This window comes from Aythya marila, assembly GCF_965140915.1.
Source record: "Aythya marila genome assembly, contig: HAP1_HAP1_SCAFFOLD_167, whole genome shotgun sequence".
In the NCBI taxonomy this organism is placed as follows: Eukaryota; Metazoa; Chordata; class Aves; order Anseriformes; family Anatidae; genus Aythya; species Aythya marila.
The window spans coordinates 744700-816415 of NW_028137335.1; the positions used below are offsets into that span (position 1 = coordinate 744700).

At 44.9% G+C, this 71716-nt stretch overlaps 3 protein-coding genes across 3 annotated transcripts in view; all 3 read right to left on the bottom strand.

Annotated features, from left to right (window-relative positions):
* Positions 1-857, bottom strand: part of LOC309890891 (ubiquitin carboxyl-terminal hydrolase 42-like) — a gene marked incomplete at both ends in the record, with an annotated part of 6599 nt that extends 5742 nt beyond the window's left edge. The window contains one exon of the mRNA XM_082785286.1: positions 629-857. Within this exon, the coding sequence (XP_082641412.1) occupies positions 629-857 (229 nt within the window). The remainder of the gene's footprint in view (positions 1-628) is intronic.
* Positions 858-39419: 38562 nt separating this feature from the next.
* Positions 39420-41489, bottom strand: LOC309890892 (uncharacterized protein; the record flags this gene model as incomplete). The annotated part of the gene is given in 3 exon segments (XM_082785287.1): positions 39420-39494; positions 39496-40075; positions 41476-41489. Coding segments are annotated over 3 exon segments (669 nt in total).
* A 30-nt stretch (positions 41490-41519) lies between these two features.
* On the bottom strand, positions 41520-48613 carry LOC309890893 (ubiquitin carboxyl-terminal hydrolase 42-like; the record flags this gene model as incomplete). Its single annotated transcript, XM_082785288.1, has 12 exons — positions 41520-42236; positions 42917-43058; positions 43522-43622; positions 43817-43957; positions 44335-44446; positions 45365-45447; positions 45979-46049; positions 46206-46273; positions 46478-46580; positions 46740-46850; positions 47439-47639; positions 48385-48613. 12 exons carry the CDS (start codon positions 48611-48613, stop codon positions 41520-41522), a joined length of 2079 nt encoding a protein of 692 aa, XP_082641414.1.
* Between the last annotated feature and the right edge of the window lie 23103 nt (positions 48614-71716).

Genomic DNA, 71716 nt, shown 5'->3' on the forward strand with positions numbered 1-71716 from the left:
AACTTATTGCAGACAGCTTTAATACCACCAAATTCAAATTGGCTGGTCAACACAATGTTTTGGGGAAAAAAAAAAAAAACAAAAACAACTTTAGTCAACCATTTTAATTTTTCTAAGGCAAGGCTAACTGCCATTCTGTTTGTAGCACCTAATGCCAAGTTCCTCTCCATCTATAATCTTTAACCTGATTAACTCAACTACTGTTTTTTTCCTTATTATAACTTAAACCACAAACTTAGACTTGAAATTATACGGTAAAAACGTAAAAACTAGGAACTAGGAATGACGGTACCCCTACAGATACCAGATCTTTTCCTGAGCAATGTTATCCTTCAAAAAACCTGTGAAAAATGGAAGCTGTGAATAGCAACAATCAAACACTTTTCTCTGCAAAACAGAAAAGACATGGAGGAATCTGTGCATTACAAAAAGCTCCCCGTATTTCTCTGTTGACTGTAAATATATCAAAATTAATTTCTGTAACATCAGTCACTTCAGTTGCCTTAGGGGATTCGCTTTTGAAGTCTTTCTTCACAGTAGTCCCCTTCTCTATCAGTGCAACAAGTAAGAACTGCATTTTCTACTTTTGCTTTGAAGAAAATGGAGGCAGGATAGAACGCACACTTACTTAGATCTCTTGGGGCAAAAGCCTTAGATTTTTCAGATGATCTACAGTAAATAGCACCTCCACGTCCTTGGGCCACAGAGACTTGGCTTGAATCTTCTGCAGGCACTATCCGGCCCCAGTTGGCGGTGCGTGACATCAGTATTTTAGGACTTGGTTTCTTGGATTTGCCAGACCGCCTTGAAGAGGGCTTTTTAGGCTTTGAAGATTTGGGCTTCTTAGCTACGGTCATTGTTCACATCTGCAACAGAGACAGAAGTTCTGGCTGACGTAAGACTATCAAGAAGCACTCCAAGAAGAAAAGAGTAACAGAAGTCCTGTCACTTAATCTCAAAGAAACAGCCTTAAGAACTAAATCGCTGGTATGAATGATTTAAAAAGAATCCCCAAACTAAACACACAAAGTGAAAATTTCCATCTAAACTCTATCAGTATTACTTTTCGCTTCTGCAGAACTAGTGGCTGATGCCATTTCTTTCCCTTCCGTAGGATTTTAATCCATTACAACTCTGGAGTCTTTTTAATATAAAAATGTAGAAGACGTTCTCTGAGGGGAATCAGTTATTTATTGATTTCCGGAGTTGCGCAATTATCTGTTAATTAGTACCTATGATCTAATAGATAATTGTTGCAATTATCTATTGCTGGCATTAGTAACGGAACACTATTACTTCACTGCCTGCGTTTTTCTGTTTCGTCTGCACAAAGGTACCCAGAACTCACTGCTACTTTTCTTCTGTCTTTCCAGGGCTCGCCCTCTACCTCACTGTCTACTGCACCAGTCATGAGGGGTTTGTTGTGATTCTATAATGAGCCTAGCTTTTAAATACACCTTTTCTGGGCGTCACTTGGTGACGGCAAGTTAATCTGTGAGGGCTCCTCAGTCTACATCATGCGGTCGCTTTTTCCAGGTGAAAAAGCGGAGCTGTAAGTGGCAGTACACCAAAGCCCTGGCATGCTGAGATCCAAGAGGAGAGATGTTTGGCCCTCCTTTTCACTCCTGGGAACCATATACCTCAAAACCCACAGAGGATGGGCTATATCTCAGAGAAATCTTGGGAAAGGAGAGCATGAAGAGCATGTTTGCAAATTCATTTCTCCCTGGGCTTCTTCTGCTTCTCCAAGAAAGACGAGTTTGAATATAACTTTGGCAGCAGTACTTCTGGTGTTTTACTCCTACCACATTTAAAACTCCTACGACAAACTGAAAAGTTAGACTAAAAAGCAGCTCTTTCCGTTCTCCTTTCTAAAGTTGCACGCTTTCCTCATGCAAAACAACAGGGGAATGTAAGCTAGAAACGGAAATGCTGAATGTAAAACAAAACAAAACAAACCTCAGCCCTCCAGGACAAAAGCCAATAACTGCTACAAAGTCCTTTTTAAAATGCTGATTAGGTTTCAAGGTGATACCGCTTTAAATAAGCGTAGTTGTGTGTCCATAGGCAGAAGCTGAATAATGACAGGATGAACTTCTATACTTCATGTTTTGTTACTGTCTTACTGTAGCACACAGGGACTTGTTACCTTTAGGGAAACCACTAACCTCATGGAGGGTTTAAAACATAAGCTAGTTTGTTATACCAAAATGACGGAGAGAACAAAGCATAAAGTGCTTTCAGATTTCTAGCACGCCTTGATTGCTGTCCATTAAACTTCAGACACGTTAAACAAAACACAGTAAATAAGAAAACTCCTAGTCCCACAGCTGGCAAATTGTGTGCAGAGGTTGTAATTAGAACTTTTTTGCCTTGACGTTTTACATTTAAAATTGATTTTAAATCCATTCTATACACACTTTCCATTCCTGAAAAAACAATACGCAAACCTGACAAATGCATTTACATGAGAAATGAAGTCGTCCTTGTCCGATTGGAAGACTAAGGTGACAGCTCCTGGGCTCAGGGATAAGCTCCGATCTTCACCAGTGACAGCTCCTTTTTTAGGATTGAAAGGGAAAATGTTTCAGCAACACATTGGAAACATACTTAAGGGACAAGAAACAAAATCAAGACTGCAGTGAGAAGGAGAACAGAAAAACAATACTGGGGGGAAAATGAAAGGGAAGGGAAGGGAAGGGAAGGGAAGGGAAGGGAAGGGAAGGGAAGGGAAGGGAAGGGAAGGGAAGGGAAGGGAAGGGAAGGGAAGGGAAGGGAAGGGAAGGGAAGGGAAGGGAAGGGAAGGGAAGGGAAGGGAAGGGAAGGGAAGGGAAGGGAAGGGAAGGGAAGGGAAGGGAAGGGAAGACCTTGATCTTTATACTGACCAATGAGATAAGCCTTACACATTTTTAAGTTTATTTTTGACAACTGATTGAGGTGTTACCAGCTATTAAGTACGATTCAAGAGCAAATATTAACACTAGAAAGAAGAAATCCGATCCACCACCACTGTTTCAAAATACATCCATTTCTCATTTGGAGATGACGTCTCTCTGACAAGATAGTAGAAAAACTGCAAATACCGATAGAGCTTCCTCTCCCGATGTTCCATATACATACCGATGCTGTTCCTACACCTACGCTCTGAGCATAAATTTATGTTGACATGAGTGACAAGAGAGGGTGTTACTCCTCTCTTTGTTTGCCTTGAGAGACACACCTCTTGTCCATTGAAAAGTAAATTCAAGATTCCAGATCACTTAAGACAGTTGCTATCCCCCCATTCAGAGTTCTGCAGCAGCACTCTTCAGATGTGTTTAGCAGTCTCTTTAGAAAATGTTATCACTTAGGACCTGCTTCTCAGTAGGTCCACGTTTGGCCTCCGCTTAGCAGAGAGTCAATCCCAGCTTAAGCTTTCGTACAAGAGCCCCTTCACGAAACGGAGTTGAACCCTGACATAACTGAGTTGAACCTTTAACCTTGAAGCTTCCTTAAAGAAGAAAGCAGCACCCAGGCCAGGAAATAGAAATTAATCGTCACTTTACCCTGAAACGCAGTGGGCTATTCTGTGCTGGCAGGATTGCTGCCGGGCTGGCCGACGAGGCGGCGGGCAGCTCCCCGGGGCCACAGGGCCTGGCACAGGGAGCCGCCGGGGGTCTCCAAGGTCCGGGAACAGCGGCAACAGCGGCAACAGCAGGGACAGAGGGGACAGCAGCGACAGCAGCAGCCACCTCAGCCGGGGCCGTCTCCACAACCGCCACAACGGCCTCGGAACGCCGCCGAACTCGGAGCTCCAGCGTGACGCCTTGTGAACCTGGCCGCGCTGCTCATGGCTAAAACCAGAGCGTTTCCTCCGGCGTGTGTTTACTGTCGGTGCCGGATCGGCCCTCACCCCGAGCTCTCCCTGCTGGGAGGGCTTTGGGGTTGGGGTTTCCCTCCCGCCGCCGCCGCGGGCAGGCCCCGCGCGCAAGGGGTCCGCGCTGGGGAGCAGCATCTCACCCACGGCGAGAGACCGAGGGCACGACATGAAAAAGCCCCGACACGAAAAAGCCACGACATGCGGCCGAGGCGGCGGGGAGACGGCTCTGAGGGAGCTGCCACTTCGCCCCGCCGTCCTCCCCTCCCGGGCCGCCCCGCCCAGCCCCGTGCGCCTCAGGTGCTGCGCTGAGGGGGTGGCTGGCTACTGAGACAGCTGCCCAGGGCACTGCTCATGGCACCGAGCCTGACGGAGGTCAACAAGTGTTGAACAATGCTCTCAGACATCGGGTCTCACTTTGGGGTGGTCCTGTGTGGAGCCACGAGTTGGACTTGGTGATTATTGGGAGTCCTTTCCACCTTGGGATGTTCTCTGATTCTAGGTCAGCAATCCAGTAGCTGATGAGAAGTGTGGAGTCATTCAAAGGGAAGAGAGAGCACAACACTTCTCGTTTGCAGAAGAGGCTATTTGGTAACCAAACCGACGATTCCTTTGCTTCTAGAGCAACTAACAGCAGGGATCCGCTTTACAATGGAGGGAAAAGAGTCGTTGGCATGTCATGTGAAGTAAGCTTCAAATCCCAGAGGATGATTTTGTTGGAACTTTATTCAGCTGAAAACACGGAAGCCTTGCTTCTGCTTGTGTTAGTTACAGCTCCAGTTTACTTTGGTTGGGAGGGAAGGCATTCCAGGCTAATGTGCTGTACCTGTTCCTTCAGCTCATTGTCCATAAACGGAGGAGCAAACGAAATCAGTTTAATCTCCATTAAATGCAGCAGACAAAGCGGAGTAGAGGGCGATCTAGCACTTAATTTTTCCTGTAAGCAGGAAACCCAGAACTCAACAACACTTTTCAAATCTTGTCCTGCAGTAAATGACCAGCTGAGTGAAGCTTGCATTTAGAGGATGTGCTCCTCCAGTAGACGGAAATAGCTTTTCCTCTTCACAAGTGCAACTGAGTGGTGGACTGGCAGCTACGTGGTTAACTAGTTGTGCCAAAGGGGTTGTGTTGAATGCACAGAAAAATATGCAGGTCCCAACAGTAAAGGGTTGTCTGTAGGCATGACACTGAGTACAGATGTTGTCTGCAGGTTCGTGCAGAGTGCACCGCGCCAATAAGCACCCAGAGTCGGAATGCACACGAAGGTCTTTTAATTATATAATTACTTATAGAACTCTGCAGAGTCAGGCACTTGGCCATCTTTCGCAAAGCAAGCACACCTCTGACTCGAATCACCGTCATTTATACACAGGAAACTTGTGAAAACTCTCTCTTTGGCTCCTTTGGATTGGTTATTACAGCTCACCTAACTTATCTCCACTGAGCTTGTGCATTACAGAGGAATACCGGGGGGGAGGGGGAACAGGAGAGGGGGGACACACACCGAATCCCACATTAGCATAGGTTAGCATTTTGACAGGTGTGATTTTTAATGTGCTAATGACCCTTAATGAGAAAAAGGTTACTATAGGTCAGTCTGGAGCTGGTGTTCTCCTTCCTGTTTTTTTCCCTTTTAGCCCTTCTCTTCCTTGCTTCTGCTAGCTCAAGGCTACCTGTCTCTCTCCTTCTTTATTTTCTCAGCTAAAAGACTGCACAAGCTACACGCCTCCCTATTTGCTTCAACATTTCCTTGGTTTTTTTTTTTTTTTTTTTTTTTTTTTTTTTCCCAGCTCTGGGACGACACAGGTGTGGTTTGATATTTGCCAGTATAGCTAAAACTCACGCCAGTCTGCTCACGCACAATAAGTAGTAAGATTTAAGGACTGGTTTCATCGGCTTCTTCCATACTAACATCCTTCTTATGTTTTAGATATGCTGTAGTTAAATCAACACTAAGTTACTACTTGTGGAGTAATTGCCTTAAGCGACTAGGCATCATAAGCACACCTCCATCCCAAAAGCTACCCGCTTCCAAGGTGCAACCACCCCTCACTGAGCACGCCCTCGGAATTTCTCAGAGCCTGTACCTTTAAACGCAAGTGAGATCATTTCTACCAAGCACAACCAAGATACGCATGACTAGAGTCACTCAAGCTCCACCTTAAAGATAGAAAATAATACCAATTGCTTTAAGAGAAAGGGGATGTTAGGGAAGATACTATCAGGAAGGATTCCTTCTGACATCACTCGACAGGCTGAGCCTCTCACTCCCCCACCCCCACTCCATTGGGACGCCGTGGGGTAAGATCTGAACGCTTGCTTATACCAGGCGTCTCTGTGGAATCTTAGAAATCTCTAGAGTTTTGATGCTTTTTAATGTCTTAATACCTAGGCTGTGTACCTGTGCATTTCATGCATGCTAGCTTGCTTTTGCAGACAGTGAATTTATCACTGACAATCCAAAGAACCCGTGTACCTGTCGCCGTAAGAAATTGCACTTAATTGCATTCTTCCTAGCTGTGAGAGTTCTCCTTGAATGCGACTAGAGCGAGGCCGTACTGCGTTGTTGGTGAATCCGTGACCGTGATAGTTCAGCACCCTGAATCCGACGGGACCCATGACGGTCAATCGGCTACACCCCTTAACGCGACACTACTAGACGAAGAAGATGACAGGGCTTGCATGCACTGCATTAGGCTTTGCATGTGAAAACACCCCCAAATAATTTCACGTACACTTAATGTTTTTAAAGGGAAAAAAACAGGAAGGTGTAGTCTCTCTGTAAGCTACAGCCCTACATAGTTAAGGCATCAGCATTCATTCCTTTGCTTGATAGCAAAGTATGAACATACAGAAGAGTTAAATATTTTCTTTGCATTCTTAAAGGCGATTTTTCAGACTTGGGCTTCAGTTGTTGGAGTTGAAGAAATCAGTAGACATCCTTACTTTTACGTTAAGACCAAAATCTTTATCTAAGATTGTGTTATCGAACGCAACTAAACTCCCACCCCCACATGGTTTTTTTGTAACTTCGCAATGATCTTGCTGCAGTCCCACTCTGATGGTCTTTCAGTAACATGCAAACTGCCGTGGCAGATTCTGTTACAGTGCTTTTCTATTGACAGTGTGCATAACACTCAAGGTAAAGCCCCTCATTTCGCAGTGGGGACATAAAGTGTTTCTTTGGACCCTGCTGCTTCTGTTAGTACTCATTTTTTCACAAACTTGTTGAACCTGAGCCGTGCCTACTGAGCCAACGAATGCTTTGATGACACAGTATTTTGTCAAAGCAGTTTTGCTTCTTGGAGCTACAGAAGCAGCTCTGGCTACGTGATAGGGAATTGTGCTGCATTGGCAAAACCAGACTTAGCTACAGACTTACAACACTTGCTAACTCGATCTATTTCAAATCTCATTTTAACTTTAAAGGACAATCAGTTTTGTGGCTCCTGTCTTACTAATTTGCTTTGTTTTGCATGGAAGGGCAGCCTGTGAATGTTTTGCTTTATTGCATGCTTCAAAAAAAAAAGGCTGAGGAAGAGACTGGAGGAACCTTTTCTATTCTATGGACTTTCCCCCGAGAGTGTGGAATTGCAGGCTACTTGGATGAATGTTCGAATATGAGTAAGGGAGCAGACCTCAGCCAAAGGAGGTGGAATCCTTGCTTAATAGTAAGTATCAGTGTGGGGACATCTTTGCTTAACGGGAGCCATTTAAACTCTTCATAGAAACAAAATAAGCTGGACATCTTATGCTTGGAAAGCAGTATGGTTACACAGCTGCTAACATAATGACTTAAGTCTTCTGCTCTGCAACTTCAGGTTTTGTTTTCAAGAAGTGCATACATCAGTTTAAGCTTTGGACAAGGAGATTTGCAATGCAAATAGTGATAAACCAGAATCAGCGGCGCTGACGAGTGTAATGGTGAAATGCAGCAAATCAAGTATTCCTGGAGAAATGTGAGATTACAAAACTAGTAAGCCATGAAGCACTTTTGTTGTTGTTGTTGTTTTTTAAATCAATTCTTATATGCTGAAATAGCACCTTCAAGAAAATCTGTTTATCTAGCCAGGTAACGGTGTCTCCCTGTAAACAGGAAGGAAATGCCAGGAGCAGCCATACCTCTTTGCTGTCAAAATAAAGAGCAAGTCGAGGCCAACATCATGCCATAGTGCAAAGGCTTGCGAAGAAAGATCATTCTAAGAGGTCTGCAAGAAAAGATGACTTACTTTGTCATAAGTTTGTCAAATAGAATGGACGAGTTAGTAGTCGAGTACCGACTGTGTCCGACTCTACAGCTGCGGCGCAGCTCCAAGTCCCTGTTTTCTCCGTGGACTCGTCTCACAGTTTTTGCACCAGCTCTACTCCTCAATGTTCTGGTGACTGAAACGCAGAAACAAAGGATTTTGAAACAGTGAAGATGGGATTCTCCTTATTTCACCGTTGCTCTTGTAAAATGGAAACAGACAGACAAAAAAGGCACCCTGAAGTGGATTGAGTTTTCTTTACATTTCAGGTCAGAAGTTGGTGTCACAACCACTGCATTCCACTTCTTTATCGCTCTGCACGTTTAAACTGTCTACTTAAAACTGGGACCTGTAGGGAAATTTTTAAAGAGACTGAAAGCTAGACAGACAAAAACAAACGTGCAACTTTTGTTCCATGCAGGAGGGAAATCTACTCCACTTATTTCTGTCTTGGAAAAGTGAGAACAATCAACACCTTTCTCTAAGGTGTTTTCACTCCATTCATGTCAAACTGTATCTAACAGTGCTCAAAACAAACACTAGGACATTGCAAGCCTCTTCCTAAGAGGTGTATGTTTGATTACTCTGTTTATGCATGCAGTACTTCCATTTCCTGCATTAGGATCTAACAGCTCAAGGAGGGAAGAACCGTTTCAAGAGAAACACCCAAACACCACATAACTCAAACTCGTGCTTTTTAGAAAAAAGCCTGCCCATTGTTTGCCATACAGCACCCTTTGGCACAGGTTGGTTGCTTGCACTGTCATTAAAAGAGCCAAGAGGACAAGGGGAAGGGAAGAGCTACACCACTGTGCTGCTAGGATCACAGCTAAGGTTTACTTTTGTGCTTGCCAGCTATAAAACTGAGTTTGAACTTATCAAGTATCGATTTACTTTGCACAATTAGAACAGTTTGCTTTTTGCCTACCAAGCTGCAATTCACACTGCTCCCTCCCCAAGGAATTCATAAAATCTCCTATTTGCACCTACCTCTCTTCACAGAAAAGTCACTGAGGAGTGAATTCAGCTGACTACAGAAGGCTTTGGGGCCAAATGAAAGCCATGGAGTGACCAAGTGCCATCCTCTTCAGTAACCAGCGCAAATAGGTATCCCGGGGACTTACAGCCACTTACCTGTGTTATATTCTTTTTTTCGTTCCAATTTTGGCTTTCTCAACTGCCTACATTAAGAAAGAGGACAGGGCAGAGAAGGGAGAAAAGACTTGTTGTATTAGACCCATCAAGGATGGGAAATTTCACCATGTTTACAAGCCAGTGCTCCATGGTATACAAAGAGAAGCCTGTAGGCCTCACGCAGGATCCACATCCCAAGTCTGTTGCGTGCCATATACACGCGGTTCTGTATGTACCCCCATTTCCTAGCTTGCTCATGTTGAATTCTCAAAATTATGAGCAATAGCACCCAAGTGGAAAAGATACATGTCCTGGTTTCAGTTAGGACAGCGTTAGTTCTCCTCCTAGTAGCGGGTAGGTTGCTATGTTTTGGCTTAGAATGTGTGAAAGGATGTTTAGAAGATTGCTGATACCACCCCGATGTTTCAATTGCTGCAGAGCAGTACTTACAACAAGCCAAGGACCTTTCGGTGTCTCACTGTCCTACTGGCGATCAGAATCGGCGCACAGCAACAGCTGCGAGGGGACAGACTCAGGATGGCCGACCCCAACTGGCCAAAGAATTCTATGCCTTATGGCAACACGCTGCACCATGGATAGGGCGGGGCAGCCGGGCTGCTAGGGGTTACGCTGGGCACTGGTCAGCGGGTAGTGAGCAACTGCATTGTACATCACTTGTTTTGTACACATTACTAGTAGCAGTACTATCATCATCATCATCATCATTATTATTTTCCTGTCATAATAAACTGTCTTTATCTCAACTCGCGGGCTTCACTGTCCCGTTTCTCTCCCCCATTCCAGAGAGGGAGGTGGGAGGGTTGCAGAAGGGCTGTGTGGTGTTTAGCTGCCGGCCGGGTTAAACCACAACAACACCTCAAAGGGGTTGGGGAAAAAAACAGGTTTTTTTTAGAAAAGCGGAAGACTTTCACTGAGAAGAGGGATGCTAGTTTTAAGGTACTGGTACGCCATCAGCATGCTCATAGGCCTCTGCTGATTTTAGCCGGAGGTTTATCAGGCCACAACTCACTGCACATGCTTTCTCTCTTGCTTTTCAATCTACAAATCGAACAGAGATTGAACATATAGAAATACAGTACCTTGAAAAGCATCTTCTCTTGACATTTCCCCTCAGTATCGCCATACTTTCTTCAAAGCTGGAGACTGAACACCGCAGGATGCTTTTGCTCATTGATCTTAAACGGTGTCCGTTGAAACATTCAATACTGGGAGAAGAATAATCCTAGGGAAAGAAGGAAACAAGAATATATTTATGTGAACCACGTAGATTCAGATAAAGAAATTCTGCCTCACGCAAGTTTAATTGACCCTCCTGACTTGGTAGTGGGGCAACTAATGGCAGGCAGACACTGAAACGCTGCTGTGCTCAAGAAAAACCGGGAGAGAAAAAAAAAAAAGAAAAAAAAAAAAAAAGCTTTCAAAACTAAAGCTTCCCTTTCCCCACCGTTTTCTTGTGGATAACTTAAGCTTAATATCCTTGGAAAAAAGATATTGCAGCAAAACCTTTCACATAAACTTAGTGTTTCGTGAAAAACAACAACAACAACAAAAAACTTTATATTCAAATGAATTTAAATTAAAAAAAATAAACTAATTAATTTAAATTAAAAAAAAAAATAATTCAATTGACTGTTCAGAGGAACAGTCAAGCTTGACATTATACATCCTAGAATTAAAATCTAGTTTGAGTTTTTCTCCCATCTCCAGACCTTGCTAAAGATGCTTATTAGGAGCTCTGTCAAAAAAAGTGTAAGGCTTGTTATATCAAAGCTTCGAACCCTTCTTACTGCCCTTGACCTTCTTCACAATGCTGCTCCTACAAGGGTGAGCACTATCATTTTTAGTACGGGAGGGAAGCTGTCATATCCTTGAGTGGGGGGTCGTTCTGTTTACAAAATGAAGTTCCAGTAAGAGTACATCAAATGAACCAACTTTCTTTGAACTTTAATTCATCGCTATATTGAATGAATGACCTCTGGATTTCTCTCTCCCATTTGGAAGTCAATTTGAAAACAAACTACCTCTGCCATAAAGAGCCAGGCATCAGAGACACCTGTTGCGCCTCAAGAACAGAGAAGGTATGAACGACAAGAGCAGCTGAATAAAATGCAACTTGCCATTAGAAATGGGTGTACTGGCATCTACAGGTGCCCCTGGCATCTCCTCATCTGGTTTCTCGTCTTCAGTAGCAGGGTTCTGCTGTGGTGACTTGGAGTTGTCGCATGGAGCACACGCTGCAGAGATGCGACCTTGCAAGAAAGAATAGATACCAAAGATCTTCGTCGTGCATTTTCAGTTACAAATGCAGAGACAAGTCTTCAAATCCTTAGCGTTAAAGCACGTACCTCTTTTCTCACGAGATTCTTTAATTTGTTCACAAAGTCGTCTAAACTCTGTATCCATTTCGTTCCTCACCATTGAATATGCAGTGTCTTGCAAAACATAGGCGCTGTGACTATCTGAAATTTTACACACTTTAACTGAATGTTGTCTACCAACCAATGAAACTGTTTTGATCACAGAAAAAAATTGCTTTCTTCATAGGTTTGTTCCAAAAGGTTCTCTCAGTGAATATTTTCAGCATAACAACATCGAAGTTAATTAAAACAAAAGCACTAGTTCCTTGGGAACACTTATATCACAATTCCATGCCCAAGTAGCAAAATGATAAAATATTTACAGTCTGGACGTCCAAAATCATCTAATCCATCCGAAGTCTATTGTCCACACACAGCATTTATCCATCTATATGTTTGACAGATTTTTTAAACTAGGGCTAAAAAGCACATCCTCACCTGTAGATCTTTGATCCAGGTAGTACTCTAAGGCATTGTTACAGATTAGATCGATGTCCTTCAGCTAGTCTCCTGCAGCGAGGTACTGGCGCGAGTCAATTTGAGTCAGAACTGTTGAAAGATCCATCGGCTCTTTAATCCTTGTGGCATAGTCAGGTACCTGCAGATCAAATACAAGCATTCAGAGGTTTTCTTAACCTTGCACACTGTCTACCAAAATTATTCTGAAGACTTTAAATAAACGACTTCCTAAAAACTCTGAACATTTGCGATGCATCAGAAGATGCTGAAATTAACCAGTTTGCTTCTCAAAAATGGAAGGGCTCTTTCATTTTTCATTAGAGCGGCCACGAGAGGACAACAAGAAGTAGGGAGGTCAGAAGCACGTGCATGGTAGAGAAGAAACACTGAGGGTGGGTGATTCATTTCACTTTGCTTCAGAAAATCACAACAGTGAAAGCTGAGCAAGCCATCCGGCATTCTCTTTGTTGTCGACATTGAGGAAAAGGTGCATGAATTGCACCTGTGAAGTACCTATTGCAGGCATCTACTTTAGAATGAGATAACTGGGCCCTGAGGTGCTCATTTCTTCCCTCAGACCAGAAGAGGAGCCTAATGACCAGTTCAGATGAGGACATATGTATCTGTCTAGATTTTTCACAGCTCAAGAACCTAGGAGAAAAGGGGAAGAAAAGCCAGTGGAGGCCCACATGAAGACGACTTTGCTGATCCCCAGGTATATTCAAGTTACATCTGTCTTTGAAATATACGCCCCTAGTTTAGGCTTATCTCATAAATTAAGGAGAAAAAGGCATCTAAGCAGCCAATTGGAGGAAAAAGAAAACACACTGCACTTATGGTTGATTCCTATTGAGGAGTTCCAGATGAAACAGAGAACAGGATCTCAAAACTTATTTTTACAAACTGCTGCTCCTATTCCTGTTCCCACAGGAACTGACAGTCCAATAAAGGGCTTTAGACTTCATTCAAGTAGTCCTGTAAATACTGTTTGTCATTATAAGGAAAGATCTCTGTGCTTTTCAGTGCTGTGACATGCCTACATACCAAAGCCTTTTCACGAGCAAACTGTGTTGGCATTTGGACTGGCTTTTTAGAATGAAACCAGGGCTTTCAGCAAATAATCCCATAAGAGACATTTGAGAGTCAGCAGAAGTAAAAGCACTGCCTCTGCTTCTTGCAAAATCCTAACAGTGCAGCCCTAAAAACAAAGTTGAACCTTCCCCAAAACGCTGAGAAGTACAAACACTGAGAAGTTACAGACACACACGGATCAGCACTACTTTACCTTCTGTGGGTCAACGGGCTTTGCAAATTCCCTGAAACGTCTGTCAGTGGCAAGTCTGTGAGTAACGTCCCTCAAGAAAATTCTAAGGTCACGCAAGGTATCCTCCTCTTCCTCCTCCAGCATCCCTACTTTTGTGGGGATCACTCTTGTGGCTTCTGAGGCTCAGCTGGTGGTGCTACAGGCACGACTTCCAATGTCCAATCAACTTCAATTCATCAGGAAAAATTGGCCAATTTACAGTACTCAAATACAAGCATATGACAAATTACTGACAGAAAATGACCACCAAAGCAAAGCCCAAAGAGCTAGTAACTTCGATAGGAAAGTTTTAGATGTACTTCTCATATCCTCCTCACCTCTTTTCTTTACAGGAGGCTTAGCCACTTCATTTAGAATTAGGTCCTCAGAAAAAGGCTGCTCTCTCTGCCCTACCAGGCAACTCAATATTGCACACTTCTCCAAATTCCGTATTAAATCATTTTTGCATCTAAAGCAGAAGGAGGAGAGACATTTCAGATTTAAGGCCACAAAAAACTCATCTTCTATTCCAAAAAGACGAGTACCTTTTCAAATTAATAATAACCTGAAGAACACAAACTGAAAAAAGTTATCTTCCTGGCCTTAAAAGGCTACATTTTCACAGGTTGGCATGGCAAATTCAAATATCACCTTTAAGAATCACCTGTAGAATTAAAGCTCGCTGAAGGGATTGTACGCTACACTGGTAAAGTAATGGCTTTCTCCACATCCAACAGCGCTTCCTTTGTATTTACTTGCCTTGCTGCAGCCTTTACTTAGAACCTTTATGGCTATCGAGAGAAGAGACAGGCTTCAGCAGACAAGTGAGGGCTTTTTGCTGAGTTTTTATTTCTCTACCAAAAGGTGTCTGAAGTAGCTAGTACCTCTACGTCTTCCTCCATTTTCAAGTTCTAGTATTAAAAGGTAGGTGAGGAATTTCACTACTTATTTTAGAAGGAATTTACAGCCTGTACAAAAACTTCTGTGGGAACTCAAGCACTTTCAAAGCAGTTGATAATAAACACGTCTAGGTAAGACCCGTTCTCTTCCCCCAGGGACTGAGACCAAATCATCAGAATGACAACAGCGTGGTCCTGTTTTGGGCACCTTCCCTTAATGTAAACTCTCAGAAGTCAATGAAGTTCTGCACCTACTTTTACTACAGTTTATTTAGGAATACAACTAGAATTCGATTCCAAAGTTACTTTAGCAGAAATTGGAACTCAGCTTTCCAGCTTGGAAAGCTTTGGCCTCTATGAAGAAAGAAACTGATTTACTTATTTTTTTTTAATCAAAGTGTTTCAATTCTCTACTAAATTGCATTATTAGCAGTTTACCCAACATAGCATGGAATGGCAGACTGTCAGAAGAAATCTCTTCAGTAAAAACATCCTCTTGTCATTTCAAGCACTTCATATTCTTGACTGAACCACTTTGTAGCCATCAGAATTATTGTATTAATTTATTATTTGCATGTGTGAGAAGGGGGTGAAAGTCACTTGCTTGACTCAGAAAAAACCTTAAGCAGATGCTTTCACAGTATTCTTTTTCTCTAAGCAAATTTTAAGTGATTTGTTAGGGTGCCTGAGTAATAACAGCATGCATTTAAGAAAGCACAGCATTTTGATGCTGAAAGCATTCATAAATTACAAGACACTGAAGAAATAGTAAGGAAAGTATTGACAAATACCTCTTCTGGGAGATCTGAGTGACGTACATCAGACGGAGCAAGCAGCAAAACTGGCGAAAATGCTGGAATGTTACGTAGTAGAGTTAGAAAAGTAAGTTTCAAGGCAGGTCCAGCGTTGTCCCACCATAAATGGATATCTGGGACATAAATTGTGCTTGGTGCTGTCTTCTGAGCATTTCGGATCAGCTAGTGAAAAGGAAAGCTTGCGTAAGAAAACTAAAACACGTACAAGAACCTCTTAATACATAGCTACATAGCCATCTGACTGCCCCATGAAATGAAACTACGTGAACAGAGTGGCAAGCATCCTTTCACATAAGGAATTTCTCTGTGCACCCTTTCAGATTATCATTATTCGGACAACTCTAGTCAGAAGATGGGAAGGATATATTCAGGCAGTGGCTAGACACCGTAGCTATATGGCCACAGCCACAATCATCGCATAACAAAGAAAGGAAATGTCCCTCTTAAGGGACACATCAGTATTCAGTCGTGTAACATGTCTGTCCTTACTTGTATGGCTCTCAAACGTTTCCACTAAAGGTAAAAATATTTAAAGGTAGTGATGCCAAACAAGAAAATGGATTTCCTGCCTAAAAGTAAAAACACCAAATCTGTTCATTTTTTCTAGTTAAAACCACATAACTGTGCAAATGAAGTGTTTTCTGAATGTTAATGCTTTTAGTGCACATACTGCAACAGCACAAGTTGTGTATGTCCGTGCGAAAACAAAATAAACAGAAGCCCCAAACCTTGGTTGCCTTACTAATATAATTTAGAAGAAGCCTACAAAAAGTAGCCGACATGCAGTCTGATACAGAGCCATCTACTGGGAGCACACAGTCTCAGGAGGCAATGAGAACTACTTTCTGGATCCCAGTGACATGAACAGCATTTCTTTCCACAAAGAGATGTTTATTAGCAACACCGCCCAGCTTCCTGAGCTGCTAGCAACAGCCTCACTGTAAAATTGGGTATGGAAAATGTGGACATGTACAACATCCAGATTGTTTGTGGTGCTGTCTAAAAGAAAAGGGGATTTTCAGACAGAAGCAAACATCCCAGCGCATTAAAACAAGGCCACCTCCATTACCAATGAATTTTGCTCACCTTACTTGCAACTCGATTGATCCTTTACATACAGTCAGTGAATCCGATGAGAAGAAAAAGAAAAAAAGGTACCTGTCCGCAGATTTCTTCTGGCGATGCAACGTTTGTAAGCAGAACAGAAAGGTCCAGGGTGTGAACGGGAAACTTCTCCAAAGCGTGCAACACCACGGGTGCCACGTAAGAAACCTGGCCGTACCCTTCTTTTCCTACTATTAGCAGACGGGGCTGGCATGATGTTGGTTCGCAGAAAGCACTCCTAGAACAAGAGTTAAGAAAACAAGTTTATAAATGAGGTGCTGAATAGACACACAGATGTTCCAAGTAATTTTCCTATAGACTTTCTTTTCCCTCCCCAAATAATCCAAATGGCAGCGGTACATTAAATACATGTAAGATTTCCAGTTAAGTTATTCACTCATTCCAATTGTTTCACCTTCTTCCCTTGTGTTTCCTATTCTTTAGTAAACCAAGACTGCAAATTAATATCCCTGCAATCTTGCTTTACTTTATTATAAATTTATTATTTATTATATATTTATTATTTACTTTATTATAAATTTATTTTTATTTAAAAATTAATTGGTGAGGAGCATTTGTTTCCCCACTACAATCAGGCTGTACCTCTGCTGGCTTAAATCAAAGATGCTAGAGACTTAGCCTTGCTCTAAAGCACAGAAAATCTTCTGGACAGCACAGCAATAGAAACGGAGAAAAATAACTGATCCAGCTGTGACAACATGATCTAACTTTCCAACTGTGGGCTTGCATGACTTCCATACTAAAATATCACAAGATTAACACAACTTGGTGGCTTAACAAATAAAGACACCATTCAATTTTTTCTCAAGGTGTTTTAACAAGCCATTTCTCAGTTTTCTTTCTGCTACATAATTCACTACTGGTTTAACAATCCTGGAAAACAGAAGGGCAAAAGGTGGCAACACAAACCCATAAAGTTGGGGTATTTTTAGCTAAAAGGACAGACTGCACATTTATGTGGTCTTGAGTCTTTCAAAGAATGCCATGGATTAAGTCAACGTGTTCTGGTAGTCTACGGATCACTTTGGCTTACAAAGAGAAGCCTGGGCTTTTCAATTTGGTCATTCAGAGCAACTTCGTTACAACTTTAGTCCCTCCACCCTTTCTTCTTGTGAATACCAAGCACCCCTTCAACACACAAACTTGATGTTGCCCCTTCCTCTACCACCCCTCGCACTTTTAACAGCTGGAAATGTTCACAAAGACTCAGCAGACCTGAGAATTTAAACGTAACAGGGATCTATCTTTCTTTACCTGCTGAAACAGAGGCATTTTTTCTCTGGTCCGTCAGGCATTCCATCTTTTAATTCATCTCCAGAAACCAAGCATGCATCGTCATCACTGTCAAACATATCATCTTGTAAAATAGGATTGAAATGCTCTGAAAGGCAAAAGAGGTTTGTTAACTTTCCTGAATAGCCTTTGTCTCTTTCTCTTCCATTAATACAGCTTCTAAATCAGTGCCAAAACCCTTTCTTCATTTGAGAGCACACACTGAAAGCTATTTCCTAGAGTTCAGCCCACCACAGATCTAAGGAGATGGCACAAGGCCCTACAAAGCTCTACTAAGTCCCACTGATGTGTACGTGTAAGGTACGCTACTCTTGGTGATTTTTTTCTCCCCCTTAGAATAAAGGAGATTACAAACACTTTCTGCAGTTGCTTAATAGCTAAAAAAGAAACAAACAAGACCATTTCTTTCTGGAGGAGGTTCCCACAATGAAAGCACAGGGATAAAGGATGTGATGGCCACAGAATTCCATTCATCTAGTAAGTATCAATGCTAATTGATCTCACGTGTATAGTACGATCCACAAACGTTTAAATTAGGAGACTGGTTAAAAAGGACGATAGCTAAAACAATATTTAGCTTAGACCAGTTATACTTGTATCCTGGTTCTGACATTCTTCAGAAAGGAATTAGAAACATTGACCTAGAAATGCTTCCCCTCCAAAGATCTGAGTTTTGATTTTTTAAAGAAAAATAGGTGCCTTATACTTCAAACCTCAAGTCAACCTCTACAAATGCTAATTATCTTAGCTGCCGTCAGAAGCAGCATGCTTCAGTAGAGAACGCATCGTCCTTTACTGTGTATTGAGTCATTCAGAGCTTCCATTTGGCATTTCAGTTTTGAATCCACAATAAAACCTATGTGTTATATTCCAGACTTGCCCAAAAAAAAGACACGCACATGCAAATAATAAAATTCTACCACCATTATGTCTGAAAGCTGTAAGTTGATTGCACAAACCACAAGTTTTTGCTTTAGCAGAATTATAAAGAAGTGGATGCTGTGGTTATACCTTGCTGTCGGTCCTCCTTTAGTGCAAGCTGTGCATGCGGGAAGATCTTCTGCACAACTTGTAAAATATTCTCTACTGATCTTTGAAAAAGTGGCTTGAAAATGGGTGAGAGTGCTTGTACGGGCGAAGTCTCGATCCTGTTTGAAGCTGGAACAACCTTCTTCATAGCCATGAAAAAGTCCTTTGCTTTTATTTTAATAGAATTAACGTCTAGTAGCAACTTCTCCCTACTTGCATAAATCTGAGGATAGCATCGGCGTAGAGAGCACAGCGCAGCTTCAGTACATAAAGATTTGATATCTGCACCACAGTATCCTAACAAACAAAAATCAAACGTTACATCAGTCAAGGCCCAGGTTTACAACATGCAACATTTAAAGAATTTGTAATGCCAAAACCAAACAGCTTAACAGGGAATTCAAAGTGCTACCGCTCTGCAGGGAAGTTTCATGTTGCTCACTGCCTGATATCCTGCGCTTATGCAGCTGAAGCAGACTCCTCATCAAAAACTATACTCTTGAGGAAGATGCCCCAGAACCATTTAACGATCTTAGACAACAAAAGGAACGACAACAAAGAGTAAATAGATGAAAGCATCTCACACAGATTGCTATGAAGGCGTGCCAGCTGCCTCGTTGACTAGTTGTGCAGCAAGGCACAAGAGCATGGGTACTGCCTGCTACAAGCTAAGGTTCTTTACAACTTGGTCACAAGCAAGAATCCGTTTCTGTTTCAGTCTTACCAATGCATTTCTCAGCTAGTTCATCAAGCAACATGTCCGGTGGCTGAGGGGTCCAGTCACGAGTATGAATCTTGACAATTTCTTTTCTAGCCTGGAAGCAAAATCATTGCATTTTAGCTTGTCCCAAGTTTTCCTTAAAAATACCAACAAGAAACAAACAAACCAAAAGGCAAACAAGTAAACAAAAAACAAAACAGTCCTCCCTCAAAACCCCTCATCTATTAATACGCTTTTCTTACTTGCTCAACTTTCAAGTATTTTACAGTTATTTAATATACACTCTGCATTGTCAACCAGGAAATTGAATAGTTCTTATTTGTTATACTGAACTTTTTCTAGGAACCTACAGTGAAAGAAAAGGCATTTATAGCTTCAATAACAAGTTTCCAAACTACGAGACCTAAGGACCCAGAGGAAAATACTGTAATGAAAAATTTATCCAGAAACATTTCTTTGCTGTCCAAAAAACTTCTCTAAAACTTAGCAAGCTTTCATTGGGACAGTCTCATTACTTCATCACATTTGATTTTCAGTCAGTAAATTCACAGAAAGCACTTCTGGCACAATGCTTCCAATTGCTACAATTACTATAAAGAAGAAAAGAATTATGACTCAAACTACTACCACTGATCCGGGGCACAATCAAATGCAAACACATCCCCTATTCATTCATAAGGGAAGGATTGAGACCAAAAACACAACTTCATGATGAAAACACCCAAGTGGACTAAATAATTAAGCAAACAGGTACAACTTGGGGAATGAAAGGTTTGATTATAGAACTAACTACTTGGTGGTATCATCCTGACCATATATATCCAGTACCAGATTTGCCCTCCATGGAACAATGCAGTGTCTCCACATATCACTCGTTTGTTCAAGTTGTCAATTATTTTTTTCCTATAAAGTTGGACTTTGCCATGGTAGCACTAACGTTGAATTTAAGTTCTCACCTCTTTATTTGGCAAGTTGAAGAAGAACTCTCTGCCAAAGCGTCCTGGTCTTCGTAAAGCAGGATCTACAGAATCCAGTCTGTTGGTAGCTCCGATTACCACGATCTCCCCTCTGTTATCTATGCCATCCATAAGCATCTGAAGAGTTGAAACAATGGAAATAATAGAAAAATATAAGTTTTACTTACTGGTTCAGTACATTTTGTTACATTCCACATGACTTTCTTGATGCCGGAATAACCTTCTTCCTAGTGGTCATTCAAAACTGGGAAAAAAATAGTCTACCAAGTCGGGGTTTTTTTTGATTTGATAATAAATCTGCAGACTGTTAAGTCATCAAGCACTTCAAGACTGTTTGAAATAATCTCTACGTTAATATAAAAGGAGTACCGCACACTTCTGCTCAGGAAGAAAATCACGGAAAATGTCAACTTTGATTTTAGATGTTGAATTTGTTGCAGTGAGATCTTCCTCATCGCATGATTCTATTTGGATTTAAACCATATTATCTATGGAGAGACCAAGATTAGGACAAGAACAGCACAGAGTTCAGCATGAAGCCAATCAGGAGCTCAAGTTTGTATTCTTTGTATTCAACTTTACCCTTCTCTTGCTCGAAGGATCTGCTTTTTGAGTCTCCTTCTCTTCACTAGGAGCATGTTCCCTCTTGCTTCGGTAATGCTTTTTCTCAGTGGTTTTAGTCTCGTCCTTTGTATCTTGGCATCTCTCTGTAACAGCTGAGGAGGAAAGGTTTTTAGAGCTACATTCAGTGTCAGACTTGAGAGAGGAAGTTTGCCGCAATTTCTCACCAGGCTCACAAGACTCTTTGCCGTACAAAACGGTTTCTTTTGAAATGAGGCCACGTTCTTTTGATCTTCTTGGTTTCTCCTTGTCTCTACCGTCATCACATTGGTACTGGGCGAGGTATTCATCATTCCCAGGAGATTTCGGAGGGTCCGCGACACTGCACAAAATAAAATCACATTTCTCACTTCTGCTGAAGGACATGAATATTAAGAGTAAAATCTTCCAAAGGCAAACAAACAAACAAAAACCTCCGGACTAAAGGAACGCTCGCAAAGATATGCCATTTAGAAACCTCTCCGGTGATTAGGACACCTTCTTCAGCTTCCAGAGAAAGTGCTTTTGCCCCTCTTGCTTCTGAAGCCATTGCACTAAAAAAGCAAACGCATCTGTCTCCCTCCACATGCTGCTCTGAATAAGAGCCAGAATATTCAAAGCCACTCTATTTGTTCTCCCCACATAGCCGAAAAAACACCAGTTGAAAGAGTTTTCTACCTCTCTCCACGAATTTACATTCACATATCCTATGACTGCAAAAATAGAAGGCGGGGCTCAGGAGGAACAGCCAGTGCTGGAAATGAAAAAAAGCAGCCTGTTTCTTCAGAGTCTTAAGCCTATGCTACTAGGAACAAAACAAAACAAAACAAAACAAAACAAAACAAGAGGAGAGGAGAACAACAGCGGGAAATTTACCTATTCTCCAGGTGTTCAATTGCAAAGCCTCCTCTGGAGGTTCAACAGTTGTGATTTCAGTGTGCTTAGGAGAAATCAGATCTACATCTGAACCACAACTATTTCAGTAGTATCACGAACTTCTGTTACTCTGAAGAAGCAGTCAGCACCGTTTCTATGTTAGGAAAGAGCTGAACAGAGTCTGTTATTCACATCAAGTAGTCAGGCAGGTTTCTTCTTCTTCAGGCTGGGTTTCACTAGAACATGACTAGCCTGTAAGCCTCATGGCATCACCTTCCATCTTGACTGCTGAACCTCCTTGCTCCCTACTATCTTCTTTGCCAAGATACAGCTGTCCACATTTACTTTTCCTACTTGGCTGGACTGAATTTAAGAAGATCTTGCATCTAAGAAAGGGAACAAAAGCTGCTGCCCAGCAGCGTGTGGCTCAGGGAGGAGTGAGAAAGCTCTGTGCAGCCCCCAAGGTCCGTGCAGCAGGAGGCAGGAGGTGCTCCAGGCTCCCAGCAGCAGTTCCCCTGCGGCCTGTGCAGGGAGAGGCCCCTGGTGGAGCAGGCTGTCCCCCTGCAGCCCATGGGTCCCCCGTGGAGCAGATCTCCACGCTGCAGCCCCCCTGTGGCTGGAGGAGCCCCCGGTGGAGCAGGTGGCTGTGGCCTGGAGGAGGCCGCGGCCTGTGGAGAGCCCCCGCAGGAGCAGGCCCCGGGCTGGACTGGAACAGGCTGTGCTGAGCCTGCTTTGCCCGTGACGCTCCTTGTGGAGTGATCTCCCTGTCCTTCTGGCAGCCCTTGAGCCCTTGCCAGCCTCTTTTCTCCCCTTGGCGTTGGAGGAGGGGCAGGGAGAGAGCGCTTGTGCTGGAGCTCAGCTGCCCAGCTGAGGAAAACCACCACGGCTCTGTCTTGCTGCAGCACGCTGGTAGCAGCCAGCACCGTCTGTTCTTCGAGCCTCAGCAAGCCCACAGCATCTTCCCAGAAGGGATCCCTTTCCTTCACGACTGACAGGCGCCGCCTCCAGAGGCTGAGGGCTTGTGCCCTGTTTGCAAGCTCTTTCTCAGTGCCCCTTCCCCAGAGAAGGATCCCAGCTGCTTGGCTTCCCTGCCCTCTGCTGCCAGGCTCCCGCAGCTGCTATCCCAGCAGTGCAGCAGCCAGCTGACAATGTGCTCGCCTGGAGGACAGCTGCAATCTTGTCCCATGGCTCGCAGCTCACCCAGGGATGGGGATCACCTGCTTCCTGCTGCTTTTCTCTCTGCTCTCCTTTCCAACAGCCTCCTGTGCCCTGGGATGGCCCTACCTTGGGGTAGGCTGCCTCGCCTTCCTCTTGCTCCTTCCCCTTCTTGGGAGGACTTTCTGCCCTTCCGAAACGAGATGACTTCTGCATGCATTCCTTCCCCTTGTGTGTATTGGTGCCTGAGACAGCAGCGGGGTCGTCCCCGGAGCCAGCTGTAGGGCCTGTGCCAGGCTTGGAGGGGCTGCAGGGAACATGCCAGGGGCTGGAGGGGCTGCAGGGAACATGCCAGGGGCTGGAGTGGCTGGATGTGAAGTACTATCAGTAAAGAATTTCTTTCTAACATATATTAGAAATCTAACTGTTCAGTGTAAAGCTATTACTCCATGTCCTGTCACTTCAGGCCCTGATAAAGACCCCCTCCCCAGCTTTCCTATAGGTTGCCTTTAAGTACAGGAAGGCTCTCAGCCTGGCACACAGTAAAAGTGATGGCAGATCCTTCACTATATTATTTGAATTTCACGTAAATAGAACAGACTATCAACTTACTTAGGAGAAGTAATACAATTTCAGAACTATTCAAAACCAAAGGCATTCCAAACTAAGTTTAAGTTCAGAGGAAATCCAAAGAAAAAACTAATTTTGAAACTAATAATCAGAGACAATAATCTTCTTCAAATGATAGATTTTCCTCCTGTACTGGGTAATATTGGTCTGTCTTGAATGCTCATCCAGACATGGCTTTGACACCGAGTATCTTGCTTTGCCTCTGCATTAAGTCTTCTTCTCATGTGAGGTAAATGTCCTGCTCTTATGGGATGGGCCTAGGAGACACACGCGCTGTGTCTCATGATGCTTGGATATCATCTTAATTCTGGGTGAAGATGAAAGGTCTCACTGCTTCCTGAACAGGGAAGTGGATGTCTGCAGTTAAGAACCCTCTGTCTAATCTAGAAACACGAAGGAAGAAGTTTGCTGGATTGCAAGTGACAGTGAAGAAAGCCACAGGTGACATATCTGACTGATTAAAATGTTATTTAGCTCAGGGCATGGCTAATGATGTGGAGCTGGAATAGTTTGACGACTGTAATTACACTCACTATCACTGTGACTTGTTTATAGGATGGTAATGCCTAAAGGTCCCACTGGAGCCTGAAACAAGGTTGTGCTGGGTGCTGCACGTGCATATCTCAGTAGCGCTTTGATAGCTAGTGATACAAACAGACAAAACAGAGATTGAAAGGAGAAACGGGGGGACAGAGATAAGAAGATCTTCCTGCAGGTCATTTAGGGTATGAGCCAGGACTTCAGTGCATCCAGCTCTCTAGTGCTCTGCTGGCCCAGTGAGATGAATGGAAAACATTGCAGCCTTGGAAAAATAGTGCTTCTTCTAATTCTTTGGCCAGTTTTGATGATTTAGGACTGCTCTATTTATTTATTTATTTATTTTACTTTCCCCATTTGTGCTGGAGAAGGTGAACTTTTTAAATACCTATTCTGAATTCAAATATCATTTTCATTGTTATGTTTCTGTTTTGTTGGCACTATTCATAATGACTTCTACCCTTCAGTGGAAGCAAAAGCTTATCATACCATAAAAGTGGAAAGGTCACAGAAAACTTCAGAGCTTTTGAAGAAAGCTGAGGAAAATCCATTCCCTGTTCTAGGCAGAGAGAGTGGCTGATTTCCAGACAGGTAAATGGGCAGGATAAGGCCACTTCATGTCCGCTGATGGCCAGTTGTATGGACCGCGAAGATAATGGACTAGCAGCACAAGAGACAGTGCCAATAATCTAATCCAATACAATCTATTTCAAGTGGTAGAGACCTGATACTCTACGACAATGTGAGGAAGACCAAACTGTCAGGCAAACTTTGAGATGATCATGTTCAGGATCTAAAACTCTTAAGACAAGTGTCAACACAGGAAGGGTGAAATAAAGGCATGAATGCCATACAAGTACTGATAAATCTCAGGAAGTCTGGAAACCAGGGCAAATGGATGGAATAAGATGGTGCTTTGTGTTAGCAAGAAGCAGAGGTTAGGGAAATGTTATGGGTCAGCAATAGAGTGGTTTTGTGCAAATCGCTGCTAAAGAAAGACAGCCTTGCTAGCCTGCTCTTTGCTCTTAGCTCCAGTCTACAGTTATCAGACACATAAACAATAATGGGAATTACGGGAGACTTCAACTTCCCAGCAAAAGACTGAAAGATGATTACCACTTATTCTCATACAGATATACTATGTGATGGATTTCTTCACAAAAGTGAAAAAATATAAGACCATTTTAGACTTGGCTCCTGTACGGGTTTAAATGTAGTAAGATTTGAATAAAGTCTGATCATGAGCTGACTTTTCTCATTTTACATTTCAAGACAGACAACACCAGGCTTAGAACGAAGGTTTTGAGGCTTAGAAATGCAAACTTTGAAATGTAAGGAAATGAATCATTGAGTCTGACTAAGCATCTCTGGGACTGGAGTGCAGAGAAGGCAGAGTTAAAATTCAAAATTCAGATGGGAAAAAAGCAATGAGAAAAGGTACATTTCAGAGGTTAAAAACTGCAAAAATAAAGTACGAATGACCCAAAACCTCCTTCACGTAGGAAATTAAACAATAATAGTAAATGATACTTAAGCCACAGAAACCAGGGGGAACAAAGAGAACAAATTAGGACAGTTGCATACTCGAGGCAAATGAGGGTAGGGCACTAGGCACAACATCATCTGAGGTGAAATAAAAATCTACAGTGATTCAAGTGAAAAATGACAAGCTGATATCTACCTAGCCTATTAACAGCATTGGCACACAGAACAACAACTCAAGTAGGAAAAATACATCACAACTGTGCAAATCAGGGCTAGTCACCAGAATGGGAGAGTAACAAATACACTTCTGTCCAGGAGAATGTAAAGAGTGATCCAGACAAGTGCAGGCCTGTTAGTTTGACATCAACGCTGGGCAAAGTTTTGTAGCAAGAAGAGATAAGACTAGGGAAGTAGCGGGTAATGTGGAATTTACAAGATAATTTATTAAAGCTAAATTGTTTCCAGAGAATTTAGTAGCTTGCCTTTGTAGGACCAGTGCTCCCCTACACAGGGGATGAACTACATCTATTTCACTTTCTGTGAGCTTCTGATACCTTATCTATGGATTTGGGCTTTGGGGCTGCAAGTGAATCAAGGGAGTTTGCAATTGTTCACACTGTTCGAAGAGGGAATTACCGGCAAAGGAGAGGTTCCCTGTAGTGATTCTCAGAGACAGTTCTGAAACTGCAGCTGCTAAGGAGGCAAAGACTCATGGAGAAATGTAGGCTGGAAGGGAGCTCTGAAAACCCAACCTCCTATTCAGAGCAGAGATGACTTCAAATTTAGGTATGTTCAGTATGGAACTGGTGGCCGAAGACTAAAAATTACATATGAGCTTTCAGATTTCCAGGTGACATAAAGTTGGGAAGTACTACCGAGCCTGACAGAAGGATATCCCTTGTGATTGAAATGGTTCAGGTGAAGTGACATTTGATAATACAAAGCAGAGCCATGCTTAGAGATTCTCAACCAAGGGTGTTTTTTTTTTTGTTTTTCTTTTTTTTTTTTTTTTTTCATGTTTGCTATATGGCAGTCAGGAGTTTAAAACAAACAATAAAACAACAAAACCCCATGTTCATACACTGTTAACAGAAGAACTGAAAAAGTTAAGTGGTTATATGGTGTGTATGGCTATTCTTTTTTTTTTTTTTTTTTTCTCCAGTATAAATACACCTGACAGGGCAGCCCTGCCACACATTTAAGACATGAGGCAAAATTCTGCCACTTGTATTCACATTGAACTTAGGAGGAAGTGTTCAGAAGACAGAAGGAACAAGTTGCCTATTGTGTGGAAGGGAATTAAAGGACATCATTCTGCTCAGCCAGATGCCAGTTGAGAGAAAAATATGATGTCTCTGTGAAAATGCATTTCTTGAGTAAATATCAAGGAGAATTAGGAAATGTGTAAGTTGGGAGATACATCTGAAATGATGATTGCAGTTGGCTTATGAGGAACTTTGGACAGGAAATTGGTAGAAACTTCCCATTTCAAGAATAAAGTGCACCATAGATATGAAGTCAGCATTCACCTAAAGAGTAGAGGCCAACTCAAAGCCCCCACAACAAAGCAGTGGACAAACCAGAACACTAACATGTTGTGGTCTAGAGTCACACAGATATACATAAGTTTACTATACCTAAACATCTGAGGGGTTCCTTTGAGAGGCGGAGGGCTTGTGCCCCATTTCCATTTCCACTCTCAGTGTCCCCTGCCTCAGAGAAGGATCCCAGCTGCTTGGCTTCCCTGGCCTCTGATGCCAGGCTACCAGAGCAGGTATCCCAGCATCGCAGCAAACAGGTGACAATTTGAGTGCCACAGCAGTCCTCATTGTGAGCTGGACGCTCAGGGCACTTGCGGCCACCCACCTTTGTGAGCTCCAAGGCTGACAGCGACTCTCTGCTGAGCTGCCACGGCTCTCGTGTGTCCCGGTGACAGAGCTTTCGGCGCTAAGCTGACTGCCAGGAGAAAAGGCTGCCGTGAAATGGCTGCTCCACAATGCCGGGAGCAAGGTCTGCTGGGCTGGGAGTTCGCAGGGGAGCTCGGCCTCGGGCCTGGCAACTGCGCCTGGAAGCCAGGGACGGCCTTGGTGTGCAGCTGGACACCTGGGCCTGAGAAAGCAAGGTCTCTTTCCAGACACTTGGCACCATCGTCACCCAGTGGCTGTCTCAGGGGGACGAGAGAAATGCACAACATCTCTTCCTTCCCTGAAAAAGGGACGGATTTGGACCCCAAAGCAAGCTCCTTTCTATCAAAAGCATCACGTCCTCCTGTCTTTCTTGTATTTGGCTATGACTTTAGGAATCCCTGCAATCCCTGCAGCTGTGTCCCCTGCCAGCTTCTTGTGTGCCCCAAGCATCCTCGCTTGCAGGGCAGTAGAAGATGCAGAAAAGGCCTTGCCTTAGTGGAAGCACTGCCCTGCAGGAGCTCCAACATCCCTCTCAGCAGCACGCTGTAGCCCCCAAATGCCCTCGAAATGGCACATTTCAGCTACTGGGAAGGAAATGAGCTCGCTCAAGGTGAGCTACCCGCTCAAGGCCCAGGTGTCTGTGAGGCGGTGTTGGCAAGGAGTCCTGTTGTGTGAGTCCGTTCTTTGTGGGTGCTCCGTCCCCACAAGGCTTGCTTTTCAAGGCCCAGGAGAGTCTTGTGGGCACTGGCCTGGGGTCCCAGGCTGAGCCAGCTGCTGGCTGGCAATCAGGGAGGCTCGCTCGGTGTCTTGGCTTGGGTTTGCGTGGCCAGGCTGTGGGAGCGGGGGGCTGCAGGGGTGTCCTCTGTGAGGAGAATGCAGCAGCTGCCCCATGGGAGCTCAGGGCCGCTGCCAGGAGGCTCCTTCCAGGAGGGACCCACCTGCTGCTGCCCAGAACGCAGAGCAAAAGGATGATGTTTGCGCCTGGGGGAGAGCCCATCTAAGAAAGGGAACAAAAGCTGCTGCCCAGCAGCGTCTGGCTCAGGGAGGAGTGAGAAAGCTCTGTGCAGCCCCCAAGGTCCGTGCAGCAGGAGGCAGGAGGTGCTCCAGGCTCCCAGCAGCAGTTCCCCTGCGGCCTGTGCAGGGAGAGGCCCCTGGTGGAGCAGGCTGTCCCCCTGCAGCCCATGGGTCCCCCGTGGAGCAGATCTCCACGCTGCAGCCCCCCTGTGGCTGGAGGAGCCCCCGGTGGAGCAGGTGGATCTGCCCTAGAGGAGGCTGCGACCTGTGGAGGACGCCCCAGAGGAGCAGGGTGTTCAAGGACAGGTTGGAGCTGGTGCTTAGGAACATGGTTTATTGGGTGACATTGGTAGTACAGTGAGGACTAGACCGGACAAATGTGAAGGTCTCCTCTAACAATTGTGATTCTATGATACCTCCAGCACGTCCTCCTCCACCACTTCCTCCTCATCATCCACGGCCTTTTTCTTGTCCACTGCCTCCTCCTCATTCGCTGCCTCCTCCTTGTCTACCGCATCCTCCTCGTCCCCCGCCTGCTAATCCTATTTCTCATTTTCCTCCTCCTTCTCCTCCTTCCCTGCCTCTTGCACCTCCAACACCTCCTCCACCTCCACTGCCTCTTCCTCCTTCTCCTTCTCCAGCCCTACTGACTATTCCTCCTCCACAGCCTCCTCCACCTCGGCAGAAACTTCCTGGCCAACTTCCTCTGCATGCTCCTTGATAAGGCATGCTGGTAGCAATGATGGTGAGCCCAGAGATGTCAGGAAAAGTTGCCACGAACCAGGTGTGCCAAGGCGGCTTCTCTGGGAGGCTCTGGTTGTGAGCGCTGCCCACCGCTCCTAATTCGAGTTCCATTTGTCACCCCACAGGACCATGGCACCGTGGCCCTGTAAGGTAGCAGCTGGCGGCTCCTATCATCTTGATGACGCTCTGTGATGCGTTGCTTGTTGCCTGGGTAGCGATTGTTAGCTATTATGCAAATGGCTTGTCATCAGTCAGGGGTGTGGCTGCTCCTCCCTATAAAAGGGCCAAAGGGGGGCAGTGGGAGCCAGAGTGCTGGAGAGGGGAGATGGGAGAAGATGGAAACAGAAAAGGAGGAGGATGAGGAAGAGGCATAGGTGGAAAAGGGGGGGGGGGGTAAGAGGGGAAGGGGGCAGTGGAGGAGGTGGCGGAGGAGGAGGTGGTGGCGGAGAAGATTGAGGAGGTGGCGGCATTTCTGGAAAAGGAGACGGATGAGTAGGAAGCGGTGACAAAAGAGGAGGTGAGCAAGGGCTAGGCAGAGGGACACGATGGAGGTGGAAGAGGAGAGAAGAAGGTGGAGGAGAAATAGTAGAATGTGAGAGAAGGAAGTGGCAGCAAAAAAGAAAAACAAAAAGGAGGAGGTGGAGGAGGACTAGGAGGTGGTGGAGGAGGAGGCCAAAAAAAAACAAAAAACAAAAGAGAAGGAGTAGAAGGTGGAGGAGGAGAAGGAGGTGGAGGAGGAGGTGGTTGAGGAGGAGGAGGCGGAGGACTCCAAAACAAAACACCCTCTCTGGCGCTGAGCGTTGACCACCGCTCCTAATTCTAGTTCTGTTTGTAATCCCACAGGACCATGGCACCGTAGCCCTGTAAGGTAGCAGCTGGCGGCTCCTAGCAACTTGATGACGCTCTGTGATGCATTGCTTGTGGCCTGGTTGCCTGGGTAGCGATTGTTAGCTATTATGCAAATAGCTTGTCATCAACCGGGGGTGTGGCTGCTCCTCCCTATAAATGGAGAGGAGGAGGAGGAGGAGGAGGAGGCGGTGGAGGAGGAAGAGGCGGTGGAGGAGGAGGAGGAGGCGGTGGAGGAGGAGGCGGTGGAGGAGGAGGAGGAGGCGGTGGAGGAGGAGGAGGAGGCGGTGGAGGCGGAGGAGGAGGAGGCGGTGGAGGAGGAGGCGGAGGAGGAGGAGGAGACGGTGGAGGCGGAGGCGGTGGAGGCGGAGGAGGAGGAGGCGGAGGAGGAGGAGGCGGAGGAGGAGGAGGAGGAGGAGGAGGAGGCGGTGGAGGAGGAGGAGGAGGCGGTGGAGGAGGAGGAGGAGGCGGAGGAGGAGGAGGCGGTGGAGGAGGAGGAGGAGGCGGAGGAGGAGGAGGCGGAGGAGGCGGAGGCGGAGGAGGCGGAGGCGGAGGAGGCGGAGGAGGCGGAGGCGGAGGAGGCGGAGGAGGAGGAGGCGGAGGAGGCGGAGGAGGAGGAGGCGGAGGAGGAGGAGGCGGTGGAGGAGGAGGAGGAGGCGGTGGAGGAGGAGGCAAAAAAAATCGAAAAAATAACAAAATAATAGTAGGAGGACGTTGCGGAAGGAAAGGTGTTTGAGGTTGAGGCCAAAAAAAAAGAATCCAGACAAAAGAAGCATAGGTGGAGGAGGTGGCGGAGGAGAAGGTTGTGGAGGAGGAGTCCAAAATAATAATAATAATAAAAAAATATATATATATATATATATATATATATATATATATATATATAGTAGTATGTGGTGGAGGAGGAAGAGGAAGTGGTGGAGGAGGAGTTGAAAAGGAGGAAGAGGCCAAAATGTAAAAGACAAAAAAAGAGGAGGAGGAGGACGTGGAGGAGGAGGAGGTTGTGGAGAAGGAGGCCAAAAAAATCACAAATACAAAAAAAGTGGGTGAGGAGAAGGAGGTGGGAGAGGAGGAGGCCAAAAAATAAAAAACAGAAAAATCCTAGAAAATGAGGAGGAGGAGGATGTGTTGGAGGAAGTGATGGTGGAGGAGGAGGCCCCAAATAAAATATATGGAAATATTTTAATTTGAAAAATGGATGGATTTGGACCCCAAAGCGAGCTCCTTTCTATCAAAAGCATCACGTCCTCCTGTCTTTCTTGTATTTGGCTATGACTTTAGGAATCCCTGCAATCCCTGCAGCTGTGTCCCCTGCCAGCTTCTTGTGTGCCCCAAGCATCCTCGCTTGCAGGGCAGTAGAAGATGCAGAAAAGGCTTTGCCTTAGTGGAAGCACTGCCCTGCAGGAGCTCCAACATCCCTCTCAGCAGCACGCTGTAGTCCCCAAATGCCCCCGAAAGGGCACATTTCAGCTACTGGGAAGGAAATGAGCTCGCTCAAGGTGAGCTACCCGCTCAAGGCCCAGGTGTCTGTGAGGCAGTGTTGGCAAGGAGTCCTGTTGTGTGAGTCCATTCTTTGTGGGTGCTCCGTCCCCACAGGGCTTGCTTTTCAAGGCCCAGGAGAGTCTTGTGGGCACTGGCCTGGGGTCCCAGGCTGAGCCAGCTGCTGGCTGGCAATCAGGGAGGCTCGCTCGGTGTCTTGGCTTGGGTTTGCGTGGCCAGGCTGTGGGAGCGGGGGGCTGCAGGGGTGTCCTCTGTGAGGAGAATGCAGCAGCTGCCCCATGGGAGCTCAGAGCCGCTGCCAGGAGGCTCCTTCCAGGAGGGACCCACCAGCTGCTACCCAGAACGCAGAGCAAAAGGATAATGTTTGCGCCTGGGGGAGAGCCCATCTAAGAAAGGGAACAAAAGCTGCTGCCCAGCAGCGTCTGGCTCAGGGAGGAGTGAGAAAGCTCTGTGCAGCCCCCAAGGTCCGTGCAGCAGGAGGCAGGAGGTGCTCCAGGCTCACAGCAGCAGTTCCCCTGCGGCCTGTGCAGGGAGAGGCCCCTGGTGGAGCAGGCTGTCCCCCTGCAGCCCATGGGTCCCCCGTGGAGCAGATCTCCACGCTGCAGCCCCCCTGTGGCTGGAGGAGCCCCCGGTGGAGCAGGTGGCTGTGGCCTGGAGGAGGCCGCAGCCTGTGGAGAGCCCCCGCAGGAGCAGGCCCCGGGCTGGACTGGAACAGGCTGTGCTGAGCCTGCTTTGCCCGTGACGCTCCTTGTGGAGTGATCTCCCTGTCCTTCTGGCAGCCCTTGAGCCCTTGCCAGCCTCTTTTCTCCCCTTGGCGTTGGAGGAGGGGCAGGGAGAGAGCGCTTGTGCTGGAGCTCAGCTGCCCAGCTGAGGAAAACCACCACGGCTCTGTCTTGCCGCTGCTGCAGCACGCTGGTAGCAGCCAGCACCGTCTGTTCTTCGAGCCTCAGCAAGCCCACAGCATCTTCCCAGAAGGGATCCCTTTCCTTCACGCCTCCAGAGGCTGAGGGCTTGTGCCCCGTTTGCAAGCTCTTTCTCAGTGCCCCCTTCCCCAGAGAAGGATCCCAGCTGCTTGGCTTCCCTGCCCTCTGCTGCCAGGCTCCCGCAGCTGCTATCCCAGCAGCGCAGCAGCCAGCTGACAATGTGCTCGCCTGGAGGGCAGCTGCAATCTTGTCCCATGGCTCGCAGCTCGCCCAGGGATGGGGATCACCTGCTTCCTGCTGCTTTTCTCTCTGCTCTCCTTTCCAACAGCCTCCTGTGCCCTGGGATGGCCCTACCTTGGGGTAGGTTGCCTCGCCTTCCTCTTGCTCCTTCCTCTTCTTGGGAGGGCTTTCTGCCCTTCCGAAACGAGATGACTTCTGCATGCATTCCTTCCCCTTGTGTGTATTGGTGCCTGAGACAGCAACGGGGTCGTCCCCGGAGCCAGCTCTCAGGGCCTGTGCCAGGCTTGGAGGGGCTGCAGGGAACATGCCAGGGGCTGGAGGTGCTGCAGGGAACATGCCAGGGGCTGGAGGGGCTGCAGGGAACATGCCAGGGGCTCGAGGGGCCGTAGGGTGTGTGACAAGGCTTTGAGGGGCCTCAGGTCCTGCCGCAGTGGTTGAAGTCGATGCAGGGAACATCAGAGTTGTTGGAGGGGCTGCAGGTAAAATGCCAGGGCTTGCAGCAGCTGCAGGCTGCGTCACAGCTTTGCATCAGGTCAAGACGCATTTTCCTAGAACCATACATTTCCTCCTGAAGGGGCTGAAGAGCATGGAATGGTCTTCAAAATGCACAGAGCAGACCCCAGCAAATGTAGAGCTGCTGCTAGCAAGTAGGTAACTTTATTGTTCCTGTTGTTAATTTTGTTTCACAACAACAGATGCAAATATGTATCTTGAATGAGGGCAAAGGTGACCTTGGATCTGAAGCACACAGGCGTTCGCTAGTGTCCCCCCATCCGGAGTGAATCCAGAATGACTCGGAAGGAAAAATAAAATCCAAACCAGTGCGTTGTGATAAAGAGAGTTTAATAGGGTAGAAAAGGAATAAAAACCAACAAAATAATAAATAATGATACTTACAGTTTATAAGATATTAATATATAAAAATATTTAATACTATTAAATACTTATAATTTTATAATAATAAAACAATGCCATACTGTACAACACAGTCAATAAAGTGGATTTAATTAAATAAATAAGAAAACCAATAAATTAAATGAAAATTAAAAAATTTAAATTTAATACAAATAAAACCCATTTGTCCCATTCCAATGAATTGCTATCCCCATCATCACTTCCCATCCCACTGATCATTTGCTATCCCAAAGGCCTCCCAGTTCTTATCCCCTTGGCATGCCAGTGCAAGAAGAAGTGCTCTGCAGGCAGAGGCCTTGCTGAGTGACCACCTAAGGAGAGGAATTTAATCCAGAAGGCAGGAAAGAAGAGCAATGCCCCGAAAGAAGAAGCAAGTCTTGTCTCTCAGCCCTTTGGTGTCCCAAGCAGCAGTTGCCATGGCCAAGCTTTCCCAGCCCAGCTGCTGCCAGCATCTCCCCAGCTTGCCATTGCCACCTTCCTGGGTGAGGCGCGCGCGCATTTGCCATTGGCGCTGTTGCCATCCCTGTGAGTGGCAAGCCCATCCCCTAGCTCCAGCACGAGAGAGGGGAGAGGGCAAGCGAGAGGGGCAAGGGCTGAGGAGCGTGGCTGAAGCTGGAGCAGGTGCCTGCAGAGGTCTCTGTGCCTGCCTGGGTGCTGCGGGGGCCGTCGAGGAGAAGCCCGAGGTCGGTCACAGGTAGCTGGAGCCTGGCACTGTCGGCGGGGCGCTGGGCATGCTGCTGGGGCTGCTGGAGGTGGGCTGCGGCTGCACACAGGCCAGCTGGCACGCTGGCCCCAGCGCCTTGGCCCTGGCCCCCAGCGGCTGCAAAGTCTCGCTGGGGGTCTTTGTCCCCGGCTGCTGGCGCTGCAGCGTCCTGGCCCCGCTGGCCTGGGCACAGAGCCTGTCCTGGGGCCGCACGGCACGGGGCTCCCCACTCGGAGTCTCCGGCAGCAGCCGCGCTCTGCGGGGAGGTGGCGCCGCTGCTCCTTGCCCCCCTGCAGCCCCCGGGCTTCGCGCTCTCTTGCTGGGTGCCGTGGTGCTGTTGATCGCCAGCTGCTGCCCGCTGCTGCCTGCTTCCCTGCTGCTGCCAGCCACCGTGCTGCTGCCAGCCGTCTTGCCCTGGCACGGTCTCTTGCGGCCTTGGCCAGCCTGGCCCAGCAGCGTCTTCCTCTCCTTGCCGGGGGGGTTCTCTGTCGTCGGCCTCCTGTGCTGGCAGCTCTGCGCTGTCCCGGGGGTGCTGCTGGGCGCAGGGCGCTTGGCCCCCCGCTTGGTGCCGGTGGACGCAGGGGCAGGCGGGGGGCTCTTGAGGGGACCCAGGGGGCGTTTGGGCAGGGGTCTCCTATGGTCAGTGCGGCCCTTGGGGTTGGGGCGTTTCTTGGGGGAACTCGGGGGGGATTTGGGCTGGGGTCTACGAAGGGCACTGCGGCCCTTGGGGTTGGGGCGTTTCTTGGGGGAACTCGGGGGGGATTTGGGCTGGGGTCTACTAAGGGCACTGGGGACCTTGGGGTTGGGGCGGGTCTTGAGGGAACGCTGGGGGGGTTGGGGCAGGGGTCTACTAAGGGCACTGAGGAGCTGGGTGTCAGGGAGGCTCCTGGGGGGACTCAGGGGTGGACTGGGTAGGGGGCTCCTAAGCGCACTGGGCAGGGGACTGGCTGCAGGGCTGAGCGGGGGGCTCACTGCTGGCACGACGGGGGACTGCAGCGACAGCCCACCCTCAAGCTTCTCGGGGCGCAGCCCAGGGGTTGAGGCGACCTCACCGAGGGCTCCTGTGGCTTCCAGTCCCTGCGTGCTCGGCTCCTCGATGTCCTCGCAGAGGTCGGGCAGCTGCGAGAGGAAGCGGCTGAGGGCAGGACTGCTGGGCAAATCGGGGAAGGCGTCCTGGGGCTCCACGGCATCGAGCCAGCTGAGCAGCTCCTCCATGCCGGGGATGGGGATGTCCAGGTCGGCCAGGAGCTCGTCCTGCATGTGCTGCAGCTGCTGGCTGTCCCCTGCCAGCTCTGGAAAGGCCTCGGCAAAGGCATCAGGGCCCAGCTCGGGCAGCTGCGGGGGCTCCTCAGGCACCTGCGGGGCTGTCGCCGCTGAGGACGAAGCAAGAAAATCCCCCAAGACGGGCGATGTCAGCTTTCCCATGGCCCCTGGGTGTGGGGCGCCCAGCGGCCGGCTGTGCCAGCCCCAAACTCACCGTCAGGCGTCGCCGTCTGGGTGCTGGCGGTCCTTGGAGCCTGGGCAGGCTTGGGGGCAGTGGGGCCGGGCAGCGGGGGCCCCTGGTCCTCGCTGAGCCCCACGGCGTGCAAGCAGGGCTCCGGCAGCTGCCCCCGGCTGCTGCTCAGGGTGCGGGGCGTGGGGAGCGCCTGCCCCCGCAGCGGAGGCCCCGGGACGAGGGGTGGCGGGGGGTTGCGCTGGGCGGGGGCCTGCAACAGGCAGGTGCCTGCGGGGTGCAGGAGCTCCCCATGGAGCACGGCCCTGGGCCCCAGCCCCAGCGCATGGTGGGGTACCAGTGTCCCCGTCACCATGGGCTGTCCCCACTGGTGGACGGGGGCACAGGGAGGAGCGGTGTGGGGGAGCTGCCCCCCGGCGGGGAGCTGCACCAGCTGCAGCTGGTGCCCCATGGTTGGGAGCTGCACCAGCTGCAGGTTTTGCCCCACAGCGGGGAGCTGCACCAGCTGCAGCTGGTGCCCCACGGCGGGGAGCTGCCCCACAGCAGGGAGCTGCCCCCCGGCGGGGAGCTGCCCAAGCTGCAGGTGGTGCCCCTGGGCTGGGAGGTGCCCCCCAGGTGGCAGCTGCACCCCGGCGGGGAGCTGCAGCACCTGCCCCTGGACCCCCGGCACCACGTGCCAGACGGTGGCCTGGGGCAGCGCGGAGGGGAGGGTGGGTACCTGCGGGGGCTGCAAGGGCAGCGCCGTCGCTCCGGGGAGGGAGGGCAGCAGCCAGGCAGCCACCGTTGGCGGCACGGCTGGGACGACGAAGGGGGAGTTTTGCGTCTGCGCAAGCCGCGGAAGCCGTCTGGGGAAACCCTCTGTGGGAAAAAGGCCGCTGGGCTGAGCTCTGGGGCGCTGGGCTCGCCAGCAGGGCCGCAGCCCCGGGAGGAGCGGGAGCCGGCTGCTGGACCTGCCATGGTGGCTGGAGAGTGGGGCGGTTGCTTGGGGAACCCGGGCAACGGGGGTTCCGTCCCAGCGGCTCACCAGCCCCTCGCCGACATCTGAACTGACTGGAGAAGGCGGCTTCCAAAGTCCTCCCATTAAACGGACTACATTTGAATTCTATGCTAAAATTGGTGAGCTGTACAGAATAGTAGGACCAAGCTACCTGCTTTGATAGCAAACGGTTGACCTTAGGTAAGTTACAGTCATATGAAGGTTTGACTGGACGGCATCCTTGGTTTACTAGTGATCAAAGCTGACCAAATCCTAGCCACAGAACAGAAGCGTTCACTAACTTGCTAGAGAGAGCACTTAGGAATGCAGGAATTTAACTGCTTTAATGCTGCTCTTTCTCTCACGTATCTGCAATTTCCTTAAATCACAAATTGTCACTAGCTATCCTTGTTCATTTATTCAAAGGAACATGATTCCGGTTTAAAAGGCACTCTAACAAGTCCTCCGTTGCTCCTAGTCTGTCCCTAGCTTCTTTAAGAGGTTCAATACAGTAGAAAATTAAAAATAATAAACTAGCAAATAATTAACGTGTGGAAGTGGTCTTTTTTCAGATTAGATTCCACCATTCAGAAAATCCTGCTTAAGAGACATTTTTTCTTTGCTTTGAAAGACTGACCTTCCCCAAAAGGAAACTAATTAGTATCTTCAGGCTTGACGAAATACTTGAATTCCTCAATTTAACAGAATTGCTTTGCACAGCCCTCCTATCCTGCTTACCTTGCAAGCAGTGTATCCAAGTGGGGCGGGTACTGCTGTATTTATCAACGAACATCTCTTTCACGTATATAGCCCAGGGATCCCCATGCCCCGCACTTGTGTAATGCATGCAAGACGTTGACTTTCTTCCTCTACTTTGGACTGGTTTAGAGAGAACGAGTTCGCCATCTGCTGGCCAGAGAATTCACTGAAGCCCAAAGAGCAGTAGAGCAGAGGCATTTTCTTCTGTGCTCTTCCTGATTTTTCAGCTAGAAGAGATACTTCCAGTCTAGTACAATCAGGATTCTTTTGACATTCGTATCGTAAAAAGTCCATTTTTGCAACACTGGAATTTGAAAGACCTCCGTTCAGTCCCTAATTTTGTTCTTGATAATGGGACAGATTGCATGAATGTTGGCAAGAATGTGTGAACAACCAGCCTCCCCTCCATGTCGTATTTTAAGATGACAACTTCTGGTGCTCCCTGTCTCAGAAAAGAAAAATGCTTGGAAACAATTGCACTCGCTCTTAAGCTTGAAGAAACTTGTCAGTGCCAGAATCTACTGACTCTGGCAATTTACTTCATCATCCAAACTGGGCAAAAGATATGAAAACCTCTTCCGAGATTTTACTTCTCCAAACATTACGTAAAAGGCATTCAGCTGTACAGCAAGAAGCTGAAATAGCTGAAGGTAGTATGTTATTCACGTGAATTGTTCAGGCAGGTTTTTTTTAGGAAGGCTGTGATTCATTAGAACATTACTAGCCTCTAAGCCTCATGGCATCACCTTCCATCTTGACTGCTAAACCTCCTTGCTCCCTACTATCTTCTTTGCCAAGATACAGCTGTCCGTCCACATTTACTTTTCCTACTTGGCTGGACTGAATTTAAGAAGGGAGCTTGCAACTCTTCCTCTTGTTTGCCACTTCATCATCAAACCAAATGAAAACCATTTGCCTTTAACCTCTTTATTTCAGGCCTTCTTTCCTAGTGGCCATTCAAAACTGGGAAAAAAATAGTCTACCAAGTGGGGTTTTTTTTTGATTTGATAATAAATCTGCAGACTGTTAAGTCATCAAGCACTTCAAGACTGTTTGAAATAATCTCGAGATTAATATAAAAGGAATTCCTCACACACGCTGCGGCCGCTTACCTTTAGTATAGTCGTTGGATGCGATGGAGCAGTATTTCTTGCTTTCGCCTGCACTGGAAGTCTTCCCTTCCTTGTAAGGTTGTTTACTGCTCTCACTTCTGCATTATTCACATGAAGAGCCATCTGGAGGATGGGATTCTTCCTTCTTCTCCCGCGTTATCTTCTGGAAACGAGGATCTAAGTGTTCCAAGGAGCCTTTTGCTTTCCTGGTGTTTCTCCTTTTTCTTCTTTTTCTTCTCCTTTTTCTTCTTTTTCTTACGCTTGCGATTGGCATTGTCAAAGCGGAGCGCACAGAAACACAAATCATGAAGTCTGAAAGAAACATGCAAGTTAAAAAGGGAAAAAAAGATGTGGCACTTGTTGCCTATATGAAACCTGATTTATTTTACCACAGGTGATGATTTGCAGCATGTCAGCTATTTTGTGGTGCTTTGTGCACACGCAACTTACTTTAGATGCAGCAAACTTAAGCCGTCAGATTGAAGGACCATAGGTCCTGGTTTGTACACAGATCATTAACAACGGCTAGCTCTGGAATATGTGCAAGCAGAAAAAATCTTTTAACCTAATCTGGAATGGTGTATGGATGTGATTCGAACTATGTGGTCCAAAGCTAGTGCTCTGACACAATTCAGCAAGAGCTTTCCTGTCTTCACTGATCAACCTAACAACATGATCCCCAGCCAGCTGGTGCTATCTAAAGAACTTAGAAACTACCAGAAAAAAAAAAAAAAAAAAAAAAAAAAGACATGAGAAGCACCCAGAAAAGAATTAGGATAAAAAATGCGGAGTATGCCAGAATCCTTGCTTACTTGGAATCCTTCTCTCCATGTTTATCCTTAGACTTCTGTTTCTTCCAGAACTTGTGATATTTTTGCATTTTTTTCACCACCTACAAGCTCCTTTTCTATCTTTCTGTCTTTCCTTTCTATTTCACTTTCACTACCTTCTGCACGGGTATATTTTCTTTTTCTGTTTCCTTCTGTTTCATTTTTCTGGCGACAGTTCTCCAAATGAGCTGACACAGGTGGAAGCGCATGTCTTTCACGAGAATGTCTTCTGGAATGTTGCTGAGGTACCGAGCAACGATGCAAGTCTGCTCGGGGTGTGCTAAAGCGACGTACATCTTCCTCTCTCAAGAGGGAACCGTGAGGCCATCCGCTTTTGTAATGATAATGCTTATGTGACCTGCTGTAGTAAGTTGCAGTCGATCTGTCAAAGGCTGAATCGCTGTGAGAGAACTTTCTCTCTCTACTGTCTCCTGTCGCATGAGGTGAATAGTAATCCTTGTAATAGCCACATCTTTCCCATCTCCGTGCTTCGTCTCGATAGTATCTTTCTCTGCTCCAACTTCTTTCCCCTTTGGATCGGTAGTACCTATTGCTACCTTGTTCTGATCTTCCTCCGCTGCCAGATCTGTACTTTGAATATTTGACTGCTCTTCTGCCATTCTCAGGGCTGTTTCTTTCACGAGGGAAAGATCTGTACCTGCTTCCCTCCCAGTACTCCTGCTTGTGACTCTTTTGCTCAACAAATTCCACGCTCTGAGAACACCTCCTCTTGCTGGAAGGACCTGCTTTTTGACTCTCCTTCTCTTCACTAGGAGCATGTTCCCTCTTGCATTCGTAATGCTCTTTCTCAGTGGTTTTAGTCTTGTCCTTTGTATCTTGGCGTCTATCTGCAATAGCTAAGGAAGAAAGATTGTTAGAGCTACATTCAGTGTCAGACTTGAGAGAGGAAGTTTGCCGCAATTTCTCACCAGGCTCACAAGACTCTTTGCCGTACAAAACATTTTCTTTTGAAATGAGGTCACGTTCTTTTGATCTTCTTGCTTTCTCCTTGTCTCCACCGTCATCACATTGGTACTGGGCGAGGTATTCATCATTCCCAGGAGATTTCGGAGGTTCCGCAACACTGCATAAAATAAAAACCCATTTCTCACTTCTGCTGAAGGACGTGAATATTAAGAGTAAAACCTTCCAAAGGCAAACAAACAAACAAAAACCTCCGGACTACAGGAACCCTCGCAAAGATATGCCATTTAGAAACCTCTCCTGTGATTAGGACACCTTCTTCAGCTCCCAGAGAAAGTGCTTTTTCCCCTCTTGCTTCTGAAGCCATTGCACTAAAAAAGCAAACGCATCTGTCTCCTTCCACCTGCTGCTCTGAGAAAAAAGGCATAGGGGCGAGCGGGGAACAGCCAGTGTTTCTCCAGACAGTGGAGAAAAATGGAAAAAACATTCTATAAAGGAACACAAGTTCTCCTTGAGGCACCAACCTGCATCAGAGTGATATGCTCAGTGCTGATCATTAGTTCTGTTCGTGACACTGGACACACAGTATGGAATTGTACTAATTTAAATCCTTCCATTAAATACTATTAGTAGACAGATAAAACTGTAACGAACTTCCATAAAGTCTTGTCTTAATCAGACTGTGCTCATTTTACCTCATTTCCTCTGACAAGCTGTTCAGCTGGCTGGCTCTGAAGGACTCCGTGATGACTTCTCGATTGACTGAAGGCATAGCTCCAGGCATCTGCAATTAAAACGCACAAGTCAGCAGACAAAAAAATACTATTTGTAGTAGTACTGAGGACTAGTCTTGTCAGAATGTCTCCATTAAATGGTAAGCAAGACCGCTGTCAGTTGTATGCATTATCTACACTTCAAAGATAACCCCAACTCACCCCCCAAAATCTACTTTATGAAACTTAGGAATTTTTATCTCAGCTGAGCTTAAGTTGACAAGTTCTAATGTAAGCTCAGGTCTGCAAATTCTAAGGGGATAATACCACAAAGCCTTACGATCACATGTGTGCTGTGTTTTCTCAGTATTTCACCTGAATTAGGAACACAATAAACACTCCCGAATACATCGTAGGTGAGAAATTCTCGATGGAGCAAATCTATGTTTCAAGCGATCCATTTGTTTTAGAAAAGAACATCTCAGAAGGTTTAACAGGTTCAACTCGGCAAGTGGAATCATCAAGTTTCAGTCCGTTTTCTTTAGATTCAGTAACTAACCTAATAGCACCATTTAGTGAATCTGTTTTTGGCAGCTCATGCTGGGATCTTCCTTTGTCAGCATTCTGACAGGAAGAATTGGAATGCTGCAATGTACGGACTACCTTTCCAACCAAAATTCCATTAGAGGACATTGCATTGCATTTCAAATTCCTTTGAAATAAGCCCTTTGACTCCTCCTCAGATTTTCCTGAAGATTCTGCACCATAAGGGACTGTGTTATCAGAGCTGAGTTTAGGATTTTCATTCACTGTTGGCTCCACAAAAATTTCATCAGAAACTTTTTTGTTTGTTTGCATTTGCTTCATTTGCATTACCGAATTTGTAATTGTGGATGAAGGAACAGCCTGGTAGAGATCTTCATCCTCCACAGCACTGCTAAGACAGTCAGGCTGTGACACAGTCTGACGAGCAGGCAATTTATTGTGAATACTGATGGTGATCTTCTGTTTTCCTGACGTATCAGTAATTGAAGGCCTGGTAATTGCCTGGTTTTGAACACAGGCCATTGGTGGTGCTGAAGATGGCCTTTTTAGGGTGACACCAGTGGTCTTTGTGTCCTCTTTTATGGATCCATTTCCATTTAAACGGCTTGAATTCTGTATTTAAAAAGAAGAAATTGCAAGATGGATTAACGCAAACACTGCATGTAACATTTTGAAACACAAAACTCTCCTACTGAGTGTTTCTACAAATGGTCTTAACACCTAAAAAGAAAAACACACTGCCCTTTAAGGATAAATGCAAGTCCAATAAGCGTATTCAATTCCTGCTTTTGGTTTACTGCAGATTGGTATCAAATTAACATCATCTTTGAAAACCAGCCAAGCAACTTAACATTACCTGCTGCTATTCCCAAATATATTTATTTTCCCCTTTAAACATACCCTGAAAAGACTGAAGTAATCGTTCTGGTGCTCAGGAATAAGACATTTAGTTTTCCCTGTCTTAGCTAAAGTGACGAGGATAGGAAAAACAAATCCTCTTTTAAATGATTTGAGGATTAGTACACTCTGCTTAAATAGTCAAAGAGCGTAGCTCTCTGTGCTTTAGAAAGCTGTCTTGGAGGTATAAAGTAATGGAGTCGCATGGCTGCACAATTTAGCAGTAACCACTGTTTGAATGACTCTGGCTGTAGCATGAGGGCTGTGAAGAAAGCTGCAGCGTGGGAAGGAAAACAAAACTAAGATGCCGAAAACCAAACAAAAAACCCCACACCAAACCCCAAACCCACTAGCAGTTTGGTGCCGTTATCTGCCCTCCCGCTTCCCTGAATTACCTTAATCATATGAGGAAGAAGTCGTGGTCCCAGAAATCCAGCCTGCTTACTATTAGCCCCCTGCTGACCAGGAGGGAATGAACAGGGATAAGATGGTGCTGGCAAGTAAAACGCACGTTCTCCAAGTGTCAAATCATAGCGCCTTCAGAAAAGAGCAGTGATCGTAGTTTAGTTTTTCTTTCAGCCTACTCTTGGATTAAATCCCATCCTATCATTTTAGAAGAACAGCTCATACGATATGGAAGCCTTCTCTACAGAAGGCTTCGCCAAGACTACAGACTGAAAAGTAGAGAACAGTCTTCCTACTAAGACTATCACTTGCAGAGCAATAATTCATTCTTACACCACAGATGACCTTCATTTCTCTCCTTCTCTAAAGTAGCCAGCTACAGATAACACATAGATAGAAATTTACACAAGTGCTGCAGTTTAAGGCCAAGCAACAAAAGATAATAAACGACACAGAGAATTTCAGGTTAGACAGAACTGAATTAGACAAATAATAATCTTCTCCCGGGATAGCAAGAAAAACACTTGCAAAACAGAAAAATATCAATAACAGGAAAGTAAATCTCTTCTGAACACATTTTAAGATTTGTTATTACCTGATATAAAAAAGTATGTAAGCTTGCTGACCAAGAACTCTTTTAATGTCAGTACGCACTACTTTAGCATCATTCATCTGATACCAAAGTCCATTACCAGCCTGCAAATAAAGACAACGATTTCTTTAGGTGAATTGCACGTTTTCCAATTGAAATCACGGGTAGGAACAAAATACACACATGTCAAATAAAAATATAATGAAATCTTTTTCCCTAGAAACAGTAGCTGCTAGTCATGCTTTAATTGGTTTGCCAGCACAACCTTTACCCTGTTAGAAATGCTGTTGACTTCTACCTTTACATAGCATATATAGTGTCCTGAGTGACAGCTGACACCGTGATGTACCAGCACCGCGTATAAGGCATAGAGCAGTGGTTCTCCCATTGACTGCGACATGTAGGCTCTCAGGTCCAAATACTCCGGATATTTCACCTCCTAAAGAGACATCAAGAAGATAGAAAAATTATCCCAGAGTACTTCGTGGACTAGCCAGAGAAAAACACTTCCAAAAAACACAGACTAGAATTGATTTCTAGAATATATTTCTCGAATATATTTCTTGATTCACTACAAATAAGTCTTCCCATAAACAACGGTTAAGACTAGAAGTTGCAGAGAACTGTTTCCTGATGAATCAGCCTTCTTAGAGGAAAGCATATGCTTCTTGTCAAGCGGGAACTTTATTGATATTAAGAGAAAGAATAAGCCATAGTCGTTAGTCTACAATTATTGTCTGAAAATATTAACAACTTTCAACTTTGGGGGATGTCCCATTACGCAATGATATAGTTGCATTACAGTGGTAAATATACCTTGTTGATCTTTCCACCTGTGAAATCTGCAAATCTTTTCAGTGATATTGTGAGAACCTTGGAAGAACGGTGTATGGTAAATCTCTTGGACGCAGGAACCATCTTTTTACACCTTAAAAACAAGCAGAGATAAGTGTTTGAAGGCATCTTCTTTTTTCGCCCCCAAAACAAACTCCTTTTAATGTCTCACGCATGCCTATGCTATTTGAATGATATTTACTTGCATAATAGGTTGGTCTTCTTTCTTTTCATAAACCCATGCACTGCGTGTCAGGTTTGTTAATACACAGAAGAAGGTCAATTTTCCCAACAACTCAGAGCATAGCGGGAACAGGAATCTCTCACAAAAGGGTATGACCAGGTTGGATGGCAAGGTACCATTTCTTGGTCTACAAAAGTGGCTATTTGAACTCCAATCCTGGATACATTCTTTCAGCTTTCAAGGGAAATACAAATACTGAAAGCGGAACGAGAGAGCCTTGGTCCCCAGGGCTAGAAATTGCAAATAATCTCCAACATAGGTCGACTATCAACATCAAAAATACAACAGAAGCACATGGTCATTCTACAGGAGGGAGACATTTAACAGTAGGAAGTCTTCATGTACTGAGCTTGTCTGGAAAGACACTGAACCCATCTGCCATCCTTTGAAACAAAATAGTTCAGTTTGACACATTGCCCGCTCCAAGGTAGGACCTACGGTGTAAGCAGTGAAAATTAGCCACTAGCCCAGAGAACAACGGAAACTGGGCAGTTTACATCAAGAAAAGTACTGTCGAGAGCTAATAAATAGAAAGAACAAAAGTAGCTCTTTTTGAATTCTGATGGCAAAATACAAGCCAGAGAATTGCAAACCCATAGGGAATGCCTATGAACAAGACTTCCCCCCTCCAAGGAAACAAAAATCCAAGTCTTTTATAAACTTCCACAAAACTTGTAAGTAGATCCAAAGTTTAGAGGTAGTCCAACAGAGTCATGCAACATAGAAAACTGACATCTAGGATTAAGACCTAATTCGTCAAAATCTTACTCGCTACATTTATAGCAATTCTCTCCATCCAGCTCTTCAGGTTTCACAAAGAGTTCCAGAGCTCTGCTAACAGACGAAACCGCCTAGAGCAGCGAGAAAGAAGAGCGCAAAGTCACCGTAATTCAAAATTCCAGACACATACTAGTAGTTTATAAGAGAATCTTACTAACATACTCAAGCGATCTACTAGGAGCACTGTGAAGAAGGAGGCAGAAAGAGCATGCTCAGCATTGACCTCACCTGGAAGGCATTTGACTTTGGAACAAATACTTTCCCAGTTGCCTACACAGCATCTACAGTGTGCTTTGTCATCAATACTGGGGACAAATTCATCAGTCTAACAATTAGATGTATATTGAGGTAGAACAACAAAGAAGTATGACAGCATTATAATTTTTGCAGAAAGAGAATTCTTTCCCCTTAAACCCAATGCAAATGTGGAGACTATTTACATGGGTTCCACGGAAGGACAGAGTCCAATCCACTTCCTTAGCACCACCAAGCTCTTATGTTTTAACATTATATGTGGTTTGGTTTTTTAAGTTAAACAAGTTTAATTTAGAAAGTTATGCATGTACTTAAACATCATGAATTATATTTAGAAAACATCTTACCTTTATATCCAAAGTGATATCAAGAAATGCCTCATACGTATCTGAAACTGCTTTGCAATTCAAGCACTTCACTGGAAGCAAAATATAAATGCTTAACATTATGTGAAGGAGACTAACTGTCCAAATTCAAGTTGTTGACAGATACTACTTTAGACAAACTACAGACTGCTTTACTACCGACAAAAGACACAGATCAGTTCTAAGGACAGGAATATTTTTTCAAGTACCTCTCGATCTTAGAAATCCTCCAAATATTTGATGAATGATGGTGGTAGCTTGAGAAGATCTGTCCAATCTGGAAATAAATTATAATCAGACCTCAGAAGATTTAAGGCACAGAGTTAACTCTTCAAAGAGTTTGATGAAAACCAAGGATGATGTAGACTTGCGTTGCTGATAGTAAATAAGGCACTAAAAGGTGCTAGAGATCATTTCTGAGAGTAAATAAAGGACTAGAAGGTGCTAGAGAATGTATGAAAGTGAACTTGTTTATGCTTACTCGGTGCTTCCGTTCAAGCACGCTTCCTGCATAGCATCAACAGTATAGCGCAAGAACTCGTGTGCGTCTTCTTGACTGCCAAAACGGAAATGTTGTCCTATTCCTAAATAAGAAGGTGATAGTATTGACCTCATTTAAAAATGAAATCATTCTTGTATTTCTAAAATCTCTCTTCATTGGAGTGTTAAAACCACTTAGACACATCAAATAATTATTTGAAGATTACAAGCTATCGAAAAGAAACACATCTGAAGCCACTTACGACTGAGATTACTGATAACATGCGTAGGCTCGATGGCATCAACAGTGCAACGCAGGGCCTGGTTAATGTGAGTCTCCATCGTGCACATCATGCAAAAATCTTGTTCACGACCTGAAGAGTGAAAGAACAAAGCATCCCAGTCCAGCGAAATATCCAGAACTACAAACATCTAAGTACAATTTAAACTATAGATACAATATCCACTCTCCTTGCTACATTCTATTCTCCCAAGATGCCAATGTCCCAACAGTCTTGTAACATTTCATTTCACACAACTTGACAGAAGAAAAATATCCACTAAGCCTGTATTCAAATGCATTTTGTGAAGAGAAATCTAAAAGACTACTGCAAAGTCGCAGTTGTAAAGGCTGACAGGAATGTGAACTCCACAGGCTGCAAAATGTATTACTCTCTAAAATTACTACTAAATGCATTACTGTCCAATGCACTTCATTATTCCCATGAAGCAATAAATGATCCTTTAATAAACAAACAAACAAACAAACAAATAACTAAATAAATAAAACATGGTGCATTAATTGCACTCCATATGCTATTCGGAGCCCACTGCTAATACAGTGCTCAAAGCCAGCTGCTACAGGTAAAATCAGGCAAATAAGCTTATCTCACAGAATCACTGCTGTTCTTTCACCTTCAGAGCTATCCAACAGATTCAAAATACTGTTAGAAAGTACTCACATGACTGGCTGTGCTCAAGAGAAAGCATGTAATTGGCAAGTGGGGGTGTGTAGGTCAAACACTGTAGAGTAGCATTAAGAAAACATGTGTTGCCAAGATTGTACAGGCCAACTCCAACACTTTGTGTTTCTCGCCAATCCATACAAATCTTCTCAGGTGGAAAAAGAAGGCTCTGTGGCGGAGCAATTCCATCATTAACGACTGCAAGAAAGTTAAATTTAAAAAGAGATCTTGTTTGTTTGTTTCGAAGAAAGGTATTTAAAAAAATACTATTCTGCAGGAGCACCTAGAGGAGCTAGCTACAATCCAAACCAGAAAAACTTATTGCAGACAGCTTTAATACCACCAAATTCAAATTGGCTGGTCAACACAATGTTTTGGGGGAAAAAAAAAAAAAGCCAAACAACTTTAGTCAACCATTTTAGTTTTTCTAAGGCAAGGCTAACTGCCATTCTGTTTGTAGCACCTAATGCCAAGTTCCTCTCCATCTATAATCTTTAACCTGATTAACTCAACTACTGTTTTTTTCCTTATTATAACTTAAACCACAAACTTAGACTTGAAATTATACGGTAAAAACGTAAAAACTAGGAACTAGGAATGACGGTACCCCTACAGATACCAGATCTTTTCCTGAGCAATGTTATCCTTCAAAAAACCTGTGAAAAATGGAAGCTGTGAATAGCAACAATCAAACACTTTTCTCTGCAAAACAGAAAAGACATGGAGGAATCTGTGCATTACAAAAAGCTCCCCATATTTCTCTGTTGACTGTAAATATATCAAAATTAATTTCTGTAACATCAGTCACTTCAGTTGCCTTAGGGGATTCGCTTTTGAAGTCTTTCTTCACAGTAGTCCCCTTCTCTATCAGTGCAACAAGTAAGAACTGCATTTTCTACTTTTGCTTTGAAGAAAATGGAGGCAGGATAGAACGCACACTTACTTAGATCTCTTGGGGCAAAAGCCTTAGATTTTTCAGATGATCTACAGTAAATAGCACCTCCACGTCCTTGGGCCACAGAGACTTGGCTTGAATCTTCTGCAGGCACTATTCGGCCCCAGTTGGCGGTGCGTGACATCAGTATTTTAGGACTTGGTTTCTTGGATTTGCCAGACCGCCTTGAAGAGGGCTTTTTAGGCTTTGAAGATTTGGGCTTCTTAGCTACGGTCATTGTTCACATCTGCGACAGAGACAGAAGTTCTGGTTGACGTAAGACTATCAAGAAGCACTCCAAGAAGAAAAGAGTAACAGAAGTCCTGTCACTTAATCTCAAAGAAACAGCCTTAAGAACTAAATCGCTGGTATGAATGATTTAAAAAGAATCCCCAAACTAAACACACAAAGTGAAAATTTCCATCTAAACTCTATCAGTATTACTTTTCGCTTCTGCAGAACTAGTGGCTGATGCCATTTCTTTCCCTTCCGTAGGATTTTAATCCATTACAACTCTGGAGTCTTTTTAATATAAAAATGTAGAAGACATTCTCTGAGGGGAATCAGTTATTTATTGATTTCCGGAGTTGCGCAATTATCTGTTAATTAGTACCTATGATCTAATAGATAATTGTTGCAATTATCTATTGCTGGCATTAGTAACGGAACACTATTACTTCACTGCCTGCGTTTTTCTGTTTCGTCTGCACAAAGGTACCCAGAACTCACTGCTACTTTTCTTCTGTCTTTCCAGGGCTCGCCCTCTACCTTACTGTCTACTGCACCAGTCATGAGGGGTTTGTTGTGATTCTATAATGAGCCTAGCTTTTAAATACACCTTTCATGGGCGTCACTTGGTGATGGCAAGTTAATTTGTGAGGGCTCCTCAGTCTACATCATGCGGTTGCTTTTTCCAGGTGAAAAAGCAGAGCCGTAAGTGGCAGTACACTAAAGCCCTGGCATGCTGAGATCCAAGAGGAGAGATGTTTGGCCCTCCTTTTCACTCCTGGGAACCATATACCTCAAAACCCACAGAGGATGGGCTATATCTCAGAGAAATCTTCGGAAAGGAGAGCATGAAGAGCATGTTTGCAAATTCATTTCTCCCTGGGCTTCTTCTGCTTCTCCAAGAAAGACGAGTTTGAATATAACTTTGGCAGCAGTACTTCTGGTGTTTTACTCCTACCACATTTAAAACTCCTACGACAAACTGAAAAGTTAGACTAAAAAGCAGCTCTTTCCGTTCTCCTTTCTAAAGTTGCACGCTTTCCTCATGCAAAACAGAAGAATGTAAGCTAGAAACGGAAATGCTGAATGCAAAACAAAACAAAACAAACCTCAGCCCTCCAGGACAAAAGCCAATAACTGCTACAAAGTCCTTTTTAAAATGCTGATTAGGTTTCAAGGTGATACCGCTTTAAATAAGCGTAGTTGTGTGTCCATAGGCAGAAGCTGAATAATGACAGGATGAACTTCTATACTTCATGTTTTGTTACTGTCTTACTGTAGCACACAGGGACTTGTTACCTTTAGGGAAACCACTAACCTCATGGAGGGTTTAAAACATAAGCTAGTTTGTTATACCAAAATGACGGAGAGAACAAAGCATAAAGTGCTTTCAGATTTCTAGCACGCCTTGATTGCTGTCCATTAAACTTCAGACACGTTAAACAAAACACAGTAAATAAGAAAACTCCTAGTCCCACAGCTGGCAAATTGTGTGCAGAGGTTGTAATTAGAACTTTTTTGCCTTGACGTTTTACATTTAAAATTGATTTTAAATCCATTCTATACACACTTTCCATTCCTGAAAAAACAATACGCAAACCTGACAAATGCATTTACATGAGAAATGAAGTCGTCCTTGTCCGATTGGAAGACTAAGGTGACAGCTCCTGGGCTCAGGGATAAGCTCCGATCTTCACCAGTGACAGCTCCTTTTTTAGGATTGAAAGGGAAAATGTTTCAGCAACACTTTGGAAACATACTTAAGGGACAAGAAACAAAATCAAGACTGCAGTGAGAAGGAGAACAGAAAAACAATACTGGGGGGAAAATGAAAGGGAAGGGAAGGGAAGGGAAGGGAAGGGAAGGGAAGGGAAGGGAAGGGAAGGGAAGGGAAGGGAAGGGAAGGGAAGGGAAGGGAAGGGAAGGGAAGGGAAGGGAAGGGAAGGGAAGGGAAGGGAAGGGAAGGGAAGGGAAGGGAAGGGAAGGGAAGGGAAGGGAAGGGAAGACCTTGATCTTTATACTGACCAATGAGATAAGCCTTACACATTTTTAAGTTTATTTTTGACAACTGATTGAGGTGTTACCAGGTATTAAGTACGATTCAAGAGCAAATATTAACACTAGAAAGAAGAAATCCGATCCACCACCACTGTTTCAAAATACATCCATTTCTCATTTGGAGATGACGTCTCTCTGGCAAGATAGTAGAAAAACTGTAAATACCGATAGAGCTTCCTCTCCCGGTCTTCCATATACATACCGATGCTGTTCCTACACCTACGCTCTGAGCATAAATTTATGTTGACATGAGTGACAAGAGAGGGTGTTACTCCTCTCTTTGTTTGCCTTGAGAGACACACCTCTTGTCCATTGAAAAGTAAATTCAAGATTCCAGATCACTTAAGACAGTTGCTATCCCCCCATTCAGAGTTCTGCAGCAGCACTCTTCAGATGTGTTTAGCAGTCTCTTTAGAAAATGTTATCACTTAGGACCTGCTTCTCAGTAGGTCCACGTTTGGCCTCCGCTTAGCAGAGAGTCAATCCCAGCTTAAGCTTTCGTACAAGAGCCCCTTCACGAAACGGAGTTGAACCCTGACATAACTGAGTTGAACCTTTAACCTTGAAGCTTCCTTGAAGAAGAAAGCAGCACCCAGGCCAGGAAATAGAAATTAATCGTCACTTTACCCTGAAACGCAGTGGGCTATTCTGTGCTGGCAGGACTGCTGCCGGGCTGGCCGACGAGGCGGCGGGCAGCTCCCCGGGGCCACAGGGCCTGGCACAGGGAGCCGCCGGGGGTCTCCAAGGTCCGGGAGCAGCGGCAACAGCGGCAACAGCAGGGACAGAGGGGACAGCAGCGACAGCAGCAGCCACCTCAGCCGGGGCCGTCTCCACAACCGCCACAACGGCCTCGGAACGCCGCCGAACTCGGAGCTCCAGCGTGACGCCTTTTGAACCTGGCCGCGCTGCTCATGGCTAAAACCAGAGCGTTTCCTCCGGCGTGTGTTTACTGTCGGTGCCGGATCGGCCCTCACCCCGAGCTCTCCCTGCCGGGAGGGCTTTGGGGTTGGGGTTTCCCTCCCGCCGCCGCCGCGGGCAGGCCCCGCGCGCAAGGGGTCCGCGCTGGGGAGCAGCATCTCACCCACGGCGAGAGACCGAGGGCACGACATGAAAAAGCCCCGACACGAAAAAGCCACGACATGCGGCCGAGGCGGCGGGGAGACGGCTCTGAGGGAGCTGCCACTTCGCCCCGCCGTCCTCCCCTCCCGGGCCGCCCCGCCGAGCCCCGTGCACCTCAGGTGCTGCGCTGAGGGGGTGGCTGGCTACTGAGACAGCTGCCCAGGGCACTGAGCCTGACGGAGGTCAACAAGTGTTGAACAATGCTCTCAGACATCGGGTCTCACTTTGGGGTGGTCCTGTGTGGAGCCACGAGTTGGACTTGGTGATTATTGGGAGTCCTTTCCACCTTGGGATGTTCTCTGATTCTAGGTCAGCAATCCAGTAGCTGATGAGAAGTGTGGAGTCATTCAAAGGGAAGAGAGAGCACAACACTTCTCGTTTGCAGAAGCGGCTATTTGGTAACCAAACCGACGATTCCTTTGCTTCTAGAGCAACTAACAGCAGGGATCCGCTTTACAATGGAGGGAAAAGAGTCGTTGGCATGTCATGTGAAGTAAGCTTCAAATCCCAGAGGATGATTTTGTTGGAACTTTATTCAGCTGAAAACACGGAAGCCTTGCTTCTGCTTGTGTTAGTTACAGCTCCAGTTTACTTTGGTTGGGAGGGAAGGCATTCCAGGCTAATGTGCTGTACCTGTTCCTTCAGCTCATTGTCCATAAACGGAGGAGCAAACGAAATCAGTTTAATCTCCATTAAATGCAGCAGACAAAGCGGAGTAGAGGGCGATCTAGCACTTAATTTTTCCTGTAAGCAGGAAACCCAGAACTCAACAACACTTTTCAAATCTTGTCCTGCAGTAAATGACCAGCTGAGTGAAGCTTGCATTTAGAGGATGTGCTCCTCCAGTAGACGGAAATAGCTTTTCCTCTTCACAAGTGCAACTGAGTGGTGGACTGGCAGCTACGTGGTTAACTAGTTGTGCCAAAGGGGTTGTGTTGAATGCACAGAAAAATATGCAGGTCCCAACAGTAAAGGGTTGTCTGTAGGCATGACACTGAGTACAGATGTTGTCTGCAGGTTCGTGCAGAGTGCACCGCGCCAATAAGCACCCAGAGTCGGAATGCACACGAAGGTCTTTTAATTATATAATTACTTATAGAACTCTGCAGAGTCAGGCACTTGGCCATCTTTCGCAAAGCAAGCACACCTCTGACTCGAATCACCGTCATTTATACACAGGAAACTTGTGAAAACTCTCTCTTTGGCTCCTTTGGATTGGTTATTACAGCTCACCTAACTTATCTCCACTGAGCTTGTGCATTACAGAGGAATACCGGGGGGGAGGGGGAACAGGAGAGGGGGGACACACACCGAATCCCACATTAGCATAGATTAGCATTTTGACAGGTGTGATTTTTAATGTGCTAATGACCCTTAATGAGAAAAAGGTTACTATAGGTCAGTCTGGAGCTCGTGTTCTCCTTCCTGTTTTTTCCCTTTTAGCCCTTCTCTTCCTTGCTTCTGCTAGCTCAAGGCTACCTGTCTCTCTCCTTCTTTATTTTCTCAGCTAAAAGACTGCACAAGCTACACGCCTCCCTATTTGCTTCAACATTTTTTTGGTTTTGTTTTTTTTTTTTTTCCCAGCTCTGGGACGACACAGGTGTGGTTTGATATTTGCCAGTATAGCTAAAACTCACGCCAGTCTGCTCATGCTCAATAAGTAGTAAGATTTAAGGACTGGTTTCATCGGCTTCTTCCATACTAACATCCTTCTTATGTTTTAGATATGCTGTAGTTAAATCAACACTAAGTTACTACTTGTGGAGTAATCGCCTTAAGCGACTAGGCATCATAAGCACACCTCCATCCCAAAAGCTACCCGCCTCCAAGGTGCAACCACCCCTCACTGAGCACGCCCTCGGAATTTCTCAGAGCCTGTACCTTTAAACGCAAGTGAGATCATTTCTACCAAGCACAACCAAGATACGCATGACTAGAGTCACTCAAGCTCCACCTTAAAGATAGAAAATAATACCAATTGCTTTAAGAGAAAGGGGATGTTAGGGAAGATACTATCAGGAAGGATTCCTTCTGACATCACTCGACAGGCTGAGCCTCTCACTCCCCCACCCCCACTCCATTGGGACGCCGTGGGGTAAGATCTGAACGCTTGCTTATACCAGGCGTCTCTGTGGAATCTTAGAAATCTCTAGAGTTTTGATGCTTTTTAATGTCTTAATACCTAGGCTGTGTACCTGTGCATTTCATGCATGCTAGCTTGCTTTTGCAGACAGTGAATTTATCACTGACAATCCAAAGAACCCGTGTACCTGTCGCCGTAAGAAATTGCACTTAATTGCATTCTTCCTAGCTGTGAGAGTTCTCCTTGAATGCGACTAGAGCGAGGCCGTACTGCGTTGTTGGTGAATCCGTGACCGTGATAGTTCAGCACCCTGAATCCGACGGGACCCATGACGGTCAATCGGCTACACCCCTTAACGCGACACTACTAGACGAAGAAGATGACAGGGCTTGCATGCACTGCATTAGGCTTTGCATGTGAAAACACCCCCAAATAATTTCACGTGCCTTTAACGTTTTTAAAGGGAAAAAAACAGGAAGGTGTAGTCTCTCTGTAAGCTACAGCCCTACATAGTTAAGGCATCAGCATTCATTCCTTTGCTTGATAGCAAAGTATGAACATACAGAAGAGTTAAATATTTTCTTTGCATTCTTAAAGGCGATTTTTCAGACTTGGGCTTCAGTTGTTGGAGTTGAAGAAATCAGTAGACATCCTTACTTTTACGTTAAGACCAAAATCTTTATCTAAGATTGTGTTATCGAACGCAACTAAACTCCCACCCCCACATGGTTTTTTTGTAACTTCGCAATGATCTTGCTGCAGTCCCACTCTGATGGTCTTTCAGTAACATGCAAACTGCCGTGGCAGATTCTGTTACAGTGCTTTTCTATTGACAGTGTGCATAACACTCAAGGTAAAGCCCCTCATTTCGCAGTGGGGACATAAAGTGTTTCTTTGGACCCTGATGCTTCTGTTAGTACTCATTTTTTCACAAACTTGTTGAACCTGAGCCGTGCCTACTGAGCCAACGAATGCTTTGATGACACAGTATTTTGTCAAAGCAGTTTTGCTTCTTGGAGCTACAGAAGCAGCTCTGGCTACGTGATAGGGAATTGTGCTGCATTGGCAAAACCAGACTTAGCTACAGACTTACAACACTTGCTAACTCGATCTATTTCAAATCTCATTTTAACTTTAAAGGACAATCAGTTTTGTGGCTCCTGTCTTACTAATTTGCCTTGTTTTGCATGGAAGGGCAGCCTGTGAATGTTTTGCTTTATTGCATGCTTCAAAAAAAAGGCTGAGGAAGAGACTGGAGGAACCTTTTCTATTCTATGGACTTTCCCCCGAGAGTGTGGAACTGCAGGCTACTTGGATGAATGTTCGAATAAGAGTAAGGGATCAGACCTCAGCCAAAGGAGGTGGAATCCTTGCTTAATAGTAAGTATCAGTGTGGGAACATCTTTGCTTAACGGGAGCCATTTAAACTCTTCATAGAAACAAAATAAGCTGGACATCTTATGCTTGGAAAGCAGTATGGTTACACAGCTGCTAACATAATGACTTGAGTCTTCTGCTCTGCAACTTCAGGTTTTGTTTTCAAGAAGTGCATACATCAGTTTAAGCTTTGGACAAGGAGATTTGCAATGCAAATAGTGATAAACCAGAATCAGCGGCGCTGACGAGTGTAATGGTGAAATGCAGCAAATCAAGTATTCCTGGAGAAATGTGAGATTACAAAACTAGCAAGCCATGAAGCACTTTTGTTGTTATTGCTGTTGTTGGTTGTTTTTTAAATCAATTCTTATATGCTGAAATAGCACCTTCAAGAAAATCTGTTTATCTAGCCAGGTAACGCTGTCTCCCTGTAAACAGGAAGGAAATGCCAGGAGCAGCCATACCTCTTTGCTGTCAAAATAAAGAGCAAGTCGAGGCCAACATCATGCCATAGTGCAAAGGCTTGCTAAGAAAGATCATTCTAAGAGGTCTGCAAGAAAAGATGACTTACTTTGTCATAAGTTTGTCAAATAGAATGGACGAGTTAGTAGTCGAGTACCGACTGTGTCCGACTCTACAGCTGCGGCGCAGCTCCAAGTCCCTGTTTTCTCCGTGGACTCGTCTCACAGTTTTTGCACCAGCTCTACTCCTCAATGTTCTGGTGACTGAAACGCAGAAACAAAGTCTTTTGAAACAGTGAAGATGGGATTCTCCTTATTTCACCGTTGCTCTTGTAAAATGGAAACAGACAAACTAAAAAGGCACCCTGAAGTGGATTGAGTTTTCTTTACATTTCAGGTCAGAAGTTGGTGTCACAACCACTGCATTCCACTTCTTTATCGCTCTGCACGTTTAAACTGTCTACTTAAAACTGGGACCTGTAGGGAAATTTTTAAAGAGACTGAAAGCTAGCCAGACAAAAACAAACGTGCAACTTTTGTTCCACGCAGGAGGGAAATCTACTCCACTTATTTCTGTCTTGGAAAAGTGAGAACAATCAACACCTTTCTCTAAGGTGTTTTCACTCCATTCATGTCCAACTGTATCTAACAGTGCTCAAAACAAACACTAGGACATTGCAAGCCTCTTCCTAAGAGGTGTATGTTTGATTACTCTGTTTATGCATGCAACACTTCCCTTTCCTGCATTAGGATCTAACAGCTCAAGGAGGGAAGAATCGTTTCAAGAGAAACACACAAACACCACATAACTCAAACTCGTGCTTTTTAGAAAAAAGCCTGCCCATTGTTTGCCATACAGCACCCTTTGGCACAGGTTGGTTGCTTGCACTGTCATTAAAAGAGCCAAGAGGACAAGGGGAAGGGAAGAGCTACACCGCTGTGCTGCTAGGATCACAGCTAAGGTTTACTTTTGTGCTTGCCAGCTATAAAACTGAGTTTGAACTTATCAAGTATCGATTTACTTTGCACAATTAGAACAGTTTGCTTTGTGCCTACCAAGCTGCAATTCACACTGCTCCCTCCCCAAGGAATTCATAAAATCTCCTATTTGCACCTACCTCTCTTCACAGAAAAGTCACTGAGGAGTGAATTCAGCTGACTACAGAAGGCTTTGGGGCCAAATGAAAGCCACGGAGTGACCAAGTGCCATCCTCTTCAGTAACCAGCATAAATAGGTATCCCGGGGACTTACAGCCACTTACCTGTGTTATATTCTTTTTTTCGTTCCAATTTTGGCTTTCTCAACTGCCTACATTAAGAAAGAGGACAGGGCAGAGAAGGGAGAAAAGACTTGTTGTATTAGACCCATCAAGGATGGGAAATTTCACCATGTTTACAAGCCAGTGCTCCATGGTATACAAAGAGAAGCCTGTAGGCCTCACGCAGGATCCACATCCCAAGTCTGTTGCGTGCCATATACACGCGGTTCTGTATGTACCCACATTTCCTAGCTTGCTCATGTTGAATTCTCAAAATTATGAGCAATAGCACCCAAGTGGAAAAGATACATGTCCTGGTTTCAGTTAGGACAGAGTTAGTTCTCCTCCTAGTAGCGGGTAGGTTGCTATGTTTTGGCTGAGGATGTGTGAAAGGATGTTTAGAAGAGTGCTGATACCACCCCGATGTTTCAATTGCTGCAGAGCAGTACTTACAACAAGCCAAGGACCTTTCGGTGTCTCACTGTCCTACTGGCGATCAGAATCGGCGCACAGCAACAGCTGCGAGGGGACAGACTCAGGATGGCCGACCCCAACTGGCCAAAGAATTCTATGCCTTATGGCAACACGCTGCACCATGGATAGGGCGGGGCAGCCGGGCTGCTAGGGGTTACGCTGGGCACTGGTCAGCGGGTAGTGAGCAACTGCATTGTACATCACTTGTTTTGTACACATTACTAGTAGCAGTACTATCATCATCACCATCATTATTATTATTTTCCTGTCTTAATAAACTGCCTTTATCTCAACTCGCGGGCTTCACTGTCCCGTTTCTCTCCCCCATCCCAGAGAGGGAGGTGGGAGGGTTGCAGAAGGGCTGTGTGGTGTTTAGCTGCCGGCCGGGTTAAACCACAACAACACCTCAAAGGGGTTGGGAAAAAAAACAGGTTTTTTTAGAAAAGCAGAAGACTTTCACTGAGAAGAGGGATTCTAGTTTTAAGGTACTGGTACGCCATCAGCATGCTCATAGGCCTCCGCTGATTTTAGCCGGAGGTTTATCAGGCCACAACTCACTGCACATGCTTTCTCTCTTGCTTTTCAATCTACAAATCGAACAGAGATTGAACATATAGAAATACAGTACCTTGAAAAGCATCTTCTCTTGACATTTCCCCTCAGTATCGCCATACTTTCTTCAAAGCTGGAGACTGAACACCGCAGGATGCTTTTGCTCATTGATCTTAAACGGTGTCCGTTGAAACATTCAATACTGGGAGAAGAATAATCCTAGGGAAAGAAGGAAACAAGAATATATTTATGTGAACCACGTAGATTCAGATAAAGAAATTCTGCCTCACGCAAGTTTAATTGACCCTCCTGACTTGGTAGTGGGGCAACTAATGGCAGGCAGACACTGAAACGCTGCTGTGCTCAAGAAAAACCTGGAGAGAAAAAAAAAAAAAAAAAAAAAAAGCTTTCAAAACTAAAGCTTCCCTCTTCCCTCTCCCCACCGTTTTCTTGTGGATAACTTAAGCTTAATATCCTTGGCAAAAAGATATTGCAGCAAAACCTTTCACATAAAAATAATGTTTCGTGAAAAACAACAACAACAAAAAAACCTTTAAATTCAATTGGAATTTTTTTCAATAAATTCAATTGGAATTTAAATTCAAAACTTTAAATTCAATTGAATTTAAATTAAAAAAACTAAGCTAATTAATTTAAATTAAAAAAAATTAAATTCAATTGACTGTTCAGAGGAACAGTCAAGCTTGACATTATACATCCTAGAATTAAAATCTAGTTTGAGTTTTTCTCCCATCTCCAGACCTTGCTAAAGATGTTTATTAGGAGCTCTGTCAAAAAAAGTGTAAGGCTTGTTATATCAAAGCTTTGAACCCTTCTTACTGCCCTTGACCTTCTTCACATTGCTGCTCCTACAAGGGTGAGTACTATCATTTTTAGTACGGGAGGGAAGCTGTGATATCCTTGAGTGGGGGGTCGTTCTGTTTACAAAATGAAGTTCCAGTAAGAGTACATCAAATGAACCAACTTTCTTTGAACTTTAATTCATCACTATATTGAATGAATGACCTCTGGATTTCTCTCTCCCATTTGGAAGTCAATTTGAAAACAAAATACCTCTGCCATAAAGAGCCAGGCATCAGAGACACCTGTTGCGCCTCAAGAACAGAGAAGGTATGAACGACAAGAGCAGCTGAATAAAATGCAACTTGCCATTAGAAATGGGTGTACTGGCATCTACAGGTGCCGCTGGCACCTCCTCATTTTCATTACTCTCTTCATCTGGTTTCTCGTCTTCAGTAGCAGGGTTCTGCTGTGGTGACTTGGAGCTGTCGCATGGAGCCACGCTGCAGAGGTGTGACCTTGCAAGAAAGAATAGATACCAAAGATCTTCGTCGTGCATTTTTAGTTACAAATGCAGAGACAAGTCTTCAAATCCTTAGCGTTAAAGCACGTACCTCTTTTCTCACGAGATTCTTTAATTTGTTCACAAAGTCGTCCAAACTCTGTATCCGTTTCGTTCCTCACCATTGAATATGCAGTGTCTTGCAAAACATAGGCGCTGTGACGATCTGAAATTTTACAGACTTTAACTGAATGTTGTCTACCAACCAATGAAACTGTTTTGATCACAGAAAAAAATTGCTTTCTTCATAGGTTGGTTCCGAAAGGTTCTCTCAGTGAATATTTTCAGCATACCATCGAAGTTAATTAAAACAAAAGCACTAGTTCCTTGGGAACACTTATATCACAATTCCATGCCCAAGTAGCAAAATGATAAAATATTTACAGTCTGGACGTCCAAAATCATCTAATCCATCCGAAGTCTATTGTCCGCACACAGCATTTCTCCATCTATACGTTTGACAGATTTTTTAAACTAGGGCTAAAAAGCACATCCTCACCTGTAGATCTTTGATCCGGGTAGTACTCTAAGGCATTGTTACAGATTAGATTGATGTCCTTCAGCTAGTCTCCTGCAGCGAGGTACTGGCACGAGTCAATTTGAGTCAGAACTGTTGAAAGATCCATCGGCTCTTTAATCCTTGTGGCATAGTCAGGTACCTGCAGATCAAATACAAGCATTCAGAGGTTTTCATAACCTTGCACACTGTCTACTAAAATTATTCTGAAAACTTTAAATAAACGACTTCCTAAAAACCCTGAACATTTGCGATGCATCAGAAGACGCTGACATTAACCAGTTTGCTTCTCAAAAATGGAAGGGCTCTTTCATTTTTCATTAGAGCGGCCACGAGAGGACAACAAGAAGTAGGGAGGTCAGAAGCATGTGCATGGTAGAGAAGAAACACTGAGGGTGGGAGATTCATTTCACTTTGCTTCAGAAAATCACAACAGTGAAAGCTGAGCAAGCCATCCGGCATTCTCTTCGTTGTCGACATTGAGGAAAAGGTGCATGAATTGCACCTGTGAAGCACCTATTGCAGGCATCTACTTTAGAATGAGATAACTGGGCCCTGAGGTGCTCATTTCTTCCCTCAGACCAGAAGAGGAGACTAATGACCAGTTCAGATGAGGACATATGTATCTGTCTAGATTTTTCACAGCTCAAGAACCTAGGAGAAAAGGGGAAGAAAAGCCAGTGGATGCCCACAAGAAGAGGACTTTGCTGATCCGCAGGTATATTCAAGTTACATCTGTCTTTGAAATATACGCCCCTAGTTTAGGCTTATCTCATAAATTAAGGAGAAAAAGGCATCTAAGCAGCCAATTGGAGGAAAAAGAAAACACACTGCACTTATGGTTGATTCCTATTGAGGAGTTCCAGATGAAACAGAGAACAGGATCTCAAAACTTATTTTTACAAACTGCTGCTCTTATTCCTGTTCCCACAGGAACTGACAGTCCAATAAAGGGCTTCAGACTTCATTAAAGTAGTCCTGTAAATACTGTTTGTAATTATAAGGAAAGATCTCTGTGCTTTTCAGTGCTGTGACACGCCTACGTATCAAAGCCTTTTCACGAGCAAACTGTGTTGGCATTTGGACTGGCTTTTTAGAATGAAACCAGGGCTTTCAGCGAATAATCCCATAAGAGACATTTGAGAGTCAGCAGAAGTAAAAGCACTGCCTCTGCTTCTTGCAAAATCCTTACAGTGCAGCCCTAAAAACAAAGTTGAACCTCACCCAAAACGCTGAGAAATACGAACACTGAGAAGTTACAGACACACACAGATCAGCACTACTTTACCTTCTGTGGGTCAACGGGCTTTGCAAATTCCCTGAAATGTCTGTCAGTGGCAAGTCTGTGAGTAACGTCCCTCAAGAAAATTCTAAGGTCACGCAAGGTATCCTCCTCTTCCTCCTCCAACATCCCTACTTTTGTGGGGATCACTCTTGTGGCTTCTGAGGCTCAGCTGGTGGTGCTACAGGCACGACTTCCAATGTCCAATCAACTTCAATTCATCAGGAAAAATTAGCCAATTTACAGTACTCAAATACAAGCATATGACAAATTACTGACAGAAAATGACCACCAAAGCAAAGCCCAAAGAGCTAGTAACTTCGATAGGAAAGTTTTAGATGTACTTCTCATATCCTCCTCACCTCTTTTCTTTACAGGAGGCTTAGCCACTTCATTTAGAATTAGGTCCTCAAAAAAAGATGCTCTCTCTGCCCTACCAGGCAACTCAATATTGCACACTTCTCCAAATTCCTTATTAAATAATTTTTGGATCTAAAGCAGAAGGACGAGAGACATTTCAGATTTAAGGCCACAAAAAACTCATCTTCTATTCCAAAAAGACGAGTACCTTTTCAAATTAATAATAACCTGAAGAACACAAACTGAAAAAAGTTATCTTCCTGGCCTTAAAAGGCTACATTTTCACAGGCTGGCACGGCAAATTCAAATATCACCTTTAAGAATCACCTATAGAATTAATGCTCGGTGAAGGGATTGTACGCTACACTGATAAAGTAATGGCTTTCACCACATCCAACAGCGCCTCCTTTGTATTTACTTGCCTTGCTGCAGCCTTTACTTAGAACCTTTCTGGCTATAGAGGGAAGAGAAAGGCTTCAGCAGACAAGTGAGGGCTTTTTGCTGAGTTTTTATTTCTCTCCCAAAAGGTGTCTGAAGTAGCTAGTACCTCTACGTCTTCCTCCATTTTCAAGTTCTAGTATTAAAAGGTAGGTAAGGAATTTCACTACTTATTTTAGAAGGAATTTACAGCCTGTACAAAAACTTCTGTGGGAACTCAAGCACTTTCAAAGCAGTTGATAATAAACACGTCTAGGTAAGACCCGTTCTCTTCCCCCAATGACTGAGACCAAATCATCAGAATGACAACAGCGTGGTCCTGTTTTGGGCACCTTCCCTTAATGTAAACTCTCAGAAGTCAATGAAGTTCTGCACGTACTTTTACTACACTTTATTTAGGACTACAACTAGAATTCGATTCCAAAGTTACTTTAGCAGAAATTGGAACTCAGCTTTCCAGCTTGGAAAGCTTTGGCCTATATGAAGAAAGAAACTGATTTATTTATTTATTTTTTTAATCAAAGTGTTTCAATTCTCTACTAAATTGCATTATTAGCAGTTTACCCAACATAGCATGGAATGGCAGACTGTCAGAAGAAATCTCTTCAGTAAGAACATCCTCTTGTCATTTCAAGCACTTCATATTCTTGACTGAACCACTTTGTAGCCACCAGAATTATTGTATTAATTTATTATTTGCATGTGTGAGAAGGGGGTGAAAGTCACTTGCTTGATTCAGAAAAAACCTGAAGCAGATGCTTTCACAGTATTCTTTTTCTCTAAGCAAATTTTAAGTGATTTGTTAGGGTGCCTGAGTAATAACAGCATGCATTTAAGAAAGCACAGCATTTTGATGCTGAAAGCATATATAAATTACAAGACACTGAAGAAATAGTAAGAAAAGTATTGACAAATACCTCTTCTGGGAGATCTGAGTGACGTACATCAGACGGAGCAAGCAGCAAAACTGGCGAAAATGCTGGAATGTTACGTAGTAGAGTTAGAAAAGTAAGTTTCAAGGCAGGTCCAGCGTTGTCCCACCATAAATGGATATCTGGGACATAAATTGTGCTTGGTGCTGTCTTCTGAGCATTTCGGATCAGCTAGTGAAAAGGAAAGCTTGGGTAAGAAAACTAAAACACGTACAAGAACCTCTTAATACATAGCTACATAGCCATCTGACTGCCCCATGAAATGAAACTGCGTGAACAGAGTGGCAAGCATCCTTTCACATAAGGAATTTCTCTGTGCACCCTTTCAGATTATCAGTATTCGGAGAACTCTAGTCAGAAGATGGGAAGGATATATTCAGGCAGTGGCTAGACACCGTAACTATATGGCCACAGCCACAATCATCGCATAACAAAGAAAGGAAATGTCCCTCTTAAGGGACACATCAGTATTCAGTCGTGTAACATGTCTGTCCTTACTTGTATGGCTCTCAAATGTTTCCACTAAAGGTAAAAATATTTTAAGGTAGTGATGCCAAACAAGAAAATGGATTTCCTGCCTAAAAGTAAAAACACCAAATCTGTTCATTTTTTCTAGTTAAAACCACATCACCGTGCAAATGAAGTGTTTTCTGAATGTTAATGCTTTTATTGCACATACTGCAACAGCACAAGTTGTGTATGTCCGTGCGAAAACAAAATAAACAGAAGCCCCAAACCTTGGTTGCCTTACTAATATAATTTAGAAGAAGGCTACAAAAAGTAGCCGACATGCAGTCTGATACAGAGCCATCTACTGGGAGCACACAGTCTTAGGAGGCAATGAGAACTACTTTCTGGATCCCAGTGACATGAGCAGCATTTCTTTCCACAAAGAGATGTTTATTAGCAACACCGCCCAGCTTCCTGAGCTGCTAGCAACAGCCTCACTGTAAAACTGGGTATGGAAAATGTCGACATGTACAACATCCAGATTGTTTGTGGTGCTGTCTAAAAGAAAAGGGCATTTTCAGACAGAAGCAAACATCCCAGCACATTAAAACAAGGCCACCTCCATTACCAATGAATTTTGCTCACCTTACTTGCAACTCCATTGATCCTTTACATACAGTCAGTGAATCCGATGAGAAGAAAAAGAAAAAAGGTACCTGTCCACAGATTTCTTCTGGCGATGCAACGTTTGTAAGCAGAACAGAAAGGTCCAGGGTGTGAACGGGAAATTTCTCCAAAGCGTGCAACACCGCGGGTGCCACGTAAGAAACCTGGCCGTACCCTTCTTTTTTACTATTAGCAGACGGGGCTGGCATGATGTTGGTTCACAGAAAGCACTCCTAGAACAGGAGTTAAGAAAACAAGTTTATAAATGAGGTGCTGAATAGACACACAGATGTTCCAAGTAATTTTCCTATAGACTTTCTTTTCCCTCCCCAAATAATCCAAATGGCAGCGGTACATTAAATACATGTAAGATTTCCAGTTAAGTTATTCAGTCATTCCAATTGTTTCACCTTCTTCCCTTGTGTTTCCTATTCTTTACTAAACCAAGACTGCAAATTAATATCCCTGCAATCTTGCTTTACTTTATTATAAATTTATTATTTATTATATATTTATTATTTACTTTATTATAAATTTATTTTTATTTAAAAATAAATTGGTGAGGAGCATTTGTTTCCCCACTACAATCAGGCTGTACCTCTGCTGGCTTAAATCAAAGATGCTAGAGACTTAGCCTTGCTCTAAAGCACAGAAAATCTTCTGGACAGCACAGCAATAGAAACGGAGAAAAATAACTGATCCAGCTGTGACAACATGATCTAACTTTCCAACTGTGGGCTTGCATGACTTCCATACTAAAATATCACAAGATTAACACAACTCGGTGGCTTAACAAATAAAGACACCATTCAATTTTCTCTCAAGGTGTTTTAACAAGCCCTTTCTCAGTTTTCTTTCTGCTACATAATTCACTACTGGTTTAACAATCCTGGAAAACAGAAGGGCAAAAGGTGGCAACACAAACCCATAAAGTTGGGGTATTTTTAGCTAAAAGGACAGACTGCACATTTATGTGGTCTTGAGTCTTTCAAAGAATGCCATGGATTAAGTCAACGTGTTCTGGTAGTCTACGGATCACTTTGGCTTACGAAGAGAAGCCTGGGCTTTTCAATTTGGTCATTCAGAGCAACTTCATTACAACTTTAGTCCCTCCACCCTTTCTTCTTGTGAATACCAAGCACCCCTTCAACACACAAACTTGATGTTGCCCCTTCCTCTACCACCCCTCGCACTTTTAACAGCTGGAACTGTTTACAAAGACTCAGCAGACCTGAGAATTTAAACGTAACAGGGATCTATCTTTCTTTACCTGCTGAAACAGAGGCAATTTTTCTCTGGTCCGTCAGGCATTCCATCTTTTAATTCATCTCCAGAAACCAAGGATGCATCGTCATCACTGTCAAACATATCATCTTGTAAAATAGGATTGAAATGCTCTGAAAGGCAAAAGAGGTTTGTTAACTTTCCTGAATAGCCTTTGTCTCTTTCTCTTCCATTAATACAGCTTCTAAATCAGTGCCAAAACCCTTTCTTCATTTGAGAGCACACACTGAAAGCTATTTCCTAGAGTTCAGCCCACCACAGATCTAAGGAGATGGAACAAGGCCCTACAAAGCTGTACTAAGTCCCACTGATGTGTACGTATAAGGTACGCTACTCTTGGTGATTTTTTTCTCCCCCTTAGAATAAAGGAGATTACGAACAATTTCTGCAGTTGCTAAATAGCTAAAATAAAACAAAAACAAACAAGACCATTTCTTTCTGGAGGAGGTTCCCACAATGAAAGCATGGGGATAAAGGATGTGATGGCCACAGAATTCCATTCATCTAGTAAATATCAATGCTAATTGATCTCACGTGTATAGTACGATCCACAAACATTTAAATTAGGAGACTGGTTAAAAATGATGATAGCTAAAACAATATTTAGCTTAGACCAGTTATACTTGTATCCTGGTCCTGACATTCTTCAGAAAGGAATTAGAAACATTGACCTAGAAATGCTTCCCCTCCAAAGATCTGAGTTTTGATTTTTTAAAGAAAAATAGGTGCCTTATACTTCAAACCTCAAGTCAACCTCTACAAATGCTAATTATCTTAGCTGCCGTCAGAAGCAGGATGCTTCAGTAGAGAACGCATCGTCCTTTACTGTGTTTTGAGTCATTCAGAGCTTCCATTTGGCATTTCAGTTTCGAATCCACAATAAAACCTATGCGTTGTATTCCAGACTTGCCCAAAAAAAAGACATGCACATGGAAATAATAAAATTCTACCACCATTATGTCTGAAAGGTTTAAGTTGATTGCACAAACCGCAAGTTTTTGCTTTAGCAGAATTATAAAGAAGTGGATGCTGTGGTTATACCTTGCTGTCGGTCCTTCTTTAGCGCAAGCTGTGCATGCGGGAAGATCTTCTGCACAACTTGTAAAATATTCTCTACTGATCTTTTAAAAAGTGGCTTGAAAATGGGTGATAGTGCTTATACGGGTGAAGCCTTGATCCGGTTTGAAGCTGGAACAACCTTCTTCATAGCCATGAAAAAGTCCTTTGCTTTTATTTTAATAGAATTAACGTCTAGTAGCAACTTCTCCCTACTTGCATAAATCTGAGGATAGCATCGGCGTAGAGAGCACAGCACAGCTTCAGTACATAAAGATTTGATATCTGCACCACAGTATCCTAACAAACAAAAATCAAACGTTACATCGGTCAAGGCCCAGGTTTACAACATGCAACATTTAAAGAATTTGTAATGCCAAAACCAAACAGCTTAACAGGGAATTCAAAGTGCTACCGCTCTGCAGGGGTGTTTCATGTTGCTCACTGCCTGATATCCTGCGCTTATGCAGCTGAAGCAGACTCCTCATCAAAAACTATACTCTTGAGGAAGATGCCCCAGAACCATTTAATGTTCTCAGACAACAAGAGGAACGATAACAAAGAGTAAATAGATGAAAGCATCTCACTCAGATTGCTATGAAGGTGTGCCAGCTGCCTCGTTGACTAGTTGTGCAGCAAGGCACAAGAGCATGGGTACTGCCTGGTACAAGCTAAGGTTCTTTACAACTTGGTCACAAGCAAGAATCCGTTTCTGTTTCAGTCTTACCAATGCATTTCTCAGCTAGTTCATCAAGCAACATGTCCGGTGGCTGAGGGGTCCAGTCACAAGTATGAATCTTGAAAATTTCTTTTCCAACCCTGAAGCAAAATCATTGCATTTTAGCTTGTCCCAAGTTTTCCTTAAAAATACCAACAAGAAACAAACAAACCAAAAGGCAAACAAACAGACAAAAAAAAACAGTCCTCCCTCAAAACCCCTCATCTACTAATACACTTTTCTTACTTGCTCAACTTTCAAGTATTTTACAGTTATTTAATATACACTCTGCATTGTCAACCAGGAAATTGAATATTTCTTATTTGTTATACTGAACTTTTTCTAGGAACCTACAGTGAAAGAAAAGGCATTTATAGCTTCAATAACAAGTTTCCAAACTACGAGACCTAAGGACGCAGAGGAAAATACTGTAATGAAAAATTTATCCAGAAACATTTCTTTGCTGTCCAAAAAACTTCTCTAAAACTTAGCAAGCTTTCATTGGGACAGTCTCATTACTTCATCACATTTGCTTTCCAGCCAGTAAATTCACAGAAAGCACTTCTGGCACAATGCTTCCAATTGCTACAATTACTATAAAGAAGAAAAGAATTATGACTCAAACTACTACCACTGATCCGGGGCACAATCAAATGCAAACACGTCCCCTATTCACTCATAAGTGAAGGATTGAGACCAAAAACACAACTTCATGATGAAAGCGCCCAAGTGGACTAAATAATTAAGCAAACAGGTACAACTTTGGGAATTAAAGGTTTGATTATAGAACTAACTACTTGGTGGTATCATCCTGACCATATATATCCAGTACCAGATTTGCCCTCCATGGAACAACGCAGTGTCTCCACGTGTCACTCTTTTGTTCAAGTTGTCAATTATTTTTTTTTCCTATAAAGTTGGACTTTGCCATGGTAGCACTAACGTTGAATTTAAGTTCTCACCTCTTAATTTGGCAAGTTGAAGAGGAACTGTCTGCCAAAGCGTCCTGGTCTTCGTAAAGCAGGATCTATAGAATCCAGTCTGTTGGTAGCTCCGATTACCACGATCTCCCCTCTGTTATCTATGCCATCCATAAGCGTCTGAAGAGTTGAAACAATGGAACTAATAGAAAAATATAATTTTTACTTACTGGTTCAGTAAATTTTGATACATTCCACATGACTTTTTTGATGCCGGAATAACCTTCTTCCTAGTGGTCATTCAAAACTGGGAAAAAAATAGTCTACCAAGTCGGGGTTTTTTTGATTTGATAATAAATCTGCAGACTGTTAAGTCATCAAGCACTTCAAGACTGTTTGAAATAATCTCTACGTTAATATAAAAGGAGTACTGCACACTTCTGCTCAGGAAGAAAATCACGGAAAATGTCAACTTTGATTTTAGATGTTGAATTTGTTGCAGTGAGATCTTCCTCATCGCATGATTCTATTTGGATTTAAACCATATTATCTATGGAGAGACCAAGATTAGGACAAGAACAGCACAGAGTTCAGCATGAAGCCAATCAGGAGCTCAAGTTTGTATTCTTTGTATTCAACTTTACCCTTCTCTTGCTGGAAGGACCTGCTTTTTGACTCTCCTTCTCTTCACTAGGAGCATGTTCCCTCTTGCATTCGTAATGCTCTTTCTCAGTGGTTTTAGTCTTGTCCTTTGTATCTTGGCATCTCTCTGTAACAGCTGAGGAGGAAAGGTTTTTAGAGCTACATTCAGTGTCAGACTTGAGAGAGGAAGTTTGCCGCAATTTCTCACCAGGCTCACAAGACTCTTTGCCGGACAAAACGGTTTCTTTTGAAATGAGGTCACGTTGTTTTGATCTTCTTGGTTTCTCCTTGTCTCCACGGTCATCACATTGGTACTGGGCGAGGTATTCATCATTCCCAGGAGATTTCGGAGGGTCCACGACACTGCACAAAATAAAAACCCATTTCTCACTTCTGCTGAAGGACATGAATATTAAGAGTAAAACCTTCCAACATCGAACAAACAAACAAAAACCTCCGAACTACAGGAACCCTCGCAAAGATATGCCATTTAGAAACCTCTCCTGTGATTAGGACACCTTCTTCAGCTCCCAGAGAAAGTGCTTTTTCCCCTCTTGCTTCTGAAGCCATTGCACTAAAAAAGCAAACGCATCTGTCTCCCTCCACATGCTGCTCTGAATAAGAGCCAGAATATTCAAAGCCACTCTATTTGTTCTCCCCACATAGCCGAAAAAACACCAGTTGAAAGAGTTTTCTACCTCTCTCCACGAATTTACATCCACATATCCTATGACTGCAAAAATAGAAGGCGGGGCTCAGGAGAAACAGCCAGTGCTGGAAATGAAAAAAAGCAGCCTGTTTCTTCAGAGTCTTAAGCCTATGCTACTAGGAACAAAACAAAACAAAACAAAACAAAACAAGAGGAGAGGAGAAAAACAGCGGGAAATTTACCTATTCTCCAGGTGTTCAATTGCAAAGCCTCCTCTGGAGGATCAACAGTTGTGAATTCAGTGTGCTTACGAGAAATCAGATCTACATCTGAACCACAACTATTTCAGTAGTATCACGAACTTCTGTTACTCTGAAGAAGCAGTCAGCACCGTTTCTATGTTAGGAAAGAGCTGAACAGAGTCTGTTATTCACATCAAGTAGTCAGGCAGGTTTCTTTAGGAAGGCTGGGTTTCACTAGAACATTACTAGCCTGTAAGCCTCATGGCATCACCTTCCACCTTGACTGCTGAACCTCCTTGCTCCCTACTATCTTCTTTGCCAAGATACAGCTGTCCACATTTACTTTTCCTACTTGGCTGGACTGAATTTAAGAAGATCTTGCATCTAAGAAAGGGAACAAAAGCTGCTGCCCAGCAGCGTCTGGCTCAGGGAGGAGTGAGAAAGCTCTGTGCAGTCCCCAAGGTCCGTGCAGCAGGAGGCAGGAGGTGCTCCAGGCTCACAGCAGCAGTTCCCCTGCGGCCTGTGCAGGGAGAGGCCCCTGGTGGAGCAGGCTGTGCCCCTGGTGGAGCAGGCTGTCCCCCTGCAGCCCATGAGTCCCCCGTGGAGCAGATCTCCACGCTGCAGCCCCCCTGCGGGTGGAGGAGCCCCCGGTGGAGCAGGTGGCTGTGGCCTGGAGGAGGCCGCGGCCTGTGGAGAGCCCCCGCAGGAGCAGGCCCCGGGCTGGACTGGAACAGGCTGTGCTGAGCCTGCTTTGCCCGTGACGCTCCTTGTGGAGTGATCTCCCTGTCCTTCTGGCAGCCCTTGAGCCCTTGCCAGCCTCTTTTCTCCCCTTGGCGTTGGAGGAGGGGCAGGGAGAGAGCGCTTGTGCTGGAGCTCGGCTGCCCAGCTGAGGAAAACCACCACGGCTCTGTCTTGCCGCTGCTGCAGCACGCTGGTAGCAGCCAGCACCGTCTGTTCTTCGAGCCTCAGCAAGCCCACAGCATCTTCCGTGAAGGGATCCCTTTCCTTCACGCCTGACAGGCGCCGCCTCCAGAGGCTGAGGGCTTGTGCCCCGTTTGCAAGCGCTTTCTCAGTGCCCCCTTCCCCAGAGACGGATCCCAGCTGCTTGGCTTCACTGCCCTCTGCTGCCAGGCTCCCGCAGCTGCTATCCCAGCAGCGCAGCGAACATGCGGATAGAAGGCTGCATCATCGTGAGTATCCGCACGTTCCCATGTTACATCTTTCATTTTCCCTCATTCACAATCGTGTTTTTTGGTCAAGAAAAGTTATCACAAGGAAAAAAAGAATTGTACTTCTCTAATAAGTAGTCTTTGTTGTCCGGCCAGTATCAGTAAAAATCCCTGCTCGCCGGTAACTAGAGCCCTTCATAGACCAGCGGGGGGCAGGGGAAAGGCCTCCTGCCCGGCCGGGCTCCCCTCTGCTGCCCTGAGGGGGAGCAGGCCGTGTCGCAGGCCCTGTGGGTCGGGGTGCCCTTAGGGGAGGGGGGGGGGTGAAGGCTGCAGGGCCTGGAGGCAGGGCTGGGGGCTGGGGTGTTCCCTCCCCCTGTATCAGCCCCTTCTGGGCCCTGTGAGACGCGGAGCTGCTGCCCGGGGTTAGGCCCAAGGTCTCCTGTCAGGCCCGGGGCCGCCCTTCCCCTCGCCCTGCCCTTCCCTCCCGCTCCTGAACCCTTCGTCAGGCCTTGCTGGGCCCTCTGTCCGGCTGTCTGTCTGTCCGTGCATCTGACCCTCTGGCCATCTGTCCCACCACCCTGCCCCGTCCCTGCCCTCTCCCTAAGGAAGCAAAGAGTCCCCGGGCTGCCTTCATGGGGGGGGTAGGGGGGAGAGGGGAGGTTCTGCTGAGAAAAAAATGAAAGATTTCCCCCTTAACGGGCGCCTTGCGAGTTCTTTCGAGTTCCAACCTTCTGCCTTCCTTCCGTAGCAGTGCCTCTAAGGGGTGCGCTGTAAGGCAGCCCTCATCTGGCGCGTTGCTCCTCCGTTCCCCCAAGGAACTGCCTTCAGGATCTGACTAACTCTGGATGCACCCGGTTGTCGCCTTAATTTCTCCTTTAGCTTGCTGAAAACAAGCCGGTTGGGTGACCTTTTGCGTTTCTCGCTTAAAATTTGGATCGAGGAGGTCTGTGTTTCCTTACGCTGATGTCCACGCTGAAGGTGCAGAAGGGTTCCGTGCTGTTGCTTGGGTCAGCCTTGTTGCCAGGTTTGGAATGTTTAGCCT